Source organism: Vulpes vulpes, chromosome 5, assembly GCF_048418805.1.
Source record: "Vulpes vulpes isolate BD-2025 chromosome 5, VulVul3, whole genome shotgun sequence".
In the NCBI taxonomy this organism is placed as follows: domain Eukaryota; kingdom Metazoa; phylum Chordata; class Mammalia; order Carnivora; family Canidae; genus Vulpes; species Vulpes vulpes.
The window spans coordinates 78,252,190-78,324,278 of record NC_132784.1 but is presented as its reverse complement, the minus strand read 5'-3'; the positions used below and the strand labels follow the sequence as shown (position 1 = coordinate 78,324,278).

Here is a 72,089-nt window from a genome sequence, read left to right as displayed (position 1 = left end):
TACGTCTGTGGGGTGTCAGGAGCCATCCTGCGTACCACATGCACCTTCACCCTCTCCTTCTGTGACCACAATCAGATCAACTTCTTCTTCTGTGATGTCCCACCCCTGTTGAAGCTAACCTGCAGTGACACAACAAACACAGAGATTGTCATTGTCTTCTTTGGCAACTTTGTGATCTTGGCCAATGCCTTGGTCATTCTGATATCCTATCTGCTCATCATCAAGGCCATTCTGAAGGTGAAGTCTCCAGGTGGCAAGGTCAAGACTTTCTCCACATGTGCCTCCCACCTCACTGCTGTGGCCCTTTTCTTTGGGACTCTCATCTTCATGTATCTGCGGAGTAGCTCCAACAAGTCCCTGGAGGAAGACAAGGTCGTGTCTGTCTTCTACACTGTGGTCATTCCCATGCTAAACCCTCTGATCTATAGCCTAAGAAACAAAGATGTGAAAGCAGCCTTCAGAAAGGTCACTAGTAGATTCCAGGTGTCCCAGAGTGTGTAGATATGAGTGGCAGGACCTCTCCTCTTGGTCCATTTTCTTCCCATATCAATAGATCCTAATAGGTCCCAACATTATATGCAAATTAGATTCACAAATAGAAGGTAGATTGGTATCAGCAGGCACAGAAGAAAAACTGCAAATATGATAAAATTCATTTCCAGCAGTCCCATGATGCTTTTTTCTCCTCTCCTTCTCCCACCTCCAGTCCATTCCTTACCACACAACAATCTTATAATACTCTTTGATATCTTAACTTACAGAATTTCAGGGTCCCAGGGGGTCTTGAGTTTATCTCATGCCACCCTGTATCTTTGCAGCCATGCTTAGGCTTCCATTTTTCCTTCTCATTTTTTGCTTCCATTAATATTTGTATTTTTCTGTGTCAAAGATTCCATGTAGGGATTCTAGTGATCAATGCTAAATAGTCTTTTTTTTCTTTTAATACACGAATAACTGATAACCTCAGTAAGCAAAGAGTGCTGTATAAGACAAAACCAAGTCTCCAAATGGCCAAGGGAAGGGAGTGTTTGAGAACAGGCCTTCCTCTTCACCATTCTAGTCTTGAGACACCCTCTAGGGCAGCTTTCCTTCTTACTCATGCCACAACGATGAAATTTGCAAACTGCCTTACCACTTGATGGCTCCCTGGCTCTGTTATTCCTTCTCATACCTCCAAGATGAACTAAGCCACCTTACCTCTGGCTCCTCAATTGAAAACTCCCTGGTTCCTGATGGACAAAATGCATTGCATTTTTTCCCCAGTCACATTGCCTGCTTTGTGAACAATCCCTAACTATCAAGTATCCCATTCCCAGGAACAGCAAAGTCAGGAAACAAAGACCTTCCAGCAGAAAGTCTGAGGAGAGGAGAAAGTAACTAACTCCTGCATGACACAGCAAACACTTCAGGGCAGAGTCTTCTTTGCTCATTGCAGAACACACTCCAAGTTCAGATCTGGAACAGATAAGCTCTTGAGAATTGCTTTTGAACGGATTTTTATGGCACATGCCTGGACTCATTTGAGCCTCATGGAAACTCTGTAAGGCAAATAAGGAAGACAGGGTTGAATAGAAGATTTCCATTTTGCAGTTAAGAAAATGCTTTTTCATAATCCTTTTGCTCAGAGTACCTTTGTTCAGAGCAGGCAGTGGTAGGGCATGGCTTTCAGACTCAAGTTTATATCCAAATCTCAATTCTACCACTAATTTGCTGTGAAATCTATGGTAAATGGCTTCATTCCTCAGATTCTAATTTTTGTCAGGTCTAAAATAAATACAACAACTCCTAATTCAAGAGCATATTATAAAAAAAATAAATAAATAAGATGAGGGGCACATGGCTATTTTGGTCGGAAGAACATGCAACTCTTGACCTGAGGGTTGTAAGTTCCAGCCAACGTTGGGCTTGAAATAAGTAAATGAGGCGATGAATAAGAAATCTCCTAGCACAAGAGTGTCTGATGGCTCAGTCAGTTAAGTGTCCAACTCTTGATTTCAGCTCAGGTCATGTTCTAACTGTCATGAGCTTGAGCCCTGGGTGGGGCTTTATGCTTATCAGGGAGTCTGCTGGAGATTGCCCTACTCCCTCTCCCTCTGCCCTTCATCATTCACCCAACCCTACTCTCTCACTCTAAATAAATAAAACTTTAAAAAAAATAAACCTTTTTTAAAAAAAATAAAACTTCTTTTTTAATCTCCTAGCACAAATCCATTGCTCAATTTGGGTTGACATATTGACTCATTGCCCTAGCTCCTAATAATTAAATAATAATAATGATGAAAGCTCCTATTATATGCCAGATACCATTCTAAGAAGTTTTATATGCATTTAAACAACACTATGATGCGTTAGCAACCCTATGATAGGTGCAATTACTATCCTCACTTAGACGTGAGTAAACTAGGATACAGAGAAGTTAAAATAAGTTTCCCAAGGTCACAGATTGTTCTCTTCCTTCCCCTCTCCCTCACTTTCACCCTAGGCCTTGCTGCAATTCCATTGCCATTAATAAAAATGAAACATATCTTGAACAAGTGATAGTGAAAGTCAGTGAACTGCAAAAGATGAATAACTCAAACCTTTTCACCCAAGAAATAAAACAAACATGGGTGTCTAGCTGAGGTGGGGGTACATTTCTGCATCCCACATGGTCAAGAATAACCAAGAGATGTCTTTGTATGGAATATATTGTCGTGTGCCTTCTATTGGACCTTGATGTTATGAGAAGTTGGTCTTCCATGGCCCCCCATATGGGAACCATTGTATTATAATGGCCCACCACACCACCTACAGTTGATTGTTTCAGAAATGAGCACCTGGGGCACCTGGGTGGCTCAGTGGTTGAGTGTCTGCTTTTGGCTTAGGTTGTGATCCTGGAGTCTTGGGATCAAGTCCCACATCAGGCTCCCTATAGAGAGGCTGCTTCTGTCTCAGCCTATGTCTCTGCCTCTCTGTGTGTCTTTCATGAATAAATAAATAAAATCTTTTTTAAAAAGGGAAAAAAATGAGCACCTGACCCAGTGTAGGTTTAATAAAAATTTTTCCCTGGGCATTTTGAAACTGAACATGTGAAAGAGATTCAGAGCAAGAGTCCAGGCTGACCAAGGTAGAGAAGTCAAGACAGATTTTTTAAACGAAGCAGTTATTCAAAGAGAATGCAATAATAGACTAAAAAAGAGCTCTGGCAAGTTCCATTCCCTGCTTCCCAGTGCACTGAGGGGCAGCCATAGTAGTTTTCTTGCTTCCTTAAGACATACTGTGTTTGGTGTTTAGGCTCCAAGACTAAAATCCCCTTTGGGAACTAATACAAGCTTAGTCATTAGGTTCAAAAAATTCCATACTTGTAGAACTCTAATGAAGAGGAGTTCTTCAGCGTGTTATAGCAGATCTGTATTCATGCACACTGATTATATTCACCCTTTAAAGAAAGAAAGGACTGGGTCTCAGTATCCTGTGTACTTCTATCATACTCTCATTAGAGAAGAAACTTCCCCACCTAGAGCTCTTTGTTTAGGTAACCACTGTTCTAGCATTTGCTCTTGCCCTTCAAGTGATAGACTAGAATAAGCCTCTGACCCCACTTTCATCAACACATGAACAGAGTAGAGAGCCATGAAGTGCTCTAGAGTTATATAATGGTTATTAAGCAAAACCAGTAAAGTAATCTCCCTCTTAAGGGTCTAAACGGAAAAATAAGGGGAAAGATTACGTTATTTGAGAAACGAAACTCACAAATTATAATTAGAAGTGGAAAAAATGGCTGTGTCATGTTAATGGCAGACCAGAGAGAAAATGAGCAAAGTCAGATGCTGAGGAGGCAGCAATATAACCCAGTCCCTTGTGCTGCATTAGATCTTCCAGGTCTTGAATTATGTTCCAGACTGAGTTCTAGGGCTCCCCATAGATCCCTGAGAAATCCCTGCCTCCCTTCTGAAGCATAAGAATCTTAGCCATAGACCCACATTCTGCTAGACAATCTGAGTGGGTCTCTGTCTAAAATACCTAGCAACTCATTGCCCTAGTTCCTAATAATGAAATAATAATAATGATGATAGCTCCTATTATATGCCAGACCCTATTCCAAGAAGTTTTATATGCATTTAAACAACACTATGATGCTTTAGCAACCCTATGATAGGTGCAATTACTATCCCCACTCAGACATGAGTAAACTAGGATACAGAGAAGTTAAAATAAGTTTCCCAAGGTCACAGAAGCCACAAAAACCATAGATTTGAGCTCAGGAAATCTAGTTCCAGAAATTCCATTCTTATCTATGGTATTATATCACCTTTGAATGCCATTTTATACACAACTGTCCCTTCTTTGATACAAAATCATTTAAGGCAAAATAGCCTTGCTCATTAGGCTCTTTCTCCAGGAATCAGAAAAAAATGGTTTCCCTTCAGAACTGGAAGTCATGTGAAAAAAACATTCAAAGTTGGATGGAGAGGTCTGCAAAAGATGAAATATGAAAGACCACTTTAACAAAGAGAGGATCTTACTTTTCACAATGCCTATGCATCTGCAGGTTCTTGGCTAAGCCACTAAAACAAAAACTGGAAGAAATATCACATAAAGGGTGTTCCATGAAGATTCATTCAGAATCCACATGGAGCTGGGATGAAGAGACCCTATTCTCTGAGACAGCTAAGATGCCACCAGGGCATTTAGGTCAGTGTCAGCCATAACGCTTGTCCCAGACAAGGCAGCTCTGTTGACACTTGAGAGAATGAGAGCAACACTGATTCTCAGATCTACCTACCAGGCACTAAATCCAAGTTCACTTGACAGAATGAAAGCAACACTGATTCTCAGATCTACCAACCAGGCAGTAAGTCCAAGTTCTTTACATTCAACTTCTCTTAATAAAAGGAAGGAGGTCAGGAGAGACTCATGCCTTCTTCCCAACATCTTCTGCAGGCCTACAAAATAGAAACTGCACAAATCGTTCTTCCCCCATAATCAACCTACAAGACCTACTCCTTTACTTTATTCAGGTCCCTCCTGAAGTGTGGCCTCATTTTGGAGAAACCTTTCCTGACCATCATATCTGAAATAATAGCTCCCCTATTGCCTATTACTTTCTATTCCCCCCTACTCTGCTATTTATTCTTCAAGACACTTAACAATACTTGATATCTGTTTGTTTTTATCACTGCCCCTAGTAGAATGTTCTTTATTGTTGCCCCCATAAAAGCAAAGACTGTCTGCCATTTTTCGTGCACCTTCTGGCTCATAGTAGGTGTTAAATAAATATCTAATGAAAAGCATTAAGAACATAGAAATGAATAGGACTTTCATTTCTGGCAGTACAGTGGACTGGGGTTTTTCTAACTAATCTCACTCCTAAAGAACATGAAAAGAATAAATAAAAAGGTGAAAAGACACAAAGAAATCAAAGGCTGAACATCCATGGGAAAATAAGAACTCTAAGAAGTAAGCAAAGTATTGAAACTATGTTTGCCTTCAAGAGCATCACTCATGAGAATATCTTAGTTGTCTATTGCTGTTAATTGGTACCTTAGGGGCTCCTGGCTGGCTCAGTCAGTACAGCATGCAATCCTTGATCTCAGGGCCATGAGTGCAAGCCCCACATTGGATGTGGAGCCTACTTTAAAAAATAATGAATAAACAAACAAACAAACAAATAGCTAGCTTGAAACAGCAAACTATTGCACCGTTTCTGTGGGTGAGGAATCCAGGCACAGGTTAGTTGGATTAGTTGGTAGCTGGCTTACGGTCTCACAAAACTAATTAAGATGTTGTCCAGGGCTCTCATTATGTTGATAAGACTTGAGTCCACCCCTCTGTTGGCTGAGTATGCCCATTCCTTGGTACATGGTCCTCTCCATAGAGAAACTCACACATGACTCTCATGCGAGCAGGTGCCCAAGGCAGACACCATAGTCCTTTTGAAACCTAATCTCAGAGGTAACATCCCATCACATCCCTAAATGTGTCAGTACTCATTAAAGAGGTTCTGTTGATCAAAAATATGATTAAGAAGATGAAAATCAGGGTGCCTGGCTGGCTCAGTCAGTAGAGCATGCAACTCTTGGTTTCTTGGTTGTGAGTTCAAGCTCCCCACCCCCCCCCGCCCCACGTTGGACGTGGAGTATACTCTAAAAATATAAATAAATAAAAAGAGAAAGAAACTTCAGCTTATTAAAAAAAGATGAAAAATTAGGACACAAAATGTGAGAAAATATTTTTAAGATTTGCAATCACATCTACTATCGTGTGTGTGTGTGTGTGTGTGTGTGTGTGTGTGTGTGTGTAACAGTGATTAAGAGGGGAAGGGTTGGGCAGCCCTGGTAGCTCAGCGGTTTAGCGCCACCTTCAGCCCAGAGCCTGATCCTGGAGACCTGGGATCGAGTCCCACATCGGGCTCCCTGCATGGAGCCTGCTTCTCCCTCTGCCTGTGTCTCTGCCTCTCTCTCTCTCTCTCTCTATCTCTCATGAATTAAATAAATAAATAAATAAATAAATAAATAAATAAAAGGGTTAAAAGAAAAAGAAAAGGTAGTACAAATGCTCAAACAGGCAATTCACAAGGAGACTGTTGCAATAACCAATATGTCTATGAAGAGATGCTTATTCTCTTTAGTAATCAGGAAAATCAAATTAAAAACACAATATGCTCACTACATAAGCAAAAATTTTTAAGTATGACACCACTCTATTGACAAATATGTAAAAAATTAGTATAAACTAGTTTAACTAATTTAGTAGGAGTATTATCAAATTAAATTTTGTAAAATATTTTGGCATTAACCTTTAAAAGTCAAAGATACACATAACCACTAACCCAGATATTTCAGTGACCTAGGTATACACAATGAAGAAATTCTTGCCCATGCCCACCAGGATATAGGTTCATACATGTTCATAAAGCATTGTAATAGCATAAAACCCAAAACACTTACCTTTAGTTTTTTGTTCTTCCAATCCAGAGTGTGTATGTGATGGCTGGAGCCTGAGAGCCATTATGGACCATAAAGTAAACTTGAAACTGGAAGCCACACTCAGAAAGCCTCAGAGCAGAAAGCCCCTGATGACATTTTTAAGCCACCATACCAGCCATAAGCTGCCTTCTCTCCAGCCTCCTTTTATGTAGGATAGAAGCATTTATCTTATTAAAGAAAACAACTAGAAAATAAATACATGTATATATGTGTGCATGTCTATATACATACAGTCCAAAAATATGCTTAACTAAGCCATATTGTTAGTATACATGAATGGATTAAATGGCCCTCCCCTTCTCCTTGGCAACAACAAAATAGGATTCAAGGCACCTTGCTTTGTTGTTGTTACCGATTTTCCATCAGTACAGTGGTCTTCCTCCATTTCAAAGTTACATACACTGTAAGACTGCACACTATCCCCACAGAATACTCTGGAAGGCAGATGCTTCCACTTGATGCTCAAGACCTTGCCACAGATAAAATGGAAGTAGTGTGTGGCCCACTGAAGGCTAAGGAACTTGTATTTATGGTCCAGTCAGGCTTCCCAGGAATGGTGAAGCTTGAACTGGGTCTGGAAGGAGGCATAAGTGGACAAACCAGACTTATAGGAAAACCAGCCTGATGGAATGTGCTACCATAGTCCCAGTCTCCTCCCCACGGTAGCCACCTTCTCCCATCACTTCTCACCATCCCGCACAACCTCCAGCTGGCAGCTGAGAAGCTACATGAGGTAGGGAGAGGCATGCAACCCTTCTGGGCCTATTCCTTCATCTGTGATGTGTCAATATAAGTCTGGATTCTCTCTCAGGTTTATTTTTCCCCAGCCCTGGAAGAAATGACATGAAGGTGACAATGTTCACTCCCTGAGGAACATGGGAAATGGTGTTGTTCAGATTTTCTACTTATCACCCTGAGCCTTTTAATCCCCAGACTCATTGTTTTCTTCCCTAGATGGAGAGACAGGGACCGCAGTGTTAGCCTTACTGAAGGGGGCTGCCTCCTCCCAGAAGCCCTCGCCCCTCATTTGGTGATCTGCAGGAAAGTCTGGGCTCACACAGTCCCCACTGTAAGGTAAACCATCACAGTGAATCATGTGGAAAAGCATCTGTCTTCTGCTTATCATTATCACCTTCACACACAAGCATCCTCCTAGGTGATGTCTATAAATAGATGTTAAAACCACCAAAGGATTCAATTGGATCAGAAAATTCAGTGATTCGGAAACAACGTGATTTTAATTGGGTTGTTTGAGCAAGAAGGCAAAACAGTTAGCCACCTGGAGGACCTGTAGGTTGCAGGCTCTGGATTCCATCCAGTGACACTGGGTAAACTGGGTACACAGTCTGGCCCTACTACCCCCTGGAAGCATATTTGAAGGGGGGGTTCAACATACATATACAGCCAACCTGGGAACGATGAGATAATTGCATTTTCTATAATTTTCAGCAATCTCCTGGGATCTGCAAAGAAAACAGAAAATGTCAATAATGCTTCACAGAATTCTTTCACAACAACAAAAGGAACAGCTCTTTTCCTGGGCGGTAATGTAAACCTTATAACTATGCTGGGAGAGCAAATATATTCCAGACACTTAAATGCGCTTTCCAAGTTTTTTAACATAATTTAAATTTTTTTCTGTGCAGTCTTTAGGATGGTTACCTTCCTGAAGCTTCAACTCTGTATTCTATAAAACAGGCATAGGAATGTATACACCTTACCAAGGGTTGCAATAACACATATACCAAGTGCAGGGAATGAATAATAGTCGGCATTCGGATATTATTACTCCCCTGACAGCCACACTGTTGAATAACCAAGTATTTAGAGCATGAACCAAGGATGGGCCTGGACCCCTCTGAGGAGGTTGTCTCAGCTGGTGAGGTCAGAAAGAAAGATACTTGTAATGAGCAGCTTTCGAGAAGATGATGTGGAAATGGATATCACAGGAGGGAAGTGCAGCGAGGGGGAAGGTGATAAGTCAGGAGCCCCTGGCCTCTGAGTGTCCCAGCAACCTTCCCATCCCTGTGGCCCCACCCTGGATTGTCAGTTCTGGTTTGTTCTTTAATGACTCCATGGCCTCTCCTGAGGCTCCAAATAAGACACTAAGTGTAGAGTCCCCACCAGGATAAATTGGGGAGGGAATATTTTCTGACACACTGGGTAAAAGTTGCTTCTTCTCTGGGCTTCAATTTTCCCATCTGCCAAAAGAAGAGAACATAGTATACCAGGTGCAGTCAAGTCTCTTTTAAACATTGGAACCCCCTTTCCAAACAAAATAAAATGAAGCACCTGGTTGTTTACAAGAGTTCAAGGAATCGCTGCGTTGCTTGAAGCTGAGTCGGCAACTCTGCAAAAGCTGGGACGTCTGAGGAGCAGAGCTGGAAAAGCACAGAACCACATCACCGCATTCTTTCCAGTCCCGGGTTCTGTGTGGCTGTCAGGTCCGGGGTCTCTGGAGGGTCGTGGGTGCCTTCAACAAGTGTGGAGAGGAGGATGTGAGCTGCCATTTCAATGTCTCAGGTTCACTGAGCCCATCCTGAGAGCCATGTATGCAGCGACCCCCAAACACTGGAGAGAAAGAGAACCCAGTCACCCAGATGCTCACCTGACACAATGCCACGTTCAGATGGACACAGAAACAGTACAACAGCTAAAAGCTGTTCGAAGTTTCAAGGAACATTCTCATCATTTTCCCTTTAAGACAATCAATGGCTTGAATAGATGCTAGTTGTGGCTATCACTGTGCAGGAGAGAGCTGCCAGGTGAATGTGACCCTCTAGGTGAAAAAGATCAGTTAGGGCAGGATGGGTGTCTGTTGCCAGGCTGTGTGAGCTGCTACACCAGTGTTATGGGGCATGTCAAAGGGATGGACTGAAAGGCTATGGACCATTCTGGGAACAAAGGTGCTGTGATTGGCCAATCATGACAGTCCACATCCTACTAAGCAGTGGGATATAGCTATAAGTCTGCAAAGCATATGATTGTTCAGAAATCTGAATTCATTGGTTATTTAGTTCAAATTATTGAAACATTCATTTTTTTTCTGAAGCATTCAGAGTAATATATTAAGACCCTCAGAGAAACTCATATTTGTAATCTCAGGATCCAGAGATAGGAGCAGCAAGAAAAGAATCCTCGGAGAATGTCTAGTTAAGCATGGCACACTTAAAGCAGGAGTTCCTTAGCTCTAAATTTGCACATCTGTGGAAAGAAGGAAAAAAGAAAACCTTTGTGGCTAAATAAAGATGGAAAATACTTCCATGAAAGAAGGAGCTCCTGAGTCATAGAGCAAAATAATAGATTTGGGTGCAAATGCAGGATGTCTGTGATAAAAAGTTCCAAGCTGAGTTAAGGAAAGGTCTCAAAGAGATGTCACAATACCAGCCCCATTCACAGCCCAGCTGAAGGTGTGAAAGCTGTTGTGTACCTTTGGATACAGCAGACAGTTAATATGGGGCTGACTATATCCTTTCAACTTTTTGACTTTTGGACTGTCACCCCTCCCAGCAACCCCCCCAACCAAAAAAAGAAGACAGCTGGGTAAATAAAACTCTCTTTTTAAAGTATTTCTGCCAGGAAATCCTGAAATAATGTTTCAGTTCCTCATAGTACTAACAGAGATGAAACTCTAAGGGGTGATAAGCCATGACTATGTTCAGGTCAGCTAAAGGAAGCAAGGAATATAGAAATGATAGGAAATTCCTTTGAGAAAGGGACAGAAATAAGCAGATGGTTGGAGCACAGAAAAAAAATATCACAGTAATAACAATGTTCTGGAGGGAAGATGCTTAAACTAGTCTTAGAATCCCAAGAATTCCCTTTAGTTCAGCAATCTAGGACTTCCTTTCATTTTCAGTGTCCACTAGACCCAGGTTAGAAAGCACAGGCCAAAAAAGATGGAAGCCATGGAAAGAACGAGGGTAGTCCATGCTCAGGCTACTGCCAAGCAATAGATCTGCTATATATCAATTTCCACACCTTGTTGAAGGTGATAATTATTAGAAATTTGGTGGACCTCGTATTTTGTGTCTGAAACTCTGGGACCACTTTTTGCCTTATGAGCCACGGAATCCCAAAGGATCAAAATTGACAGATTACCCCAAAATGTTCTGTGGAAGTTCTATGGCCAGTGAGAACTCCATAGTTCACAAACAAGTCTTCTTTAACCTTAACCAATCAGCCTCTCAGTGAAGTCTTAGAATCCCTGACAGAGTAGCCTCCGTCCTGATCCCCAAAAGGCTTTATCCTAGAGAGTTGAGCCCAGAGCAATAAGTAGCTGACAAAATAATTCATTCTACTGACAGAAAGTGAAGAATCAGTCTTATTTCTATAGAAAACTGGTTCTACCAAACACTATAAACCCCATACCTCTAGCCTATGAAAGCTAAACATTAAAGGAAAAGGTGAAGGACCATTGTAGGGTGGGAAAACAAGCAATGTCCTGGAGTTAGGACATCATGGTTTATTTTTTTTTTTTTAATTTTATTTATTTATGATAGTCATACAGAGAGAAAGAGAGAGAGGCAGAGACACAGGCAGAGGGAGAAGCAGGCTCCATGCACCGGGAGCCTGATGTGGGAATCGATCCCGGGTCTCCAGGATCGCGCCCTGGGCCAAAGGCAGGCGCCAAACCGCTGCGCCACCCAGGGATCCCGGACATCATGGTTTAAATCCTGGCTTCACCACTTGCAATTTATTCTTTGACAAGCCACTTTAACTTTCTGAACCTTAGCTAATAACACATTTCAAAAGTGAAACCCATAATGGTTATTCTAGGATTATTGGGATGACTGCTAAGTTAATGTGGAAAGGAAATATCTGACACAGAATAAGGTCTCCATTAATGTAAAGGTTTCCACAGAGTCGCTTTCTTTCTCAGACCCTAGGGAAAGAAATCAGAGACAGATGATGACCTGGTTCACAGAAGAACAGAAGCAGATGATGAAAGCACTCAAAAGGAATTGCTGAAGTAACTAGAAATGTTTGACTTGGAGATGAGATTAGATAAAAGTGATCATTAACACTGTCTTGGGAGAGAGGGATTCTACTTAACATAACATCAGTATGTAGAATATGTCAACATGTAGGAGATATGGAAGAAGCCATGTGGCTTCCCCAACAGGGAGACATTTCCAAAGATAGAGTGCCCCCAAAATCCCCATCACAGAAAGCATTAGCCCAAGGCCCTGTATCTGACAACTCTGGAGGCACCACTCACTACAGGCCAATGAGCTGCCCCACATGGAGTAGTGCAGAGCACAGCCTAGGAGGCCATCCAAGGTAGCCCTGGTGTACCCGAGGGCTATGCAACAATTTGTCAGGGGTATTCTAGAATAGAGAGATGCTACAATGGTCCCTTCCAGCCTTGACAGTCTAAGATTCTCTGGTCTTAAAGATGACAAGCAAGCACACTTGAAGAAATACCCACTGATTTCAGGAGGGACAGAGAGATAGGTAAAAGCCCTCCATTGTAACTGCTAGTTATAGATTCTCAAGATGGCAAACATTTTCTTCTCTCTCTCTGAACAGAGACTATCTGAGATTGTCACCTAATATCTGACACTGAAGAAAGCAAAGGCCTTCAGTTCTGGAATCTCTGCTGCCATCTGCCTCTTCCAACCATCTAGCTATATCAAGTCTATGGCCCCCCCAAAAAAAACAATAATCATCACTGCTGTGATGGAGTTCATCCTTGTGGGCTTCACAGATCACCCTGAACTGACGATTCCCCTCTTCCTGATGTTTCTCATTTTCTATATCATCACCCTTCTGGGGAATGTGGGAATTATCATTCTGATCCAAGTGGATGTCCAACTCCACACCCCCCATGTACTTCTTCCTGAGCCATCTCGCCCTGCTGGATTCCTGCTATGCCTCAGTGATCACCCCTCAGATCCTGGACAGACACACTGGCCACAGGCAAGACAGTCATCTCCTTTGGTCAATGTGCTATACAGTCTTTTCTTCACCATCTTTGCAGGCACAGAGTGTTTCCTGCTGGCAGTGATGGTCTATGACCACTTTGTTGCCATCAGCAACCCATTGCATATAACCTGGCCATGACTCCAGGCACCTGCAGGGATCCTTGGCTGCAGCCTATGTCTATGGGGTATCAGGGACATCCTGCATACCACATGCACCTTCACCCTCTCCTTCTGTGACCACAATTAGTTCAACTTCTTCTGTGACTTCCCATCCCTGCTGAAGCTTGCCTGGAACAGCACGACACAAAATGTGATTGTCATCCTCTTTTTGCCAAGTTCATGTTCCTTGCCAATGTCATGATCATCCTGGCGTCCTATATGCTCATAATCAGAGCCATCCTGAGGGTGAGGTATGCTGGTGGGAGAGCCAAGATCATCTCCACTTATGCCTCCCACCTCACCACTGTTGTCCTCTTCTTCAGGACACTTGCCTTCATGTACCAGAGAAGTAACTCAGACCAATTCCCAGAGGAGAAGATTGTGTCTGTCTTTTACCCCATGGTCATCCCCCTGTTGAACCCCTTGATCTACAGTCTGAGGAACAAATATGTAAAAGCTACATTCAGGAAAGTCATTGATAAAATCTAGTTCCCAAAGAATGCCCATGAGAGTCATTCTTCCTAACCTGTTTTCTTCCCAGATCTTCATGCTCTGATAAGTTTCAACACCATGTGGTGCTTGCCCTCATAATCATGGCTTTCAAAATGTGGAAGGAGCCAAGATGTCCTCCAACAGAGGAATGAATAAAGAAGATGTGGTCTATATGTACAATGGAATATTACTCGGCCATCAGAAAAGATGAATACTTACCATGTACATGAACGTGGATAGAACTGGAGGGTATTACACAGAGTTAAATAAGTCAATCAGAGAAAGACAATTATCATATTGTTTCACTCATATGCAGAATACAAGAAATAGTGCAGAGGACCATAACAGAAGAAGGGAAAACTGAAAGGGAAAAAATCAGAGAAAGAGAGAAAAACCATAAGAGACTCTTAACTCTGGAAAACAAATTGAGGGTTGCTGAAGGGGTGATGGGTAGGAGGATACGGTAACTGAGTAACCGGCATTAAGAAGGGCACGTGATGGGATGAGCACTGGGTGTTATATGCAACTGATGAATTATTAAAAATTACATCTGAAATTAATGATGTACTATATATTAGAAAATTGAATTTAAATTTTTTTTAAAAGAGTGGTAGCTTTCAGTAGCATATAAGAAGTGGTGAGAAGAACTACCAGCTTGTGTTTAGTTTAGTTTAGTTTAGTTTAGTTTAGTTTAGTTTAGTTTAGTTTAGTTGTTGTTTAGTTTAGTTTAATTTAGTTTAGTTTAGTTTAGTTGTTTAGTTTAGTTTAGTTGTTTAGTTTAGTTTAGTGAAAACCACAAGGTTGGTGAAGTTTGCTTAGAGGACTCCCTCTACCCCCCTTATCTTGCCTTCTCCCTCTTTACCTCACCTCCAAATTCCTAGGGTTTGGGGGCTACTCTCTGATATCACAGAGCTACAAATTAACATAGTCTAAGTGAACTGACTGCTATATCCAAGTCCCCAACCCCAAATCAACCACACTTAAATTCCCCAATTGCTCCTTCTTTATCTTGTCATCTCTGTGCTCATTGATATCAACTTATATTCTCTGTGGAAGATGATAACTTGGAATCATACTAATGCGAAGGCAGTGAGGATTTTTTTTCTTTTATGGTATGAATAACATGCCAACTCATTATGAGGAAGTTAATGAAAAAATCATGAACCCAGTGAAATTTCCCATTAGTAGAGATTAGATTAGTAGAAGGAGGGATGCTTCCTTTGACTACTTATGTCTTCCCAAATGGTTTCCAGTATCTCTAGGACTCTACTACCTAGTGTCCAAATGACAATTCTCTACCTTCTGAATTTCCGATCCTTTTGTAACTCATGACAGTCACTGTTCTCAATAAACTCATTCCTGGGGGCTGCAAAATCAGCAATGGTAGACCTACAGCAAACAGTCATAAATAGAATTACCTTCTCAAGTAATGCCTTACCATTTTGGAACATCAGTTTTCTCTAATTAAAAAAAGACTAATGCTTCCTATTTGGAAGAATTGTTGAAAGGAAGATTAAGAAAGATAATGAAAATCAATGTGCAGGTTCAGTTTAGTCAGAAAAGACCAGATTTCAGAAGATATGAACAGACATTTCTCCAAAGAAGACCTACACATGGCCAACAAGCACATGAAAAAATGTTCCACATCACTTGCCATCAGGGAAATACAAATCAAAACCACAATGAGATACCACCTCACACCAGTGAGGATGGGGAAAATTAATAAGACAGGAAACAACAAATGTTGGAGAGGATGTGGAGAAAGGAGAACCCTCTTGCAGTGTTGGTAGGAATGTGAACTGGTGCAGCCACTCTAGAAAACAGTGTGGAGGTTCCTCAAAAAGTTAAAAATATAGCTACCCTACAACCCAGCAATTGCACTACTGAGTATTTACCCCAGATACTGATGTCGTGAAACGATGGGACACGGCATCCCAATGTTCATAGCATCAATGTCCACAATAGCCAAACTGTGGAAGGAGCCATGATGTCCTTCAACAGGTGAATGGATAAAGAAGATGTGATATATATATATATATATATATATATATACACACACACACACACACACACACACACACACACACACACAATGGAATATTATTCAGCCATCAGAAAAGACAAATATCCACCATTTGCTTCAACATGGATGGAACTGGAGGGTATTATGTTGAGTGAAATAAGTCAGTTGGAGAAGGACAATCATCATTTGGTTTCACTCATACGTGGAATATAAGAAATAGTGAAGGGGATTATAAGGGGAAGGAAGGGAACTGAGTGGGAAAAATTAGAGAGGGAGACAAACCACAAGAGACTCCTAACTCTGAAAACAAACAAAGGGTTGCAGAAGGGGAGATGGGTGGGGGGTTGGGGTGACTGAGTGACGGGCACTAAGTAGGGCACATAATAAGATGAGCACTGGGTGTTATACTATATGTTGGCAAATTGAATCTAAATTTTAAAAATAAAAATAAAAAAATAAAGAAAAGAAGAGGCCAGGTTTGCTATGGCAACACTCAGCTCCCAAACTCTTCACAATACTTTCTCCATGCAAATTGGCAGGGGCCTGTGCTGCATGTAGTCACTCAGATACCCACAAAGAGGCTCTGCCATATTGTAGCTGCACTTTTGACAAGGCAAACTGCAGAGCCACCACAGCAGGGGATAAGAGGCTACAGAATCATGATGGACTTTTGCTGCTGCAGTCCACTGGTTAGAAGGAAAGCCACACAGTCTTGCCTTGTTTGAAGGGGGCCACTAAAGGTAAAAGAGTAAAAGGAATATTTGCTAAGCAATATGTACTCTGCCAGAGGGATTATATGCAGTTGTGATAATCAGCATTCTATAAAATAATGAATAATCAGAAAACTTTTTAGTATTTCTGATTATTTTCTACAAAGCACTTCTCCGGTATTTAGGGAAATGGTCCGTTCTTTCATCTGCCACGTGGCCAAGCATCATTGGAACACATGTGGAACATTTTTCAACCAAAGATCAGAGTCCTCTAGGAATATTACTAGTGAAATGAAGTAGTCTAAAATACTCTACTTATTCTGTATGTTGGTAAATTGAACACCAATAAAAATTAATTTATTAAAAAAATAAATAAAATAAAATAAAATACTCTACTAAATTAAATATATATGTATATATATATATATATAATAGTGTCTACAGAGTAAAACTAAAAGATATGAAACTCATATTTTGGGGTTTTTTTAAGATTTTATTTATTTATTTGAAAAAGAGAGAAAGAGAGCACAAGCAGGGGGAGTGGCAGAGGGAGAAGCAGACTCCCCACTGATCAGGGAGCCTGACATGTGGCTGGATTCCAGGACCCTTAGATCCTGGCAGATGCTTAACTGACTGAGCCACCCAGGCACCCCTGAAACTTGCATTTTGTAGAAGGCATGACTCCAGCCACATGAACTAGAGGAATAGAAGACAGAAAAGGAAGCCCATTTGTAAAGAGGAGGAAAGATGAGAGAGGGAGAGACCTAATCCCAGTTGACTAGTGCATTTATGAAGCATAACACACCCAAAATAGGAGTCTTGATTCCTCACCCCTAAAACTACCCCTCCCAAATCTTCTCCAGTACCACCTGGAGAACTCAGTTGGCCAGGCAAAAAAAAAAAAAAAAAAGTTATCATCTTTATTTTCTTATTCCTCTCATTCTGTCACCTCCAACCCAATAGTAAATTCTAACAGTTCTAACTTAAAAAGAAACCCCATCTAGTTTATGCAAGTGGCAGTGACCAGTGTGTCAGAGTAAGTATTCTTCTCCCTCTGCCTGTGTCTCTGTCTTTCCCTCTGTGTCTCTCATGAATAAATAAATAAAATATTTTTTAATTATTATTCTTTAAAAAAAAATACCTTACTCTCTGGAAACCTGGGTTCAATCAGTTGAGTGTCCAACTCTTGATTTCAGCTCAGGTCATGAGCTCAGAGTTGTGAGACTGAGCCCCATGTCAGGCTCTATGCTGACTGAGGAGCCTGCTTGGTATTCTCTCTCTCCCTCTCCCTCTGCCCCACTCCCCACCTCCCTCTCTCAAAAAAAAATCTTTTAATTAAAAATAAATAAAAGAAAATAAACCTCAAATGAAGTAACTTATGTAAAATATTTTTTAAATAAAAAATAAAAACATCTTACTTTTTAGGCTTTAGGGCTAATAATTAAAAAAAAAACCCTAACATTTGAACTCTGTGATGCCAAATTATATAGCCAGTTTAATTACTGTCCAGAACTGAGTTTCTTATCCACTTAGGCTTAAAGCTGTGGCAGTAATCAAAAAGAATGTGAAAGAAGAGATACTGGCAAACCCAGCAGCCCACAGAAATGACCTCAAAAGGGAAGATCTGGGTGCTTCTGAGTCCCTCACAACTCAATCCCACTGAGCCTCCCTTGCCAGCTCAGGTACCATCACTTTCTCTGCCTGATGGAGCTTCCTGCCTGCATGAAAACCTGGTCACAGCCTTGCTGCTACCTTACCCTGGAAGGTGAAGCTCATTCCATTCCTGCTCCAATGCTACCAACCCTCATTTTCTCCAGACCTATTAGTGGAATTTTATTAGAGTTGTAGATACAAATATGCTAAGAGAGGACAACTGCAAATTCAAACCAAGAGATTTCTTATACATGAAATAATTTAAAAGGCTCTATAAAGTTATAACAGAAAATACTTTAAGTTTCTAAATGAAAGACTTCACTTTAAATTAAGCTAAATTGGGGGCACCTGGGTGGCTCAGTTAAGCATCTACCTTTGTCTCAAGTAGTGATCTTAGGGTCCCGGAACTGAGCCCTGGGTCAGATTCCCTGCTCAGCTGAAGTCTGCTCTTCCCTCTTCCTCTGCCCTTCCCCCACTGCTTATACACACACTATGTCTCTCACTCTGTCTTTCAAATTATTAAATAAAATCTTTTTTAAAAAATTTTTATTGGAGTTCGATTTGCCAACATACAGCATATCACCCAGTGCTCATCCTGTCAAGTGCCCCCCTCAGTCCTGTCACCAAGTCACCCCATTCCGCTGCCCACCTCCTTTCTACTACCCCTTGTTCGTTTCCCAGAGTTAGGAGTCTCTCATGTTCTGTCACCCTCTCTGATATTTCCCACTCATTTTCTCTCCTTTCCCCTTTATTCCCTTTCACTATTTTTTATATTCCCCAAATGAATGAGACCATACACTGTTTGTCCTTTTCCGATTGGCTTATTTCACTCAGCATAATACCCTCCAGTTCCATCCACGTTGAAGCAAATGGTGGGTATTTGTCGTTTCTAATGGCTGAGTAATATTCCGTTGTATTAATAGACCACATTTTCTCTATCCATTCATCTTTCAATGGACACTGAGGCTCCTTCCACAGTTTGGCTATTGTGGACATTGCTGCTATAAACATCGGGGTGCAGGTGTTCCGGCGCTTCACTGCATCTGTATCTTTGGGGTAAATCCCCAGCAGTGCAATTGCTGAGTCATAGGGCAGTTCTATTGTTAACTCTTTGAGGAACCTCCACACAGTTTTCCAGAGAGTTGAAACAAATCATCTTAAGATTTGTGTGGAATCAGGAAAGACCTTGAATAGCCAGGGGAATATTAAAAAAGTAAACCAGAGCTGGGAGCATCACAATGCCAGATTTCAGGTTGTACTACAAAGCTGTGGTCATCAAGACAGTGTGGTACTGGCACAAAAACAGACACATAGATCAATGGAACAGAATAGAGAATTCAGAAGTGGACCCTCAACTCTGTGGTCAACTAATATTCAACAAAGCAGGAAAGACTATCTGCTGGAAAAAAGATTGAAAAGATCTTTTCAATAAATGGTGCTGGGAAAATTGGACAGTCACATGCAGAAGGATGAAACTAAACCATTATCTTACACCATACACAAAGATAAACTCAAAATGCATGAAAGATCTAAATGTGAGACAAGAATCCATCAAAATCCTAGAGGAGAACACAGGCAACACCCTTTTTGAACTTGGCCACAGCAACTTCTTGCAAGATACATCTATGAAGGAAAGGGAAACAAAAGCAAAAATGAACTATTGGGACTTCATCAAGATAAGAATCTTCTGCACAGCAAAAGAAACAGTCAACAAAACTAAAAGACAACCTACAGAATGGGAGAAGATATTTGCAAATGACATATCAGATAAAGGGCTAGTATCCAAGATCTATAAAGAACTTATTAAACTCAACAACAAAGAAACAAACAATCCAATCATGAAATAGGCAGAAGACATGAACATAAATTTCACCAAAGAAGACATAGACATGGCCAACAAGCACATGAGAAAATGTTCCACATCACTTGCCATCAGGGAAATACAAATCAAAACCACAATGAGATACTACGTCACACCAGTGAGAATGGTGGAAATCAACAAGACAGGAAACAACAAATGTTGGAGAGGATGTGGAGAAAGGGGAACGCTTTTGCACTCTTGGTGGGAATGTAAAATGGTAAAAAATTTTTTTAAATAAATTAAGCTAATTTCATTAGTCAAGGCCTTCATAGCAAGAACCTTTTTTGAATCAGCAGAAAAGAATAGCAAATAATTATGGTTCTTTTTGTAATTTACCTTACAAAACATCAACAACATGGTACCCTCAAAGTCCAGCACACAATAAAAAAGTTACTACATATGAAAAAGGAAAAAAAAAGGCAGTAACTAGGACTCAAAATCAAAAGAAAAATTGACACAGAAGCACAATGAGGGATCCCTGGGTGGCGCAGCAGTTTAGCACCTGCCTTTGGCCCAGGGCACGATCCTGGAGACCCGGGATCGAATCCCACGTCGGGCTCCCGGGGCATGGAGCCTGCTTCTACCTCTGCCTGTGTCTCTGCCTCTCTCTCTCTGTGATACCATAAACAGATAAAAATTTTTAAAAAAAAAGAAGCACAATGATCCAGATGTTGGAATTAAAGGACTTTACAATAACTGCTGGAAATATGTTAAAGAATTTAGAAGAAAAGGATTAAATGGGTGAACAGATGGGGAATTAAGGCAAAGAAATAAAAAAGATCTAACAGAATACAAGTTCTAGGACTACATAGCACAGTACCTGAAATGGAGTAATTTGGATACAGAAAAATAAAAAAATCAGTAATCATGAATACAAGTCAACAGAAATGATTCAAGTGAAGCAAAAATGGGAAAAAATATATTCAAAAAACAAAAACAGCTGGGAAAAAAGAAAATGGTCCAACATACATGTAAGTGGAGTAACTCAAAAAGGCACAGAGAAAAAGGAAAAAGGAAATTTTGGAATGGAATGTTAGCTTCCAAGTGAAAAGAAAAAAAACACCAAATAATAACCCAGAATTTATATTCAATGAAAGTAGCATTCAACAGTGAACAGCTGTCCAACTAAATTTTCAGATAAATTAAATTAAATTTCAGACATTTTCAGATAAATTAAAGCTGAGAGAAAAAGTTGCCAGCAGACCCAAACTACATAAATATGGTATAAAATATAAGCATAAACATAAATAACAAATATAAATATAAAATAAAATATAAAAGAAATAGCACATAGGAAGAAAAAAAAACACCATAAAGAGTGAATATATGTGAACATAAGGACCGCTTTTTCCAAATTTTTAAGAAACTATTGACTGTTTAAAATAATAACAATCTATAGTACAGTTTATAACACAAAGACAAAATAGGTGATAGTAATAACGAAAAGGTCAAAGGGAAGGAAAAAATATAATTACACTATTATAAGGACTTACATTGAAAGCTAAATGATATAAAATTAACTCAAGGTAGCTTGTAATAAATTAAGGATATATATTATCATTCTTAGATTCTTAAAGCAACAACTGTGTGATGGAATAAATAGTTACAAATTATCTTTCCCTCAAGAGGTGGTTCGCTGCTCCTTGAATCAGGGCTGGCCTTGTGACCCACTTTGGCCAACAGAATAAGAGTGATGCTGCATGAATTCCAAACCACTTTGAATATGCGAGGTTTATTTTACATCAAACCTCAATAAGGATAGCTTTAAAAAAAAAAAACAAAAAATAAATCTAGAGTTGTTCCTTCCTTTCATATTTTCTGGAGAAGTATGTGTAGAATTGGTATTTCCTCCATATATACACATAAACTATTACCACTATATACCATCGATATAAAAAACATATACATTCACTACCCCCAAAAAGTTTCTCCATGAACTTGTGCTTCATGCCTCCCACCCTCCATCCCCATACAAATACTTATCTGCTTTGTGTCATCATAGTGTGTTTGCATTTTCTAGAACTTCACATACATGATTTAAAAGCATTTACCCTTTCTCATCTGGCTTAAGTCACCATAATTATTTTGAGATGCATCCATGTTGTTGCTTTGGTTATTAGTTCCTTTTTATTGCTGAGTAGCATCCCAGTAAATGGATACACCAGAAATTGTATATTCACCTGTGGATGGGCATTAAATTATTGCCAATGTCTGTCTAATACAAATAAAGCTGCTCTGGATATTTGTGCACAGTCTTTGTGTAGACATATTTATTTCATTTCTCTTGAGCAAATACTTGGGAGTGGAAAGGCTGGGTTTTATGATAGGTGAATGTTTAAAGTTTTTTTTAACTTTTTTTTTTAATTTTTATTTATTTATGATAGTCACAGAGAGAGAGAGAGAGAGAGAGGCAGAGACAGGCAGAGGGAGAAGCAGGCTCCATGCACCGGGGGGAGCCCGACGTGGGACTCAATCCTGGGTCTCCAGGATCGCGCCCTGGGCCAAAGGCAGGCGCTAAACCGCTGCGCCACCCAGGGTTCCCTGTTTAAAGTTGTAAGCAACTGCCAAACCATTTTACAAAATGGTTTTCCATCTGACATTCCCTCCTTAACGAATGACAGTTTCCGTTTCTCCATATTCTTTGAAAGTTGCCATAGTAGTCAGTATAAAATTGTAGGACTTTGAAAAAACATTTGTCATTTTCTTATGAGGTTAAATATGCACCTACCCTTCATCTCAGCAATTCCTTCTCCTTTAGTATGAATGAGAAATGAATGCGTATGTTCACCCAAAGCAACTTTGACATGAATGTTCACAGCAGCTTTATTCATGATAGCTCAACACTGAAACAACCCAAATCTGCATAGACAGAAAAGAGGATAAATGCATTGTGCTACATTCACATTGAGAAATTTAAAAATGCATGAAGTCATGATACAACAACATGGACAAATCTCAAAAAAATATTATGTGGAATGAAAGAAGCCAGACCAAAGTTTCACTTGTATAAAATTCAAATAGAAAAACTAACCTCTGGGAATAGAAATCAGAATAGTGATTGCCTCTGGAGGGTAGGGGAAGAATGATGGTGTAGACAGGGACAGGAGGGGATTTTCTGGGGTATAGACATCTTCCAGATGTTGACCTGTGTGATGGTTATATGTATACATAAGCATACACATATATTGCCAAAGTTAATTGAGTTGTGCAAGTAAGATTAGTGTATTTTGCTGCTTTAAATTGTACTCAATAAAGTGCTATTAGCATAAAATGAAAAAAAAACCTCCATATTTGGTAATCAGTTCTTCTCAAGAGAGGAAAGGCTTTAATGTTTCAAAGATAAGGAGATAGTGATCCAGAAAGAAAGGAAAGAAGAAGGAGGGAGAAGAGGGAGATAAAGAAATGAAAGAAAAGCACTTTTACAACTTCAAGGTTTTCCCAGGAAAGCCTCTACTTACACCTGTTGCCCTGGCACCCTAGTCAATGTAAGCATTTGTCCCAGATCTCTCACATTTTTAGTTAATACTTTGGTAGACTTCCAACTTATGCTTCCTGCTTCTGCCACACTCAGACCTAGGAGTATGTGGAATACATATATAGCGAATGGAGTGGTCACTTTGACATGTATTTAAATCTGAAAGACAAATCCAGACTGAAATCTCCTGTCCAAGAACATCATACATGGTGCCCCATGCTTTAGAAAAAAAAAATCACTTAGGCACAAGGATCTAAGTTGGGCTTATTTCTCTGGTCTAGGGTGGTTGGTAAGAGAAACATTTCACAGTGCATCCCCTGGCAGCCACTGCTGTACCAGCCAGGTGTACAGCGGCCCATGCCACAGCACGGGAAGCCAACAGGTTGTCCACCGGCAGGCACTTCGGTATAAATGTACAATGTGCAAAAAACAGAGATAAAAAAAAAAAAAACAGAGATGAAGAAGAGCTGCTGTAAAGCATATGCAGAGTAGTTTGCAAGCTTTTGTTACCATAGTTTGGTCCATTTTTCCCATGTTAAAAAGCCACAAAGACATATTTTATTGTTTGGAATCATTTTTATATTTTACAATAAGCATTTGCCATAGCAACAAAGTAAAAAACAAAAACAAACAAACAAGAAAACCAGAATTGCATGTTACACAAGAAAGTTGATGACGAACACGTATTTTGCACAAGATGTTTGTCAGCGTTTATCACCCTCTGTGGAAGTCATGGTAATGTCTGCGGGGTCTTGCAAAGTAGAAGACACAAATCTGCTGATGAGGCATCAATACTTGCTTCCAAAGACTGTGCCAGACAATAAAAATTGAAAATCACAGGTGCATTTACATTTCACTCTGTGAAGTGAGACTTTTCATTCACATGGAAGGTCACTTAGCTCATTTATTGAATTCCAATTTTTGTGCATACACATACACACAAAAAGCAATACTTGTTAATATATTGGCTCTGATAGAAAAGAACAACTTTACACATAGTGAAATGTTGACAGTTTTATATCAGTGTCATTAAGTGCTTCAAAGAGAAAATCATTTGTTATTCTTAATCATTTTTTCTAGCCAATTCATCAAAATAAAGCTGTTGAAAGTTTATTTTGTCAAAGATGAAATATCTGACATTATTATAACATTGTGGTAAATAAATTCAGCATAAAATATCAAACTGGAAGACCACAGATCTGGTTTTGGTTATAATAAAAACACAAAATTTTTAAAGATTTTTTTTATTTGTTTATTTGAGAGACAGAGCATGATTAGGGGGAGGAGCAGAGGGAGAGGGAGGAGCAGACTCTCCACTGAGCAGGTAGCCTGACATGGGGCTCAATCCCAAGACCCCAGGATCCTGACCTGAACTAAAGGCAGATGCTTAACTGACTGAGCCAGTCAGGAGCCCTAAAAATACAAATTTTAGTGAAACACAGTATCATGATAAAAGTAATATTCTTATTGAATCATGGAATTTATGGGACAGAAATATACTTGGAATCAGTTGTGATACACATAATTAGGACTGCATCCAAACAAGTTATGATGGTTTTTCCATCAAAATAGAAACTATATTTGTTAAGATTTACACATATTTTCATATAAATACAAATAAAGAAATGGAGTTACAAAATTTCTTGACCAAGATGGGATCAGATACCAAAAGCTAACAAAAACCCTTCTACATGGAAGTTCCTTTCCTTCCTGCTTCTTCTTATATGTAAGATTGTAGAAACACGTAAGCCTTCGAAAGACCACTTTTTAATCAGCCTAAAGGATCTACATAATATTGAACTCATTTGTTACAATGTTCTCAATTTTTTAATTGGATTCATTTAAATCAGAAATCTTGTGTCTTTAATCAAAGCATGTAATGAATAAAGGGCAAAAACTTTCAACTCCTAAAAGCCTCTAGAAAACTCCAAGGGTTTTTTTAAAGATTTTATTTTTAAGTAATCTCTACACCCAGTGTGGGGCTCGAATTCACAGCCTGGAGATCAAGAGTCACCTGCTCCACTAACTGAGCCAGGCACCGACCGCACAAATTCCAAGTATTAGAATTAGAAGCAAATCTTGTAAATGGAAGGCACTGAAATTGATCTTTTCCCTAGAAATGAAAAAACTAAACAAAACAAACAAGCAAAAATAGTGCATGAGACGTAATCTTAAAATTTTGATGGACCTCCAAATTTTAATTGTCTAAAATTGTATTCTTTTTTTTTTAATTTTTTATTTATTTATGATAGTCACAGAGAGAGAGAGAGAGGCAGAGACACAGGCGGAGGGAGAAGCAGGCTCCATGCACCGGGAGCCTGATGTGGGATTCGATCCTAGGTCTCCAGGATCGCGCCCTGGGCCAAAGGCAGGCGCCAAACCGCTGCGCCACCCAGGGATCCCCAAAATTGTATTCTGAACTGGAGTGAAGTAGCTGATGAAATCAATCATTTTTCTGCATTTACATTTTTATTGAGATGTAATTGGCACACGTTATGCTATTAGCTGCAGGTGTACAATATAATTATTTGATATTTATATATATATCGATCAGCATTTAAATTTGGTGAAGCATTCAAAAAAATCATAATTTTGCAATTTTGTCTTAGAAACGTGTCAAAGGAAGATAGTCCAACTGCAGGCCAAAGGAGGCATATGTGAAAATACAGGGGCTGAAATATTTATACAGTTGAATGTGAAAAATAATTGAATGAAGAATACCCTCTATTAAGCAAAAATCCCTTACAGCTTATTCAACCCTGTGTGAAGAAGTGGCATTCCATCAAAATGATGGTGAACTGTAGCAATCCGGGTGACTCACACTAACATAACCCGAATGAAAGAGACCAGACACACATGACTACATACTACAGGAATCCAGATATAAAAAGGACAAAAGCAAGCAAACTAATCAAAGTCATTAGAATTGGAATGGGGCACAGAAGTTTCAGGAACAGGTGATATGTTTAATCTTGAGCTGGGGCTAGTAACTCAGGTGTGTTAAGACTGTGAAAATTTACGTATGATATTAAGATCTTCATTTTTTTTTTTTTTTTTTTTTTTTTTTAATACATCTCAGATTCCTTTTTTTTTTTTTTTTTTTTTTTTTAATTAATTTTTTATTTATTTATGATAGTCACAGAGAGAGAGAGAGAGGCAGAGACACAGGCGGAGGGAGAAGCAGGCCCCATGCACCGGGAGCCCGATGTGGGATTCGATCCCGGGTCTCCAGGATCGCGCCCTGGGCCAAAGGCAGGCGCCAAACCGCTGCGCCACCCAGGGATCCCCTGATATTAAGATCTTCAAATGTATTGCTACACTTCAATGACTTTAGGGTTTTTTTAAGATTTTATTTATTAATTGGAGAGCGAGAGAGAGCATGAATGGAGAGAGAGGCAGACTTCCCACTGAGCAGGGAGCCTGATGTGGGGCTCAATCCCAGGACCCTGGGATCATGACCTGAGCCAAAGGTAGGTGTTTAACAGACTGCGCCACCCAGGCACCCCTTCAGACTTTTTAAAAATATCAGGGAGATTAATGATATTCTTCCTCAGATCTGTAATATTATAATATCATTACCACTCCTGAGAAAATGACCAATTACACCACCACATAATTTAATATGTGATCCACAGTCACAGGTTCTTTTTTTTTAAATCTAGGAATAGATTTTATTACTTGTATAAGTTTAATCAGGATCCATTCTTTTTGGGGGAGTATTTATTTTTTTACTTTGTTTCTTTATTTTTTAAATTAAATTCAATTTGCGAACATATAGTATAACACCCAGTGCTCATCCCATCAAATGCTCTCCTTAATGCCCATCACCCAGCTACCCCATCCCCCCACCCACCTCCCCTTCTGCAACCCTTTGTTTTGTTTCCCAGAGTTAGGAGTCTCTCATGGTTTGTCTTCCTCTCTGATTTTTCCCCACTCATTTCAGTCCTATCCTTTATGATCCCTTTCACTATTTCTTATATTCCACATATGAGTAAGACCATATGATGATTGTCTTTCTCCAACTGGCTTATTTCACTCAGCATAATACCCTCCAGTTCCATTCATGTTGATGTAAATGGTAAGTGTTTATTCTATCTGATGGCTCAGTAATATTCCTTGTGTATATAGACCACATCTTCTTTTCCATTCATCTGTTAAAGGACATCCTTCCACAGTTTGGCTATTGTGGACATTGCTGCTATGAACATTGGGGTGCAGGTGTCCCATCATTTCACTACATCTGTATCTTTGGGGTAAAAAATCCAGTAGTGCAATTTCTGAGTCATAGGGTAGCTCTATTTTAATTTCTTGAGAAACCTCCTCACTGTTTTCCAGGGTGGCCACACCAGCTTACGTTCCCACCAACAGTGCAAGAGGGTTCCCCTTTCTCTGAATTCTCGTCAACATTTGTTGTTTTCTGTCTTGTTCATTTCAGCCATTCTGACTGGTGTGAGGTGGTATCTCATTGTAGTTTTGATTTGTATTTCAATCAGGATCCATTCTAATTTCAAGCACTGCATTGGATTTTTTTTAACATTTTTTAAATCCAAAACAGTCCCTTTTCCTTTTCAGACATGGATAGCTCTGTTATTAATATTCTATACTCTAAATTTGTGTGATTGGCTACTAATATCTGAATATAATAACAATCCTATTATTAGGTTTCCAGACTTGAACATAAAAGTAAGGTTCCCTATTCTGCTAACTCTGAGTTCATGAAAAGGAGATTATCCTGAGGGGCCAGACCTCATGGAGACAGCCCACGGGAGAAAGCCAAAGCCACAGAGTTGTTCTCCCGTTTACCTTAAAGAAAGAAGCTGCCATGTTGTGAGAGGAGGGCCACACAGCAGACACCTAGGGTGGGCTCAAGACCAGCCCTGGCACAGAGCCAGCAAGGAAAGGGGCACCACCGTCAAACACTTGCCACATGGTGAATTCCAGCCACAACCAGATGGGACTTTGGCCTCTGGAGAAGCCATCCTGGTGAGATGGATGGCCCACCCCGTGGCTTGATTCCAGTCACAGGAGACTCTGCCCAGAGGTCACAGAAAACCCACTGTCTGTCTGCCTTCCGCTTCTGGGAAATTATGAGAATAAATTTGTGCTAATTGCAAGTCGCTAACTTTGTGGCAATTAATGACTCACCTGTTGCAAACTCACACATGTCACTCAGCCTTGTATTTCTCATCAAGTGACAGCTAGTTTTTTTTTTTTTTCTTATTTATTTATGATAGTCACAGAGAGAGAGAGAGGCAGAGACACAGGCAGAGGGAGAAGCAGGCTCCATGCACCGGCAGCCCTAGGTGGGATTCGATCCTGGGTCTCCAGGATGGCGCCCTGGGCCAAAGGCAGGCGCCAAACCGCTGCGCCACCCAAGGATGCCGACAACTAGTTTTAAAGCAGCATCCAACAAGCTTTTCCAGAAAGACCAGATAGAAAATATTCTAGGCTTTGCCGGCAGACCGGTCTCCACTCCAGGTCCCACATCTGCACCCCAGTGAGCACAGTACCCCCGGGCAAGATGGAAACCAAAGACCGGGGCTGTGTCCCAATGAAACTTTAAGCAGCACGGCCCCCCTAGCAGCCTTGTTTCTGAAAGCGCTGACAACGTACAGGGCCCTGTCAACCTGAGCTTCCCAACAGCGGAGCGGGCTGCGCGAGGACGGGACCGTGGCCCCGCTCAGGAGAGGAACGAGAGGCCCCCGGAGATCGCACGTCTGCCCGGCTCCCAGCTCCCGCCACCCGTCCCCGGGGTTCGAGTGGTGCCCGGCGCTCGGGGTGCCAGTCGCCCCGGCTGCAGGGCGCGACCGCAGAGCTCGCCTCGGAGCCAGAGGCTGCACCGTGGCCTCTCCTCAGCCTCTGTGCCTCCAGGGTCAGGAGTCACGACAGCCCCGGTGCTCCCCTGTCATGCCCACGTGGAGGTAGACTCAGCCCTGAAAGGAGGGTCAGAGGCCATTCATCCCCAGGCACCAAGCTGTGCTCCCTGCAGGAGCCCGGAAACCACTGGGAGGCCAGAGGGCCCGGCAGGCGGAACTGGAAGCCCTGACCCCACATCACGGAGGGCAGCCCACCCCCGCTGACCCCCCATCACGGAGGGCATTTCCACTCCCGCTGACCCCCCACCACGGAGGGCAGCCCACCCCCGCTGATCCCGCATCACGGAGGGCAGCCCAGCCCCACTGACCCCGCATCACGGAGGGCATTTCCACCCCCGCTGACCCATCACAGAGGGCAGCCCACCCCCGCTGACCCCACATCACAGAGGGCAGCCCAGCCCCGCTGACCCCGCATCACGGAGGGCAGCCCACCCCCGCTGACCCCCCATCACGGAGGGCAGCCAACCCCCGCTGACCCCACATCACTGGGAGCATCCCCACCCCGGCTGATGTTAGGCACCGAGCTGGGAGCTTCGGCCAGGGTGCTGAGGAAGGTTTTGCTGGTGAAGCAGAGTTTCCCCGGAAGCCAATGAGCTCCTGTCCCCGAGGAGAAACCCACCGTCCCAGAGAGAGGACTGAATTGCCGGAGGTGGCTCAGAGCATTGACAGCAGAGCTGGGATAGTGCTGAGGCCACAAAGTGATGGAAGCTGACCCCTCAGGCCAGCCCGCCCTGGCTGTGTCCCTCTGCAAGCATGAGGTCAAGGGTACCCACCCCACTGACACTGCCACAGACACCACAGGCTGCTTCTTCACTGGCTGTCTTTCAGCGGGTCCCAGGAGGTCCCAGCAGGCCGCAGCCCCCCACCCCCCGGGCCTCATGGTGGTAATTCTGGCTTCTGAAGAATGGGGTGTAAGCAGGCCCAGGGCGGAGGCAGGCAGATCAACACCCTAAACACAAGCCCCCCATAGCAGGGTCCCCAGGAGAAAGGAGGGGCCACTGGGCAGGACACACCTCCAGCTCCCAGGCCCGGCGCTCTCTCTGCCGGGTCCTCAGCCAGCAAGTGAGGACAGTTAGTAGCCGGGAGGACATGTGACGCAAGGATCAGGGTGCTGCAGGGCCAGGCTGGGAAGGGGGTCACAGAGCCCTGCACGACTCTGAAGGAATAGGCACGTCAGGCAGAGGCCTGGAGCTTGGCCACACTCACTCCCCTTCCTTCCGGGGCCCCCTGAAGACCCAGCAGAGGTGCCTCGAGCCTCTTGGAGGAGGTCTGACCTCAGAGGACCCCCAGCCACGTGGCCTCAGGAGTGGCCTCCATGGCCCATCCAGCTGTCCTTGTGGTCCTGCTCTTGGCAGTGCCCGCAGGGGACACTGTCGGAGCCCCCGTCTACCTGCCAACGTCCAGGCCCTCCGACCGCTTCTGCACTGAAGGAGACGTGCTTATCGGAGCTGTGACACCCTTACACACAGCGCTGGACCCACCACAAGTAAGGTTCCAGCAGCCTCCCAGGGCACCTACTGTGCTGGTGATGGGTCCGCTCCTTATCCTGGGGGGGTACAGCCACCCCTGACAGAGGGAGGGGGCAAGCCTTCCTGATCACTGCAGTTGGGGTCCAGACACCTGTCACCCGCCCTCCAGGGCCCCTTGGCAGGGCCGGCCCCTGGCTCTGAGCACCTGGGTGTCAGGCTGGCTTCTAGTCCTGGCCCTCGCCCCGTCCCTGAGTCACCCAAGGCGAGCCCCCTTCTCTCTCTGCACAACGCTCATATTCCTTCAGTGTGAGGGCGAGAAGAGGGCCAAGGCTGGAGGCCTGGAAGTGGCTTCAGAGTCCTGGCTCTGGAGCTGTGAGAGGTCGCACGGGGGACCTTCCTGAGCTGTCCCCGGGCGGCACTGCTTGGGAGCCTGCGAGCTTTGTCCAGAAGGAGGCTGGGGAGTCTGTAGCCAGGCCCCATATTCCCGCACCCTCTGTCTGCCTGTCTTCTTCCTGCCTAGGTGTTTGTCAGGGGCCCTCCAGCATGTCTATGCACCTGCTCGGGGCTCTCTGCTTGTGTCCTCAGCCACCTGTCTGCACAAGTGTTTGTCCATCTGCGTGCATGTGCATGCAGCTGCCAGCCTCTGTGTGTCTGTCCCCCTGCCTCACACACACCTGAGCGCCTGTCTCAGCATGTGAACCTTCACCCCTGCCACTCCACCCTGTGTTGGCTGAGGGTGAGGTCGCCATGCTGTCCATGTGCCTGCGAGTCTGTGTGCATGTGTGTCTGTGAACGTGTCTGTGTGTGTGCCTCTGTGTCTGTGTCTGTGTGAGCCTATTTGTGTCTGTGTGTGTCTGTATATGTGCCTATGTGCACCTGTGTGCTTCTATGTGTGTGTCTGGATGCCTGTCACGTTGTGTGTCACTTTGTCCAGCCCTGAGAAGCTGCCAGCCTTTTTCCATGTGTGTCTACTTGTGTATGTCTCTTTTCTAGAACCCCCAGTCCCTAGTCCTTCAGCCAGCATACATGTGAATTCAGTCCCACTTCCCAACTTGCCCTCTCTCCTCGCAAGGAGACACTGGCTGTTTTGTGTGGCTCAAAAAGGCTGATGGATCCTGATGGATGAGCTCCACCTGTCCTTCACCCTCTAGAAGGCCCAACACCTGCCTTTTCCTGAATGTCCTGGGCCTCCTCTTTGCCACCTCGGAGGCAGAGGAGGACCCAGCCTTCCTGTCCAACATCACTGTGGGGCTGCAGGTCAATGATTCCTGCATCTCGAGGTCTCAGGCCCTGGTGAGCACCCTGGCCCTGCTGTCCAGCCAGCTCCAGCCCAACAACACTTCCACTGTGGCTCCCAGTGACCACGCCTGGGGACGATTGGCGGGATGACCTCCTTGGACTCTGAGCCCATGGCTGAGCCGCTGTCCATGTACAGAGTCCCTCAGGAGAGGACGCAGCTGCAGAGAGGGAATCGTCAGCATCCTCCAGCTGCACGTTAAAGGATCACACTGCTGCTGGGAAGGGACACCACGGGTCATGACCTGGAAAGGTCACTTCCCTCCCCCTGGGCCTGAGATTCCCCTTCCTCAGGATGGGAGAGCAGGAGCTAGACTAGACTAGATGGGTGGTTCCCTAGCAGGTGCTAGGCTAGATTTTGTGTCCCCAAACCGGTACCCACCAGTCATGAGGCTTTCTCTAGTTTGCAAAGAAAGGCCATGGTGTTTGTATGTCAGTGTGAGGCCACCAGGCCTCCTTCAACAATGGTTTCTTTTTTTTTTTTTTTTCAGTTTTATTGAGATATAACAGACAGATGTCACTGTATAAGTTCAAAGTGTACAATACGATGGTTTGACTTAGCGTATACTGTGAAATGATTACCTTAAGAAGTTCAGTTAGTGCCATCATCTCATATAAATACAGGAAAAAGAGAAAACAAAAGAAAAAAAAAGTGTTTCCTTGAAATGAGAGCTCTGAGGATTTGCTGTCTCACTCTCCTGTGAGCCACACAGTGATGTCAGGTGCCACCCCCAAACCCCCCCCCCCCCAATGCTGTAATGTGCATCCTCAACACTTACTTGCCTCGGAACTGGAAGCGTCTACCTTTTGGCTTCTTCTTAAAATCCCCCCTTCCCCACTTCTGGTGACCTCAAATCTGATCTCCTTTCCATGAGGTGGTTAGGGTTTTGGTTTTTGTTTGTTGTAGATTCCACATGTGAGTGAGATCATACAGTATGCATCTTTCTATGTCTGGCTTATTTCATTCAGCATAATTCCCTCAAGGCTCATTCACATGTCCCAGTGGCAGGATTTCCTCCTTTTATGGTTGAATAATATTCCATTATGTATATACCAGCCACAGCTCCTTTCTCCATTCATCCGTCAATGGACACTTCGGTTGTTTCCATGTGTTGGCTATCGTAGGTTTGATTTCTCCAACAACTTTGGCAACCTTAGGCTAAATGCCCATAATTTTTGGTTGATGAGTTAAACAGCCTGGAACACATGTGCTCTAACAGCCTGTGATCGGAGGGCTGATGAGAGCACTCAAGATTTATAACCCAGGCCAGGATGATCTCATTCTTTCTCCCTACCCGTCCCAGAAACTTGGAAAGTTGAACAAGTTACTGACCACACTGCTGGATCTCATGAAACATCGGCCTAAACTTGACTTCTGTTTGATCTTTAGTGCATCTCAAATCTGTTAGGCAGGGAAGCAATGTTTATAAGATCATTTTCCAATTGGAGAAAACTTATTTTTCCCTACCATGCAGAGAAATAAGTTATATAACTATTACTTGTGAGCTCTGAAAGACACCCCAAGAAATATTAAATATCTTCTCTCTCAGATTTTACTGAGCCCTCAAATGCCCCAACTGAGAAGTCATCCAATAAGATGCAAACATTTAATTCTCAGTAGCTGTGGTTCAGTGATGTATAGCTATTGTCAGCCACTCACACCTTAGTATAAATGAGCTTATCACATTCTTTCTTCTGCAGTATTGGTTGAAATTACTTGATAATAACTGTATCTGTAATTGCTTGAGTAATTACCCTTAGTGGAAACTGCTTTTTAGATACTTTGCACATATCAAATTCTTATGAAGATTAAATGGGTTAATACATGTAAGACACTCAGAAAAATGCCTGACTTACAGTGAGCTCTATATCACTATTTCCTATTACTAGTATAATTATCTTTATTTTTATTATCTCATTTAATCCTCACAACAGCTTTAGGGAGTAGATATTATTATTCCCATTTCACAGATTAAGACATTGAGACTTAAAGAGGAAATGTCACTTTCCTCTTTGTGTGAATGCACAGTTCACACAACTAACAAGTAGGAGTTTGGGATTCGCCTAAACAGAAATACTGCCCATTGTGGGGCTGGTTATTATTCCAAAATTTTACTGAGCACACTCCTTACAGTACAGAGCACTGTGTTCCAACTGCACATACCATGTGCCATGACTGTCCTCAGAAATGCTCATACTCTGGACAAGAAGACAAGCATGAACCAGAGAGCCATCACACCAGGCCACCCTCTGGCTGTTAAAGGGTCGGCCATGGGAGGCCTCTATGGCTGAACAGCCTAGGCTCAAAGTTCCAAATGGAAATGCTGGGTTAGGGTGACCTTGGTCTCTCTGTCAATAATCAGGACATGTAACTGATTGAGGATTGCTTTTTCTAGTTTCTTATTTATGTGGAAATTCTTACAAAGGCATAAAAATAAATCACTTTTGTAGTGAGAATGCAAGAGGCTATAGAGATTATCTAGAGAGCAAACAGAGAACACACTACACTCTTCTTCACTGGAGTCATTGAACCTTTTACATTTGCTCAGATTGCCAGTGTGTTTGATGCTCTTCTGCCCTCTTATGTAACTTTTTATCTCTTAGGCTTTGTCATAACTTTCCATAAAAAAAATTTAAAGACATAATACTAGAAATAACAAATAGAGAGCAGTTTTATTTGCTAGTGAGAAGGAGTTTCTATGCTTTCGTTCATTTCTATTATTATAGTTTTCTATTGATTATGCTTTTGTTCTTGTTTTGTCCTTTCTTGAAATTTCCTAATTGTTTTAGCCATTTTTTTTCTTCCAGTGCTTTAGAAGTTCTATATCTAGTTTCTATTCTTCTCATGATTATTCAAGTGTTTAGTTCACCTGAACCTTTATTTCTCAAGCCATGTCAAGAATCATACAATGCGTAAAAACAAATCACTTAGCACACTTTACTTCTCTGTTTCTCCCACTGGCTTCTCAAGGGGAACTGGCTTCCCAGGCCTGAGCATATAGACTTTGGAAGGACCTGGACGTAGCATGATGATGAGATATGCTGAGATAATATTTAAAAATAAAAGACAGACAGACAGACACAGAAGGATTAATACAACCTGATACTACTTATATGGTGAATTAAAATAGATTCCCAGAAGCAGATAACAGTTGTTCAGTGGGTGGTTCAGGCCTGAGAGGAGAAAAAACAGGGAGATATTAGTCAAAGGGCACAAAGTTACAGTTATACCACAAAGAGATCTCCTGCGCAGCCCAGTGCTAGAGTTCACATTACTGTACTATGTTCTTAAAAATTGGCCAACAGGGTAAATAGTGTGCTAAGTGCCCTTATCACACAAAACCAGACCAATAGCATACAGATGAGGGTGGGAGGAACTTTGGACTGATGAATAAGTTTATAGCACAGATTGTACTGGTGGCTTCACACGTGTAGACTTATCTCCAAACTCATCAGGTTGTAGATGGTAATCACACACAACTTCTGTATGCTTAAAAAAAAAACCTGTAATAATAGAAAGCAGAGAGGGGAGCAGTGAGGGTAGGTCCAGGATGGCAGGTGAGAGCATTTGTGAACACCAAGCAGAGGTGGTAAGGTCTCCCCCACAAGGGCATGCAGCCCTGCTTCTTCCCCCAGATCAGTCACGGATCTCAGCACCCCCAGTTCTCTGACCAGTCCCAGTTGCCATCCTTCCTCTGCACTGTGCCCAGCAGCACCCACCAGCCCTGGGTCCCGGCCAAGTTCTTGCATCACTTTACCTGGACCTGGGTGGGCCTAGTGGGTTCTGACAGTGGCAACTTTGAGAGGCTGGACCAGCAGTTGCAGAAGGAGATGAGGCACCGAGGTGGCTGTGTGGCCTTCTCCAAGAGGATCTGCAGCCAGGTCCACAGCATCCACAGCATGTCCAACGTAGTGGCCTTATGCCCTGCCACCATGGTCATCATCTGTGACTGTTACTACTTCCACTTCAAGCTGCTGGTTGAGGCCCTTTGGGAGAAGAATGTGACCAGGAGGACATGAGTCTTCTACGCCTCTTTCCACTACAACCCATCTGTGCTAGGCCCTAGCACTCACACCTTGCTGAATGGCAGCTTGTGCCTGGCCATACACTCAGGACTCATGTCAGGCTTTGAGGACTTCCTGTTGGCACTGTGCCTAGCTGCCTACCCAGGGAACAGTCTGGTGAGGAAGCTCTGGGAGCAGCTGCAGGGATGCAGTGGTCTGGATCAGGGGCTTCAACACCAAGTGCCGGAGAAGGGGCTCAGAACTGCACAGGACATGAGAATATGACAGCTGCCCACCTGTCTACCTTCAAACTGCATGATCTGATGGCCACTTACCAAGCCCACCTGGCAGCCAGAACCCTGCTGGCCTCCTGCCAGAATCTAACGTCCTGCTCCCCAGAAGATGGACCTTCCCTGGGAGGCACCTGTGCCAAGCACACAATGCCAGACCTTGGCAGGTGAGCAGCCAGGATGCCCCAATACTATCTCACTCCTTCCCACCTTGCTCTGAGCCACAGGCTAGCACAGAGGAAGCAAGGATTAATGAAAGGAGTACTGAATTTAGAGCCATCATCTCCTGGGCTCAGATCCCTTATTATTAAAGATGTCAGAGGTCTACAGCTAGAAGAGAGGACTGGCTCCTACTAGTGATTCCTGTAAAATTTTCAGGAATTGTACAAGCTACTTGCTCACCATGGAAAGCAGGAAACCTAAATATCCTGGCTTTTTTTTCCCCCAGAGAGCTGGCTGTTGAACACTCAGCAGCATGCCACTGCAAACATCGAAGCAAAATTATAGAAACAGAGGCAGAGTGGGTCCTCTTAATACTAAAAGAATGCTTTCAAATGAGGCACAGCTTCTTTATGAAGTTTATAATTTCATCACTACTGTGTAAGTGTGAGGTTTTTATTTTTTATTTTTTTAGTGTGAGGTTTTTAACAGCTAGAAGAGTAATAAATAATACTTAACACTTTACAAGGGCTTTTCTATGCCAAGTAACATTCCAAGCACTTTAGATGTATTAATACATTGCATCTTTATGATGACCTTATGGGGTAGATCCCCTTTTCACAGATGAGAAAATGGAGACAGAATAACACATCCAAGGTTACTCAGCCAGTTCAAGTAGAGTCAAGAATCACACCAGGCCCCCTGGCTCCGGACTCTGGGCACTGGGCCATGCTTTCTGCTGTCTCACTGCTGCTAAAGTATTCCTAGAATCTCTCAGTATCTAGGCCCAGCATTGCCCCCAGCTAAGGTCATTGCTGAAACTCCCTACTATGGTCTTACTGAGCTTCAGTGGCCTAACTCAACAAATATATGTGTATGACACAAGGATTTACTAAGCACTTTTCTCTTCCTCGGAGCAAGGTGGGATGCAGAAATGTGCAAAATGTGTGCTTCCTCAGAGTGTTTGTTTCCTAGTCACCAGTCACGTTTGGCAGCAGAAGGAAACTAACTAATATGTATGAAGGGACAGAGCTATGAATATGTGGGGACACCCATATTCATAAGATGAGGCTGTTCGTGAGATGTCTTGGGCAAGACCGGGACTTCCAGATTTCCATTAACTTGATTTCCACTTCTCTAACCACTGCAAATTAAAGCAAACTTGAAAAATGAGAAAACATCTCTTTTTCCATAAAATGTGCAAAGATGAGGTGGCTTCCTACATGTGTTGATAAGCACAGATGTGGGAGAGCAGTTCAGTGACATGAAGGAAGCCCGCTCACCTGTTTGTGCGCCTCACCAGTCTCTTGCCTTGTACATTCTGTCCATGCCTCAGATGCACCATTATACCCAGAAGGTTCACTTCACTACCAGAGCCCACAAAGAAGTTTTCTTCACCAAAGATGGAGAGGTGCTGGCAACACCTGAAATTAAAAATAGCTGTGTCTCCCCAGACCAGTAGAGGACAGACAGCCATTGTTGGACATTTTGACTTCAGAGTTCCTCCAGGGAAAGTGTTGCTGATAAATGATAACACCGTTATCTGGGCAGAAGGGCTTTCAAAGGTGAGAGCTGAGAGCACCCTCAGGACTACGCCCACACAGCACCTCCCACCTCTAACCACCCCACAGTATTTGTCACATTGACCTGACTTAGGGTACTTGGTCAACAGGAGGGCAGGGTGGACTATTGACTTACACAACTCTAAGGCCAGTCAGCAAATAAAACCTTCCAAAACCACTCCCTGGCTCCCAAAACAGAGGAGCTTGCTAAAGGCAAAGGTAATGATTGAGCAAATGGGAAAGTAAAATACATATAATTTCTAATTTATTTCAATTTGATCTACATTTCCCTGATGATTAGTGACTTATATAAGTTCTTTCTATATTTTAGATATTAACCCTTTATCAGATATATCATTTACAAATATCTTCTTTGATTAGGTAGCTTGCCTTTCATTTTGTGGATGTTTCCTTTGCTGGGCAAAAAGCATTTTATTTTGGTGTGATCCCAATATTTCATTTCGACTTTTGTTTCCTGTACCTGAGGAAACATATCTGGAGAAACATTGCATAGACCAGTGTTCAACAGATTACTCGCTATTTTTTCCTTCAGGAGTTTTATGGTTTCAAGTCTCTCTCCTTTGAGAGGAGAATTTAGTGCATTTACATTTAAAGCAAGTATTGACTCCTAACTCTAGGAAATGAACAAGGGGTTGTGGAAAGGGAGGTGGGCAAGGGGCTGGGGTGACTGGGTGATGGGCACTGAAGGGGGCACTTGACAGGATGAGCACTGGGCATTATGCTATATGTTGGCAAATCAAACTCCAGTAAAAATATATATACAAAAAAATTTAAAAAGCAATTATTGATAGGTATATGGTTATTTCCATTTTGTTAACTGATACAGGCTATACTTATAGTTTGCCCCTGCTCCTTTCTTCTTCTCTTCTAAGAGCACATTTTTACCTACTGTTCTTTCAGTAATATCCTTATCCTGCCCAGTACCTGATATGTGGAACATGAGTATCTTGCCCAGTACCTGAGCAAGAAAGGAAGGGGAGGACAGTAAAGAGGAAAAGAAAGAAGAAAGAAGTAAAGGAAAGAAAAGGAGGAATGAAGAAGATAAGAAGGGTTCTCATGAGGTAGAATGATGCTGGTAATTGCTCTAAAACCTGAATACACAGATGCTGCTCAGTCTGCCATGCAGTGTCCCTAGTACTCTCCCTCCTCTCGTTCATAGGCCCCTACCTCAATCTGCAATGAAAAACGTCCTGTGGGAACCAGGAAATCATTCCTACCTGAGAAGCCAAACTGCTGCTACAGTTACATTCCCTGCCACAGAGGAGAGATGACCATGACACCAGGAAAGAGAGAGGCTGCCCTTGTAAAGGGGGTCAGCCAGTAGCCATGGTAGGCTTCAGACAAGCTCTGAATATCACATCAGGGGAAAACTCCCTTGCTGGGAAAGAAAAACCCAGGGAAGAGGAAATCAAAAAGATGTCAAGATGCCCTTCTCACTTGCTACAGTAAAGCCACTTAAGGCTATCCATTCAAAAAGAAGATGTGGTCTATATATACAATGGAATATTACTCAGCCATTAGAAATGACGAATATCTACCATTTGCTTCAACGTGGATAGAACTGGAGGGTATTATGCTGAATGAAGTAAGTCAATCGGATAAGGACAAACATTATATGGTTTCACTCATATGGGGAATATAAGAAAGAGTGAAAGGGATTAAAGGGGAAAGGAGAGAAAATGAGTGGGAAAAATCAGAGAGGGTGACAAAACATGAGAGACTCCTAACTCTGGGAAACAAACAAGGGGTAGTGGAAGGGGAGGTGGGCAGGGGGATGGGGTGACTGGATGACAGGCACTGAGGGGGCCACTTGACGGGATGAGCAGTGGGTGTTATATGTTGGAAAATCGAATTCCAATAAAAAATATACAAACAAAAGACAAAAAAAAAAAGGCTATCCATTCATTCTTTCTTTCATCAACTATAAGTTTGTCCAAATTCTGTGCCCAGTTTCATGTCTGATGCATACTAGCCGTTCCATAAATACTGAAACAAAATCCTCTATTAGGGACACCTGGGTGGGTTATTGGTTGAGTGTCAGGCTCAGGGTCTGATCCCAGATTCCTGGGATTGAGTCCCACATCGAGCTCCTTGCATGGAGCCTGCTTCTCCTCCCTCTGCTTATGTCTCTGCCTCTCTCTGTGTCTTTCATGAATAAATAAAATAAAATCTTTAAAAAGTATATTTAGCCATCAAAACTTCCAGTTTAAAATAAGTCACCAGGATGTAATGTATTGCATAAGGAATATAGTCATTAACATTGTTCTAGCTTTTTGTTTAGTGACTGATGAAAACTAAACCTATAGGGTGATCATTTCATAGTGTATAAAAATATTGAATCAGCATGCTGTACACCTGAAACTAATATAACATTGTGTCCATTATAATGCAAAAACAAAGCCAGAAGCTAATTAATCAATTAATTAAAAAGAAAAATGTTTGCTATCTATACTTACACATAACTATGCACCTCACCAGCACTCCAGATTCTGGTAGGTAGGTCTTTTTCAAAGGGAGTGATTGTTTTGTAATGTAAATAATCACACTCACAAAGGCCCCTTTTATTCAGTTTCTTTTTTCTTTTTTTATTGAAGTATATTGACATATTATATTATCAGTTTAGTTTCTCGTATCAGATTTTATTAAAGCAAGATTCACTTTCCGTACATAGGATCCTTTCCAAAAGTATGCCTCTGAGTTTTTGCCATTTTAAGTAAATGATCTTCAACAACCTCAAAATTGTAAGTTTTGTTGATACTTCCCATAGAGTTGTTCTTAGAGTCAAAATCCAGAAAGCATTCTGTGTGTTTGAACTTGAGTTTTTTCTGGAACCATAAATGAGAATGACATGACTTGATATGATAGTGAATCTTTTCCATCAACCTCACTGGGCTAAGGGATGCTCAAATAGTCATTAAAATGTTATTTTGGGGTGTTTACAAGGATTTTTCTGAAGACTGAATAAGTAGACTGAAAAGGGAAGATTGTTCTCACCAATACAAGTAGACAACATCTAGTCCATTGAGGGCCTAGATGAACCAAAAGGAGCAGGAAGGGAGAATTTGCTCTCTTGGCTGGTGCTTCGACATCCATCTTCTCCTGCCCTTGAACATTTGTGCCCCTGATTCTTAGGCCTTGGTGTCAGACTTACCCATAGGTTCCTCTGGTCCTCAAACCTTCAGGCTCAGACTGAATCACACCACTGATTTTCTCAGTTCTCCAGCTTGAAGATGACAGATCATGGGACTTCTCAGCCTTCCTATCATGTGAGCCAATACCGATAATCTTTCAGTCTATTTAAATAGATAATTATACCACTATAATGATAGATGATGATGATAGATAGATAGATAGATAGATAATAGATGATAGATAGATAGATGATAGATAATGATAGATAGATAGATAGATAGATAGATAGATAGATAGATAGATATCTTATCTTATCTTATTGGTTCTGTTTCTCTGGAGAACGCTTATATACCCCTTTTGTTTTGCTTTGTTTCCATCACCCAAACCTAAAAGTCTTATATACCCCTTTTGTTTTGCTTTGTTTCCACCACCCAAACCTAAAAGTCAAATGCATTTTGTGTTCAAATATACTCAGGTCAGGTGTCTGAAAGTTCTACTCTTATTTCATTCACATGAATTCTTATTTTTGATCCTGAAAGGTTCTCATTTTGCCACTGTTTATGCATCTTGCCATCATCCGAAAGCATATAAAGCACATATATAATATTCAATAAATTATATATAGTATTCAACAAATGAAATGACTTTCAAAATGTGGTTTTGTGTCCTCTCTCCTGACCATTACAAGTGCAACAGCTAAGACACTGAGTGGGGGTGTAGAGACCATGATGCTATGGGTACCATCATGTAATCCGCTCATTCTTGGCCAGGTGAGAAACAGTATCACAGAAAATCTGTCCTTCCCCAACCCAATCAAGCTCAGCATTTTCCTCTTCCATGTACTGTAGTTGCTGGAATGCACATTCAAATGGTGATTATAAATGTCCTTAAGAGTACAACTATCTAAGCTTAGGGAATGACTTGAATTATAATTGCCTTTGAAGTCTTACTTCACGTGCGCTGACATCGCCATACAGATCTTTTTTTTTTTTATTAATTTTTATTGGTGTTCAATTTACCAACATACAGAAAAACACCCAGTGCTCATCCCGTCAAGTGTCCACCTCAGTGCCCGTCACCCATTCCCCTCCAACACCCGCCCTCCTCCCCCCTTCCCTGGAGCAGGAGCTGCGCCATACAGATCTTCTTAAATGCATTTTCAAAGCACGGTTTGGTGAAGAGGGCAGATGGGTCTATGTTTCAAATAAGACCATGTAGCTACAAAGAAAATAAGTTCATGGATCACATGGAAAATCACCTGTGATTCTGGGGACTTTGTGATGAAAACTGCTGATGGTCTGCCAAAATTTGTTTCTCCTTTTTCTCCACAGTCATCAAATTGGGGCTCGGTACCTAGCCACCTTGCTATGGATTATTTTTAGCAATTAGATAGGACTTATGGCTAGCTCCTTACCAAGAAAAGTGAGTAGAAATGATGGTTTCTACATCTAATGGAGAAACTTTAAGAGGTGAGGTTTGTTTCCTCCATAATCTACCCTCACCCTTCTTGCCCCCCTGAAACGCTTTATTGACCATGTAAATAACAAAAAGGCCTTAGATTGGGGATTGGCAAGTAGTCTCTGTCACAACTACTCAACTCTGTCATTGTAGCACAAAAGGAGCCATAAACAACATATATGATGTGATTGTATTCTAGTATAATTTGATTTATGAACACTGAAATTTTAATTTTATAAAATGATATGTCACAAAATATTATTCTACTTTTGATTCGTTTACAATCATTTAAAAGTATAAAAGCCATTCTTAGCTCAAAGCTCATTAAAAAGAAGTGCTGAGTTGAATTTGGCCCACAGCCCTTCATTTATCAACATCCTAAGGAATGTGGACTCCATGGATAGACAGAAACTGGGTCTTTGAATGCCTGTTGAACAGAGCCACTCACCAACCTGGAACACTCACCTTGAACTCATGCAAAAAAGAGGAAATCTGTCTTTAAGCTGCATTAGAGTTAAGTGTCTCTTGTGATGACAGATTAACAACTTACTTTAACTAACACGTAATCCATAACTCCTGACTAGCTAGGTTACTGCTCTGTCCCATAGTCCTCACCACTTTCCTTCTGAAAATCCAGACAAGAAAACTAGGTCCCCACCTGCCTCCTCACGGACCTTTCCAAGACCTGAGGGAAAAGACTCGGCCCAGAGCTCCCTTCACCTCCTTGTTCCGAAGACTGTAGATGAGGGGGTTGAGCATTGGTGTGACAATGGAGTAGAAGACAGACACTACCTTGTTGAAGTTGATGGAGGAGGCCACTTTGGTCCGGACATACATAAAGAAAAGAGTGCCATAAAAGAGGCTCACCACTGTCAGGTGAGCTGCACAAGTGGAAAAAGCCTTTCTGCGCTCAGCAGCCGAACGGATGTGCAGCAACGTCCAGACAATGTTGCCATAGGACACAGAAATGACTGTAGAGGAGACCAGGAGCACCATCAGAGAGACTAGGAAGTCTGTGGTCTCCTTCAGGGTGACATCTGAGCAGGACAAGGCTAGCAGTGGTGAGACATCACAGAAGAAGTGGTCGATGACATTGGGACCACAAAATGTCAGCTGGGACATGAGGTAGATAGGCAAAACAGGTGTGAGGAGGCCCACCAGCCAACAAGCAGCTGCCAGACGGATGCAGGTGCCCCATGACACCAAGGCCCCATATCGAAGAGGCATACAAATGGCCACATAGCGGTCATAGGCCATGGCAGCCAGTAGAAAACACTCAGTTGCCCCCAGGAAGGTAAAGATGAAGAGCTGGGATAGACAGCCAGTGTAGGAGATATTCTTGCCCCCATCTACCCCAATAAAACCAGCCAGCATCTTAGGCACCGTCACCGAAGTGTACCAAATTTCAAGGCAGGACAAGTGTGTCAGGAAGAAATACATGGGTCTGTGTAGCCGATGGTTCAAAGCCACCACCAAGATGATGGCCAAGTTCTCCACCAAGGTGAACAGGTACATGGTGAGAAAGACTGTAAAGAAGAGGAGGCGTGCTTCATGCACCCCAGCAAAGCCCACCATGACAAACTCTGTTACATGGGTCCAGTTTGGGGCATATGGCTGCATGGGTGTGAGCAAGAGTCAGGACACTCATAGCCTCATAGACGAAGACAATTCAAAGAGAATCAGTAAGGATGGTGCACAGAGACATCTTTCATTTTGGAAGAGGAAAACAAAGTCAAGACACTATTCCTGCCCTCGAAGAATATGCAGTCTGTGAGGAGCTCCAGAAAACAGACAACTTCAGTACAAAATTTCAAGTGCTGGATATGGATGGGGGTATCATTGGAGGATATAGCAGGGAAGCTTCCCTAGTCTGGAGGAATCAGAGAACACTTCCTAAAGGAAGTGTTGTCCCAACTGGAACCTGGAAGATAAGGATAAGCAACTGAGATAAAAGAGAAGAGAGCCCAGCAAGTATAACATCTCAGAGACCAGAGAGAACACCATGCATTTGGAAAACTTTAAGTAGATTCAGGTTACCATGGAAGTTAAAAGCTTGGCTTTCCGATCAAGCCTACCTACCTGGCTTTATTTTTTTTTAAGATTTTATTTATTTATTCATGAGAGACACAGAGAGAGGCAGAGACATAGGCAGAGGCAGAAGCAAGCTCCATGCAGGGAGCTCGACATGGGACTCAATTCCGGGACTCCAGGATCACGCTCTGGGCCAAAGGCAGGCACCAAACTGCTGAGCCACCCAGGCACCCCAACCTGGCTTTAAATACCAAAGAATTTAACTAATAGACCAGTAAAAATTTTTTTAAAGATTTTATTTATTTATTCATGAGAGACCAGAGAGAGGCAGAGACATAGGAAAAGGAAGAAGTAGGCTCCATGCAGGGAGCCTGATGTGGGACTCGATCCCAGGACCCTGGGATCACTCCCTGACCCAAAGGCAGATGCCCAACCACTGAGCCACCCAGGTGCCTAGTGAAATTCTTAAATAGATAATCCCTTTAATGCATTTAGCATCATGTTTAGGTCAATATATGGTAGAGAAAAATTTAAATGTTGACTTCTCCTGGGGTAGAGAATGTAGGGAAGAAGGCTCCTGTTGAACCTGAGGAACAGGCAAGGACATCATGAAGAGCAAGGAGCCAAGTGAAGGGAAAGGACAGAGCTGAACTTCAGTATGAGAACAACAGACAGCCTTGAGGAGCTTAAGAAGAGGAGCAAGCTAAGCTTTCTGCCCTTCATAAGGACCAAGTTTGCTGTGCCAATACAGCCATGGAGAGGATTAAGATGGGAGACAGAAAGCCAGGTAAGAATGTTTTGCAGGTGTAGCATGGGGTGATGACAGCCATAGGCCATAGGCATGGAGAGTGAACAGAGCTATTAAGAGACAGAATTGGGGGGGGAGGGGAATCTCTGTGTGGCTCAGAGGTTTAGCGCCTGCCTTCAGCCCAGGGCATGATCCGGGAATCCCAGGATCAAGTCCCACGTCGGGCTCCCTGCATGGAGCCTGCTTCTCCCTCTGCCTGTGTCTCTGCCTGTGTGTGTGTGTGTGTGTGTGTGTGTGTGTGTGTGTGATGAATAAATAAATAAAATCTTTAAAAAGAGAGAGAGACAGACAGAATCAGGGGCACCTGGGTGGCTCAGTGGTTGAACGTCTGCCTTTGGCTCAGGTCATGATCCCAGGGTCCTGGGATCGAGTCCTGCATCAGGCTGCTTGAAGGGAGCCTACTTCTCTCTCTGCCTGTGTGTGTGTCTCTCATGAATAACTAAATAAACTCTTTAAAAAAGAGAGACAGAATCAACAGGATTGTGTTTGACTCCAAGTTCCAACATCAACTTGAGATATGTGACCATGGGCAAATCACTAAAAATTCCTCTTCTAAAAGCAGATAATAAAAACGTTTTGGGAATGCAAGGTGGTGCAGCCACTGTGGAAAAAAGTATGGAGATTCTTCAAAAAATTAAAAATAGAACTACCCCACAATCCAATAATTCCACTACTGGGCATTTACCTACAGAAAACAGAAACACTAAATCAAAGAGATACATGCACCCCAATATTTATTGTGGGATCATCTACAATAGCCAAACTGCAGAAACAACCCAAGTGTCTATGGACAGATGAATGGATAACGAAGATGTGGTCTATATAGGCAATGGGATATTACTCAGCCATCAGAAAGGATGAAATCTTGCCATTTGCAACAACACAGATGAATCTAAAGAGTATAATGCTTAGTGAAATAAGTCAGTCAGAGACAAAGACCATATGATTTCACTCATATGTGGAATTTAAGAAACAAAGCAAATTAACAAAGGGGGGAAAAAGAGACAAACCAAGAAATAGATTCTTAACTACAAATAGCAATGGTTACCAGAGTACCGGGGGAAAGGTGGCTGAAATAGATAACGGGGATTCGGAGCGAACTTATCATGATGAGCACTGAGTGATGTATAGAACTGTTGAGTCATGATATTGGACACCTGAAACTAATATAACACTGCATGCTATCTACATTGGAATTTAAAATTTTTTTAAAAATAGTAATTTTTTAAATAAAAAAAAGGTGAATAAGATGAACAAGAAGTGAATAAAAATAAGAGAAATAAGATAAATCCCTATGTTATTTTAGATTAAATGAAAGAATATAATGTCTCCACTATACAGAAGTTTTTAAGCCCCAAATTCTTTCACAATCTTCTCATTAAAAAGTGGGGCCCATGGCCACTTGAACCTGGGCTTGGTGACTGCTTGACAACAGAGTAAGACAGAAGTGATGTTGTGACAGTTTCTAAGCCCAGGTCTTAAGAAACTGATTTCGCTCTCTCTGCTTCTTGGAATGCAGCCACCATAGTGTGAGGAAGCCCAAGGAGCCTGCAAGGAGCCCAGGTGGGCAGAAATTAAGTTCCCCCGCTCTCAGCCCTGGCTGAACTCCCACTGAGAGCCAGCACCAATGTGCCAGCCAGGTGACTGAGCCAGGTCCTGAGGAAATAGATCCTCAGCCCTAAACTGGGCTGGCCCAGCAGATACAGCCTTTCCTGCTGGGCCCTCCCCCACATTCCAGGTTTATGAGTTAAATAAAGGATTGTTGTGACTTTAAGCCATTAAGTTTGGGAGTGGCTTGATTAGCTGCGATACATAACTGACACAGTGACATCCTGGTTCTGTGATCTTGGGGGAATTAGTCACTATCTCCGACCCTCTGGCGGAAAAGGTATTAAGCTTTGCCTACACTCACAAATGCCTAAACTGGGATTTGAATTCAGTCTAAAAAGATCTCAAACCCTTGCTCCTTCCCCTAAGAAATGTAATTAAGGAAGTTCCTCTGACTTCAACATTCCATGATTTCCCGGCAATGAAAGCATGTAGAGATACATGGTCAGGAAAAGGTCAAAGTCCTCAGATTCCTGCATGCATCTGCCCCATGCCTAAGTCCGTTCTCCCATCTCCACAGCAAACGGTCTATAAACACGGGCTTCCTGGCCGAATCACTGCATTGCAACCCCAGATGCTTCATGCTTCTGCTTGGCTCTGGGACATTTCAGGACACAACCCCTGCATGTGAACCTCACTAATAGTGTAGCAGCTTAGAAGCAGTGCTTACCCTTGCTGGATGCCCTTCCTAACAGGTACTCGCCGCACATTCATGCCGTAGAAGCCTGACCTGACTTTATAACATTTGCTGTGTTCGAAACCTATAAGAGTTTGTGAACCCTGCCCTTGAAGCGCTCAGAGTCTTTCAGGGGAGATGGAGAAGTATCCAAGTGCTATCACAGCAACGTGATGAGTCCCTTTTCATGTATCTGAGAGAACAGAACAGGGACAGTTAGTCTGGCCCAGAAGGAAGATGGGATAGGTGAGCTCAAGAAAGAATTTCCCAACCACATCACAGCGAGGGACAAGATAATCCTTGACAGACAGATAATAATCCTAATAATCCAGGCTCAGCAGAGGACAGTGGGGTGGGCCTGCGAGGAGAGGTGTGAAAGATGAATCTGTGGGAGAGATTTGGGGTCCCCACGGAGGCAAAAGGTAGAGAGGGTAGGACCCCATCAGGCATCAGATGACTTGTCTTCTTACCGCAGGTCCACCACCTCCTAACCGAAATGCGATGAAAAAAAACCTAGATGGAGGTCAACATCCAACCCAACTGAATGGACTGCTGCTCATGGAATCACATAAACACGCCAGGGATGGGTTAAATGAGGAGAGCCTTCTGGGAAAGTTTCAGGAGGAGCCGAGCGTCCCCTCAGAGCACTCAAATCCTGTGTTGGTAGGAGAGGAGCCTCTCTCAGAGGAGGGAGCAGAGGATGTTTACCAAGCTCCTCCTGAGGGCCACATTCTGCTGGGCTTAGATCATCTCATTTCATCCCCACACCAAGGGTCCCGGGTTTCATGCAGTTGGAAAAACAAGCTCAGAGACAGCAAATAACTTGCATCAGATCAAAGAACTAGGACATGACAGAGATGGGATGCAAACCCCTGCCAGCCTAATGCAAGAGCCAGTGCTCCCTCCCCGGGCCTCGCCACTTCACTCTGCCAATTGCCTTTCGAAAGTGCTTTGACAGAGTCACTGAGGTTTTAAATATCAACCCATTTTTCAGTTGAAGAAATGGAGGCACACAGAATTCCCCTAAGGTCACACAGAGTAGGGGTGCCAAGGCCCTCCCTTGCATCCAGGCCCCCGCCCCACCTGTGAGGTCAACTCCCCTGCGCTCAGAGGCCCCGCTGGAGGAAGGCGCCGCAGGCTCTGGGACATGGGGGGCCCCAGCGAGGCTCCTGGCCTATTGATCCTGGCTTCCTCTCCAGGTTGAGAGAACTCAGCCAAGGGCAGCCACCAGGGAAGGGGATGGTCACAGGGGTCACACATTGGGCTGAATATGACTGAATACAGAGGCCACACAGGCCTCATTGGACGTCCTCAAAAGAAGGTGCTCCCTTGGCTAAGGTTTACCCTGACAAACACAGAGAAACCATGTTGAGGGCTCATGCAGGGGAATTCAGACTGCACTCCTGCAGCTGTTTGGGCAGCTCCATGGCCAGCTCCCCGTCTCCCCACTGTCTGCATCCGGCCTCTGGGACACCTGTCCTGGCCGTGAAAGGAACTGCGAAAAGAACTCACTAGCACACAGACAAAAATTTTGGAGACCGGCCACCATCCCCAGGTGAGGAGGCAGTGGGGACAGGCCAGCATTGCCATACCACCTCTACCATCAGAGGAGTGGGGCCCCCCTTGGGCACCATCGGGGATCAGCTCTAGTTTGGGAAAGTCACTTCACCTTGCTGAGCCTCTGGATTTCCCATCTTCACATGGAGCCACAATGCGCAGATCTGCAGGGCAGGTCTAGAGATGGAAGAAGGGGCGCCTGGGTGGCCCAGTCGGTTGAGGGGTTGAGTGTCTGCCTTCAGCTCAGGTCATGGTCCCACAATCCCGGGATGGAGCCCCGTATCCCATCCGGCTCCCTGCTCAGCAGGGAGCCAGCTTCTCCCTCTGCCTCGGCTGCTCCCCTTCCCAGTCCCCCTGCTCTCTCTCACTCTCTCCCTCTCAAATAAATAAAATCTTTTTAAAAAAAAATAAAATTAAAAAATAAAGCTGGAAGGAAACACCATGAAGTGGCATTCAGGGCCTGGCTCTTTATTGCCTTTGTTCCTTCTGCCTGTGTGGCTTCCACCAGCACCTCCTTCAATTCCTCCAATTCTCAACGTAGAACCATTTTCACAGGCAGCCTGTTCTGACCTCCTGCTTGCCTTGCTTGACATTTTTGTCACAGCCTCGCTATCATCTGTTAGACATTTATTTGTTTGGCTATAACACCACACACACATACGCACGCACGCACACACCGCTCCTTGAAGACAGTGCCTTTGTCCACGACTATGTTGCCACTGCCAAAAGGCGTCACTAGGATGTCATCTGCATGCAATAAATTATGATGTAAGAAAGGAATGAGTACATGCTCTGAGCGTCCTGAGCCGGACGTGCTGTTTCCTTTCCACCTTCAGCCACTGGTCTCAGGGCAACAAGAAAGCAAGGAAGCTCACCAGTACTTCCCAAAGGAAGCGCCCTCCAGGGTGGGTGTGGATGTCCACGCAGCCCTCCTGCCCACCAGCCCAAGACCTGAGATGCCTGTGAGGATGAGGTCTGCGTATGTGGACCACCGGCCTGTGGACACAGCAAATGGAATTGATCCTACATATAATTTCCTTTTCTTAGCTACTGAACTTATCTTTAAACTTCCTGACAAACTGTTCTGTGTCAGCTCGTCTCAAACTCTGCTCCACGAAGTCCTTGATGGATGACCTCTGGTGCCAGGTAGCTGTGAGGGGAAGAAAGGGACCCAGCCTGTGGGGCCACCATGAGCCTCGCTCCAAGCAGCTGGTGGGCCGCAGAGTCCAGATGGGACTGCAGCCCCATCTGACCCCACAGCCCAGCATCTTTCCACTATACCACCTCCCCAGGGGTTAGCCTTCCTAACACCAAACCCGGGCAATTAACTGAGAGCTTCTCACATCATTCTGGTAACTTCGGTACTGAGTAGCTTCTAATCTTTAAATGGGATGTTACCTGCCTTTCCGGTCTCCCAGGACGTCATGTGCACCGGTGAGATAATGGATGTGCAGGCTCTTTGAACACTAACAGTTCTCTCCAGGAAGACCTTATTATCTGGCTTCCATTGCTCACGGATTGCGTGATTACTGCCGAGTTTCAGGAAACGCAAAGCCTAGGGGATGGCAGTCTCGGGGGGGACCTGGGGACGTCCTCGAAGCCGCAGCTGATTAACAAGCAAACTGATCTGTTTAGATTGTCAGTTAATGTGAGGTGACTTGAAGGGGCAGATGGACAAGAAGGGGAACTTAAAAACCCCAAAAGTCTCTTGGCACCCCTACTCTGTGTGACCTTAGGGAATTCTGTGTGCCTCCATTTCTTCTATTGGAAAATGGGTTGATATTAAAAACCTCAGTGACTCTGTCGAAGAACTTTCAAAAGAAGAAACGAGATGGCAAAGTGGGACAAGTCTAAAGAAAGGATTGGGCTATACTGAAGTCAGGAGTCCTTAACTGTAGGGACACCCAGGGGGCTCAGTGGGTCGAGCGTCAGACTCTTGATTTCAGCTCAGATCAGGATCTCAGGGTCGTGAGAGTGGAGCCCCCCGTTGGGCTCTGTGCTGAGTGTGGAGCCTGCTGAAGATTCTCTCTCTCCCTCTCCCTCCGCCTCTCCCTGCCTCTCATGCTCTCCTTCTCTCTCAAAATAAAAGAAAAAAGGAAAAATAGATCCTTCCTTTAGACTTGGTGCCTCTCTGGGAGATGACAGTCTTACCAGCACACCTTCTGCCTGCTCTCCGAGTCTGAGCTTCGAGTTTCCAGCTTTGGTGTAAACCACAAGCTAAAGAGCTTCTCTCCAGGTGCCTCTCAAGAGCCACTCACCTGCACTCTGCTACTTTCCCTTCTCTCCCCTGGGGGGAAGACAAAGGGTCAAAGCACTCAGAACCCTGGGGCTGGTGGAAAATGCAGGGGAGGGCCCTCATTGTGGGACAGAGACCCCCACATTCAAGGGTCGCAGCTTATCTGAACCTATGGGCAAGAGCAGAGATCCATTAGCAGCTGAACCAGAAAAGGAAGAAACGAGAGATGTCACTGGCTATAAAATGACTCCTACCCCCCCATATGTGCCTCCTACACCCCAGGGGTCTCCCATGGGATCCTGTCTCCACAGAGGTTTGAAGCACTCAGACAGCAAAGGAGAGAAGATAATAAATCATGGAAAACCCTGCCCCAGGAGGTGTGCAGAAGTTCCAGGGAAGTCCCAAGTTTGTAGACGAGCTGGACAAGCACCCTGGAGGATGAGGGGCCAGCCAAGGAGGATTTCACGCCAGCTAGACTCTTTGCCAAGGTCCAGTATAGAGGGAAATGAAATCTTGAGACTTCCACATTTATCAAGGATGCAATAAAGCCTTCCTTCTTGAGAAAGGGTCAGCTATTCCCCACCCACCCACCTGCCCTTTATCCCCACTTGGGGAAAATCTACAATGACAACAATGGACCTTGCCTCCTAGCTGCCCCGAGCCGGGCTCTGTGCCCTGCAGATGTGAAACACCCAGCCTCACTCCTTAAGCAGCTCATGGTCCAATAAATGCAGTGACGAAGGCTCACTTCTCTCTAGAACGTTCACGATGCCAAATTGCCTTCCTTCCAAAGAACTTCCTTCAGAGCACTTGATGATTATCTGCAGGCTGAGTAATCTTTCTCTCCAAAAAGGAACTATGACATCATTTCACTATAAAGCAAAAGGAACACCAGCGGTGTGATCTTCTTCTGATGGTGGGAGGCAGCTGAGCCAAAGCTAACAGCACCCTGCAGGCGACTGGCCCTTAATGTATCCTACACATGCAGGATTGTTCCTCTTTGTGTCATACAACTGCATCAGCCTAAATGCTTCAGGGGCAGATAGCTTGTGCCTCCAAATAAATGACAAAGCTCCTTGATGGCAGGGCCATGTCTTACATTTAGCTGCATCCCCCTGGAACTCAGTACGGTGTAGCTCCATGTGAAACATCATAGACACGGATTTGAATCCACATGGATGGATGGATTACCTTGAGCAAGTCAGGCCCTTCAAGCCTGTTTTCTCATTAATAGAGTTGGGAAGATAATACGACCTGACAAGGATGTGGTTAGAGACAAATGACATAACGAGAGTGAAGAGCTCCCTCGCCTAACAGTGGACACGAGGCAGTTATGCTCTAGAACTTTGGGCCGCTCAAGGCAGAGAGGACATTGAACAGTGTCACACCTGTGTCCCTACTGCATGGAAAATTTCCAGCTCTGACCCAATTTGACCCAATCTGACAGAGACTCTTCCTCCCCAAAAATGCAAAGAAAAAAAAAGTCCTCTCCGGCGCTGACCTCTGAGGCCGATCCAAAGCATCTGGGAAGACCACCGTGCCAGCAGGCCGAGGGAATTCGGGAGGAAAGAACTACCTGGAAGGCTGAGGAGACAAGAGGCCAAACCTCTGCTGTCAAACTCCAGCCCCGCTGGTTCCCATCTTTCTCCTCCTCCCGTCTCTCCCTTGGGAACATTATGTCTTCTGCCAGCAATTCTCTGCTTTTACAGTGTAAACCAATCCAGCCCTGCAGTATGTCCCAGTTTTACACCATAGAAGTCCAAAATTGAGCAATTAAAGGCAGGATTCTCCTCTGTGAGGGCAATAAAAGAGGCTTTGGATGATCAGATTCCTTTTATTTTCCTCTTGCTCAAAGAATCAAATATCCCAGCCCAGAAACCAGGACAGAGAGGAGGATGAGCAGGATCAGGGTTCTGATGAAGGAACAGGAACCCAGACCAGAGGGAAAAGCTGAGGGGCTTCACCATTCCTCCGAGAAGGGATGTGAAAGCACTGCTTGTACTTTTACATAGCATCGTGATGAAGTATACAAAATTGTATACAGTCATTATTCCAGAAGAGAGGATCAATTTTCAGCCTTAAAAACATCCAGACACAAAGTCTGGCCTGGTATTCTTGCAGGTGTTCTTTTTAATGCATTTTGATCATGAAATAATTCCAATATATACACAAGAAGAAACATAATAACTTTATACCCACTAACCAGCTTGACAATTTTTGACATTTATTATAGGCTGAATGTTTGCATCTCCCCCAATTCACATGTTAAATCCTAATGCCCATTGTGATGGTATTAGGAGAGGTCTTTGGGAATATGGTTATAAGGATGAAACCCCTATGAATGGGATCAGTGCCCTTATAAAAAGGACTCCAGAGAGCTCTCTCGCCCTCTTTCCACCACTGGAAGATACAAGAATTTGGCAGTCTGCAACCCAAAAGAGAATTCTTACTGGAACCCATTCGTGCTGGCTCCCTGACCTCAGAATTCTAGCCCCTAGAACCTCGAGAAATAAATCTCTACTGTTTATAAACCACCCAGTAAATGGAATTCTGTTACAGCAGCCTAAACTAGGAGAGCAACATTTATTAAGCTTTTTAAAAAAAATACAATTAATGATAGATACATGATAGGTAGGTAAATCGATAGATCGATAGATAAAAACAATGCAGGTACAGTTGAGGGTCTCCTTTTATCCATGTCTGTCCCATTACCTTCACCCCCTCCTCACAATTAATGAATATCATATATTGGGTATTATCTCATTCAGGCATGATTTATACCATTTGTTATCCATAAACATTGTTTTGTTTTGCGTGCCTTTAAAATGTATCTAGATGGTATCAAGCTCCATATATCACTTTGTATTTGGCTTTTTTCATAGAATAGTGTTTTCTTTTTTTTTTTTTTAAGATTTTATTTATTTATTCATGAGAGACACAGAGAGAGAGAGAGGCAGAGACACAGGCAGAGAGAGAAGCAGGCTCCATGCAGGAAGCCCTATGTGGGACTCGATCCCGTGACTCCAGGATCAGGCCCTGGACCAAAGGCAGGCGCTCAACCACTGAGCCACCCAGGTGTCCCTAGAATAGTGTTTTCAATATTTTTTGTTATACTCGCATCTCTAGTTCATTCATTTTAACTTCTGTGTATATTCTGTTGTGTTAAAAAAATGTCTTATTCATTCTCTTGCTGGGGAGCATTTAAACTGTTTTTTCTTTTTGCTATTCCTAACAACGAACATTTTTATACATATCATTGTGCACCACTGCCAAAGGCTTCTAGGGGAGTGAGTGGTTCTCAAAGTGTGATCCCACCGACAGCAATAGCATCACCAGGACCGTGTCAGAATGCAAAGCCTCAGCCCTGGCCCCAGACCAGCTGCATTAGAAACTCTGGAAGTGGGGCCCAGCAAGGTGTGCTTTCATGAGCCCTCCAGGTGATTCTGAGACACGCTGAAGTTTAAGAACTGCTTTTCTAGGATGTACACCTAAATGAGCATTTCCCACTTCACCAAATAATATCAAATTGCTCCCTAAAGAGGTCGTACCAACCATATTCCCACCAGCCGTGCCTCATAGAAGGCCAGCACAAGGTCAGTATGGCCTCTTAAAGTTGTGACTGTCTAAGGATTAGGCATCAGGTCAAATGCATATTTTTTATATATTTATTTTGGAGACAGAGCACCCAAGAGCTGTGTGGGGGAGGTGCAGAGGGAGAAAATCCAAGCAGATTCCCCTCTTAAGCACAGAGCCTGACAAAGGGCTCCATCCCAGGACCCTGAGATCATGACCTGAGCAGAAATCGAGAGTCAGATGTTTAACCGACTGAGCTACCCGGGTGCCCCAGGTCAAATGCAGATTGGTCATATGGCCTTCCTCCGCTGTGCATCTTATTTCTTCATGTTTCTATTGAGCAGGTTATTGTTTTAAATGATTTATAGGAATTCTGTGTATTTTCCAAATATGTCTACTTTCTTATACAGTGTTTTCCCAGGGTTTAACTCTGTGTATGCAGCATCTTTAGGTTTTCCTGATATGGTTTGTGCTTTTGTACCTTATATTCTAAAAATATTTAGATTTTGCTTTTTGCACTTCAGTCTGTAATGCAAGTGGACTGGATCTTTGTGTAAGCTGTGAAATAGACATCTAATTTTAGTTTGCTTCCATATTGAGCACATCCTTCCCCGTTACCTGATGTCATTTCGGTCATATAACCAGAAGGACATTCGAACTAGTTAACAACCTCTTGGGTGCCAATCAAGCTTTTTTTCTTAATATTACTTACTTACATACTTTCCCTTTATTTCTTAATGAGTCCTACTGGAGATTATCTCTTTCATTATTTCCCTTTTCTTCTTTTTTCAGAGAACAAGCTTTTAGTTTTGTGTCCCAATTTCCAATTTCATTTATTTCTTCCATATTTATTATTTCTTTCCTTCTACCTTCATATGTAGTTTACTGTTCTTCTAGTTGAATACTACTCATGTATATTCATTTTTCTTGTTTATAATAAATGCAATTAGGCCACATATTTTCCTCTGAACACCACTTTAGCTACATCACACAATTTTTTGTCTTAGTACATTTATTATTGTTCAGCTGTAATTTTTTATTATGGCATTTATTTATCTTTATTTAGAGTTCTTCATAATTGCGTCCTTAAGTTTCACAATTAGTGGAAAGAGGGAGAAGATAGGGGTATTAATTTATCATTTAAATTATTTCTAATTTAATTATGTGGTGATGTATTGTGGTCAGTATGATATCAATTATTTAAAGTTGTTGGGGATCCCTCAGTGGCTTAGGGGATAAGTGCCTGCCTTCAGCCCAGGGCATGATCCTCCAAGATCAAGTCCCACATCAGGCTCCCTGCATGGAGCCTGCTTCTCCCTCTGCCTGTGTCTCTGCCTCTCTCTCTCTCTCTCTCTCTCTCTCTCTCTCTCTCTCTCTGTCTCAAATAAATAAATAAATAAATAAATAAATAAATTTTTAAAATCATTTTAAGTTGTTGAAATTGCCTTTTTGACCTCATGATCAAATTTTACAAAGATTCTATCTATACCTGAAAAGGCTATCCATGTACTTGTTGTGCACAAAGTTTTTAGATACATACACATATATATTAGATCACACTTGCTAATTTTATTATCCAAAGCCACTATATCCTTCCTAATTTGTGTCTGCTTGATTTATGAGTTGTGTCAGTTCCCTGCTGTGGCTTTTTGACTTTCTTCCTATAATTCTTCAATGTTCACTCTATTTATTATTATATTATAACATAAGAGATTACATCAGAAACATGCAATTTCATAATTGTGTGTGGTTACATTTAATATTTTGTGGTTACTCTCTTTATCCCCATTAATGTTTTTGCCATAAGATCTACTTTGTTCTTTTTTTTAAGGTTTATTTGTTTGAGAGAGAGAGTGTGTGTGCACATGTAGTTGGCGGAGGGGCAAAGGGAGAGAGAGAATCTCAAGCAGACTCCCTGATGAGCACAGAGCCTCATGTGGGACTCGATCCCACGACCCTGAAATTATGACCTGAGCTGAAATCAAGAGTTGGCGCTTAATAGGCTGAGCAACGCAGGCGCCCCAAGATATACCTTGTCTTATGTTAATTTGCTACACTTTTTTGTTAGTATTTATATTACACATCTTTTTCCGTTCTTTGATTTTTGGCCTGTGTGTGTGTGTGTGTGTGTGTACACTTGGTGTTTTATAGGAAGCATAGAGCTGCATTTTAGTTTTATCTGATTGCTTCTCTCTTTTAATAGGCAAATTTAACCCATTTCCATTCTTTATAATTGAATAGTTTAAACTTAATTATATTATTTCGTCCTTTCTGTTTACCTTCTTTTTCTTCCTTTCTGTCTTATTTTGCTTGATAATGTTTAATCTCTTCTGATTTGGAAGCTGTAAGTCTTATTTTAATGGATACTCTGAACTTTCTGACCTATGTGCTTAACCGTAAATTGTCTCACAAAGTCTGCAGTTATTTAATTCCTTTTGACTTCAATAAATCCCTAATGTCCTTTAAGTACCTCCCACCTTGAATAGCTTCCCTACCTTGTAATTCTTGTTTTATAAACCAGTAAAAATAATTTTTAGACTCTAATCATTACTTAACATTTTCAACACATTTTCTCAATCTCTGCACTCAGCCGAACAAGTCATTCAATTTAGAAGTTGATGGGATGAAGAGCTGGTTGGAGGATACCTGCTTCTTGCATTCCACCTTTCCCTTCTGTTTTTGCTTTTCTATTCTGAAGCAAAATTTTAATAATCTTTTAGTGAGGATCTATGTGTGGTAATGTGGTTAGTCTTTGTATGTCTAAAAATGTTATTTAAACCACCCTCTTGAATAAATGTATTCTAAAATATATGTGCATATGTCTCCATCACATATCTATCCTGTGTGATACAAACGTATAGGTATCACATGTTAGCACTGCAGGTGGGAGAGGAGATCTAAAGTTAGAACTGCTTCTCCAACAGCTGTCACTCAATCTTTTTGTTGAGCCCTTCTTTTGCTCCAAGTCCAGAGGCTTCTGGTATTACTAGTTTCTGAGACTTAGAGGGTTCTCAGCATGAATCAGATTTTTTTCAGCTTTCTGATACCACAATGATTTCAAGGCCTGGCTGTCCCAAGTTCACACTCATCAGTTATCACTCATTCATCTCCCTTCTCAAAATACTGGTGCCACTGCCTCTCCACCTATCTTTCCCTTTCTTGTTAGTTTGTTTCTTCTTTTCTCTTTCATCTCTTTGTTGTAATTTTACTATGCTTTAGAAAGGGGGTGAAGCAGGGACGCCTGGGTAGTTTAGTCAGATAAGCATCCAACTCTTGATTTTGGCTCAGGCTGTCATCTCAGGGTTGTGAAGCCAAGCCACATGTTGAGCCCTGCATTGGGCTCCATGCTCAGCAAGGAGTCAGTTTGAAGACTCCCTCTCTCTCTCCCTCTCTCCCTCTGCGCCTCTCCCTACTCTCTCCCTCTCTCTCTTTCTCTAAAATAAATAAGAAAGGAAGGAAGGAAGGAAGGAAGGAAGGAAGGAAGGAAGGAAGGAAGAAAAGAAAAGAAAAGAAAAGAAAAGAAAAGAAAAGAAAAGAAAAGAAAAGAAAAGAAAAGAAAAAAAAGAAAAGAAAAGAGAAAAGAAAGAAAAGAAAAGAAAAGAAAAGAAAAGAAAAGAAAAGAAAAGAAAAGAAAAGAAAAAAAGAAAAGTAACTTTAGATACATATGGCCAAATAGCCATTGTCAAATAGCCATTGTAACTCAAAACCCCATATTTTTTATTTCATTGTCAAATGTCAATTTTTTATGTTCAGATGTTCTAACTGGCCTTTTTTCATATCTCTCCATTCTGATTTTCAGCCTATTTCCCCATATTTTTTTAATTACTTCAATGAAGTTTTTATTTCATTTATTTCTTAAAATAATGAGTGTATTTACTTTAAAGCTTTGTCCAAGTGTTCAGTAAAATCAATTACATCTAAAGCAAATTCATGTTCTGATTGTTGGTTTATTGACTGCTCTTCTCAGTATAAACTTTTTTGTAAGATTTTTTATTTATTTATTTATGAGGGGGGGGGAAGGGGAGGAGCAGAAGCAGAGGGAGAAGCTAGACTCCCCACTCAGTGGAGAGCCAGACGTGGGACTGGATCCCAGGATACTGAGATCATGACCTGAGCTGAAGGCAGACACTTAACCGACTGAGCCATCCAGGTGTCCCTCAGAATAACTTTTTATCCATCCATTTTTCACTTGATTTACAGTCTCACTGGGATATGAGGTAGTGTGTTTCAGATCTCTCTCTCTCTCTGTGTGTCTCTCTCCTCCTCCTCCTCCTCCTCCTCCTCCTCCTCTTCCTCCTCCATTCTCCTTTACCACCATATTCAGTTATCCTGTTGAGCAGCTTTGGGGGTCCCCATTCAAAATCCTAGCCTAGGAAGGGCAGCAAGAGGGACTGTCTTGCAGAGCCAATGGGCTGTGGCCAGCCCAGACTGGGTCAAGGGAAAGCTTGACTCAGCACTTGGTCACAAGCCTGTTTCATCCTTCTCTCCCAGCCTGGAGCTGGATATGAGCCATTCCTCCTTCAGCATTTTGCAGCACGTTTATTTCTAGCCTTCTACCCCAGGGATGGGGGATAAGGAATGAATACCACGCTAGGGCAGGGCTTCAGTCAGTGAGCCTATCCTTGCTTCCCCGTTTCACATGGAATACTTTTTTTTGAGAGAGAGTGAGAGGGTGAGGGAGCAAGAGTGGTGGGGGTGCGGGCAGTGCACTGAGGGAGAGAGGGAGAGAGAGAATCTCAAGCACCTCCATGCTCAGCGCTGAGCCTGATGTTGGGCTCAGTCTCACGACCCTGAGATCATGACCTGAGCTAAAATCAAGAGTCTGATGCTTAACCAACTGACCCACCCAGGTGCCCCTCACAGGGAATACATTTGACTCAGGTACCACCACTGACTGCCTCTGCATCTAAAACCCTGCAAGTCCACCCACCCTTTCAGCCCAGATTGCTATTTGTGTTTTTCTGTGCCAGCTTGGATCTTCAAAAATGCTTGTCTTGTATTTAAAGCCTAATTATGCCTTCTTCTGTTTTTTCTTTTTGTTTTATTCAGTACTGCTGTGTTTCTGGAGCAGAGGGATTCTTGAAACATGAACTCCATCTTGATCTGGAGGTCATGAAGTTCTCTTAAAGCTAGATAGTAGGATTGTGTATATCTCAACTGTGGTCAAAATTTGGATGCCCAAAGTGGTTAGACCAAGTCATCTGTGGTGATGAATGCCCCCTCAGCCTGGCTGAATTTTGTCTCCATCTGTGACATATTCCTAAAGCCCCAGGCAGTCAAATCTAAATATTAACTGAATCTATTCTGAAGATTCATAATTCAAACAGTAATAGAATGGAAATCAATAGAATTGAAATAAAGGTTTGAAGTTACCTCATTTTAGAAAAATCAATTCCTATGATACATAACTATAGAACCTTACAGGGTTATAGAGAGAGGACTCAAGGGGAACGGACACTTAGGACACGTCTTAGTATGCATCTTAGCACGTGTCTTAAATCCATTAGGATGCACCTGGTATCAGGACATACTACAAAGGGGCCAGAGATCCATTGGGTATAGAGGTCTTTAGAGGATCAACAGGAAGAGAGAAACAAAAGTGAACAGGAAATGACCCTCTGGCCAACAGGAGGAAAGGATTAAAAACAGAAAAAGATGATTATCACCAGTGAAATGAAGTTTCCCTCCCTTCCAGTAACCTGCACCCTGTACACAATAAACAAGGAATTACTAACATAAATCCACAAGCTTTGTAAATGCAGAGAAACTACTAGGAAGACAATCTATTCCTAGATCTTCTGGAATGTATTAGTACATTCTGTGAGGGCTGGGATTTGTCTGTGTTGTTCATAGATGCCTGCCTTGGGCACTGTGAGCATTTAATAATCGTGGAATGGAAGAACAGATGAAAGTGCTCAGAAAATGTTTGTTGTGGCACATCCCAACGCGAGCCTCTGTGAAAACGAATTTATACTGTGGATACAGAGGAGGCCGCAAATCAGCAGAGGACGTAATCTCTCAGCCTCCAAGTTTCAGTGTAACTCGAATGCAAAAAGGAAAGAATCAAACCAAATAAACGTTTGTCCAACACTGGCCAGGGGGAGGATCAGAGCAGGAGCATTCTCTCTGTACTTCAGTTTTCTTCCTTGTAAGAGGCTTAGCAGCCCTTCCTATGGTGTATTTATGAGGAGTCCTTGGGATTATGCATGCACAGCCACCAGCACAGAGCTGGTACATGCATTAGGGTACTCTAACGCATACACCCTATATATGAAGCATGTACTCTAACGTCACAGTTGCTGCTCTTAAACATTAATCAGTGACGATATTTACTAGTCCGGACAGGTGTTCTCAGCACCTGGGAGTCAGAGAAGAGAGGGCAAAGGAGAGCCTCCACCAGCACACACCGGGTTCACTGCGGGACCTTGTCACTTGTCGTAAGGGAGGAAGTCAGGAGAGGGCAGCAAAGAGCTGCGGGGCTGGATGGCAAGAGGCGCCTTCCTCTCTGGGAGGTTCTCCCCCCCAGGAATGCCGGATAAGCCCTGAAACCCAGCCAGGAGTCCAGGCCCTGGCACCGGAATTCTGGTTCAGCCACTGGCTTGCGGTGTGACCTTGGATAAGACACGTAACCTCTCTAGCCGTCATTTCTCAATCTCTAAAAAAAAGATGTTATATTTTAAGAAATCTTTAACTATTCTTAGTTATTTGTCTTTTTGTATAAATTTCCATAAAATTTGTCAAGTGCTACCAAAAAAAAAAAAGATAATTAGGTCTTAAGACTGTTGTGAAGTGTAAAAAAATTGGAAGAACCATGGAATTCTTCAGTGGAGTTGCCTGAGAGGACACAAACACACACACACACAGACACACACACACACACACACACACACACACACCTGCGCGCCTGCCCTAAACCAGAAGCAGGAGACAAGAAAAGAGCTGACTTTGGGAATTACATAAATATGTTTCTGGTGGTGGTGTTTTTAACAATAAAACATATGTCATAACCAAAATACAGGTACCACTCCTGATGGTACACGTGCTCTTTGACCCTCCAACACATGCAGCCTGAAAAGTAACTGAGGCGAGACACGTGCTTTTTGTTCCCCAAATGCCACTTATTTTCCTCCTTCCTGGACACATGGAAGACTGGTTCTGGCCGATAACATGTGAGAAAAAGAGATGTCTGTCACTTGCAGGCTGAAGCCGTAGAAAGCCTCTGTGTGACCCTCCAGCTTTTCTCGTCTTCTACCAGCCGGAGCATTTCTTGACGATATGCTTTGGAGACTTAATAAGAGTGAGGGAAAAAAAGAAAAAACTGTTGTTTTAAGACAGATATTTGGTATCTATATGTTATTGCAGCATAGCTGAGGGTATTCTAGTAGAGTAACAGATGGAGGGGAGGGGATGTTTAAAAAGGAAGCACATGTAGCAATATTAACCTAATGAGATAAAACTTGAGGCCAAAAAAACCCAACCAATTTTATGATGTCATTTTCTTTTCTTTCTTTCTTTCTTTCTTTCTTTCTTTCTTTCTTTCTTTCTTTCTTCTTTCTTTCTTTCTTTCTTCTTTCTTTCTTTCTTTTTCTGAGAGAGAGAGAGAGAGAGAGAGAGAAAGTAAGTGCTAGCAGGGAGACGGCCAGGGAGAGAGAATCTCAAGCAAGCTCCACACTCAGCACAGAGCCTGATGTGGAACTTGGTCCTGAGATCACGACCTGAGCTGAAATCAAGAGTTGGATGCTCAACTGACGGAGTCACCCAGATGCCCCTTGCAATGTCATTTTCTATTGGGTAAAGACATGTGCCACCAAGAAGATATGCCATGATGCTTTATGAATTCACACATATAAGTTCAAAATTTTATCAAGAAATTCCATTTAAAATGTCAAAAAAAATGACTTCCCTGAAAGGAGAGTCACAGAGGAAGCCATTGAAGAGGCTTGAGCAGAGAAAGGGCATGGTATGACTTGGGTTCCAAAAGGACTGCTCCAGCTGTTGAATTTTTCAAAATACACTACAAAGGGACAAAGGCAGAAGCAGGGAGACTACTTAGGAGACTACTGCAATCATCCAGATAAAAAGTCTCAGTGGCTTGAACCAGAAGAGTAGAGAGAGGGGTGATAAGAAGTGGTCAGGTGCTGGACACATTTGGAAAGGACAGACAGTAGCAATTCCTGGCAAACTGGGAGTCTTTGGCTTATGGATCATATTTAAAGCAATATTAGACCACGAAAATATGCTAGAGTAGGTTAGGTGAAGAGTAGTGGGAAGTACTAAGAAGAAAGTCTGAAAACTGCACCCTGGGTACATCTACATGAGTCTGGGAAGAGGAGGAGGAACTCACAAGAGAGACAGAGAAGGAGCAGCCAATGGTAGAAAGAAAACTGGGCAGTGAGCCATGTGAGTGCCACGCAAAGAATGTGTCTCCGGGAATCCAGTATTGTCAACTGTGTCAAACACCGCCAATACGTTACGTAAGATAAAAGCTGAATTCATCATTGGATTAGTAACACGGAGGCCATTAAAGATCTTGAAAAGAACTGTTTTTGGTATTGTAGTAGGAGTGAAAGCTTCTTGGAATGGGCTCAAGGGAAAATGAGAGAAGGATTAAAGACAGTGGACGACTACTAAGGGAAATGTGGCTATAAACTGATGCAGAAAAATAGGGCAACAGTTGGAGGGGAACATGGGCTTTAAAGAAGGTTTTTCAGGCAGGAGAAATAACCAAATGCTTGTGTGCTATTTGCATGTTTGTTTATCCTTTAATGTATAATGAGAGACTCCGTGTCCCTTTCCATCCCTTGGTTCCCAGACCACTGACCCACAGAGTGAAAGAACGTTGGTGCCTAAGTGGCTCAGCAGGTGAAGGGATTCACTTTTGGTTCTCACTCAGGTCATGATCTCAGGGTTGTGAGATTGAGCCCTGTGTTGGGCTCTGTGCTCAGGTCAGCGTCTACTTGAGACTTTCTCTCCCTCTCTCTCCACCCTTCCTCTTCCCCTCCCCTGCTTACTTGCTCTCGCTCTCTCTCGCTCTCTCTCAAATAAATAAATAAATCTTTTTTAAAAAAAATGAAGAACATGATAAGCTCGTGATGCCTTCAAAGAAGACACCACATCCCGTATGACTTAGCCACAAGGATGGAGCTGTCTTCAAGCCCTCATTGTGAACAGGAACCATGAGGCTACTCGGGGATACATGAGGCCATGTGAGAGATTGCCACCTCATTAGCATACTGCTTTTTAATTATTTTTTTCTTATCAAAGGACTTCATTATGCAGTTTACCACGAGGCTTTATAACAAGGAAAAGCTACCCTGCTCCACTCCTCCCTACTCCCAGTCTCCACACCCCAAAGCGATCACTTTCAACTCCTTCATTTGTTTATCGTGTTTACTGCCCTATTTCTAGGTCACATGGTTACGGTTTATTTTGTTTTTCAAGATTTTAACTCTTGATTTCGTAAGAAAGAAAACAAGGGTTTAGTTGTTTTAATTCACACACCACACCTATATTTCTATATCCCTTCTAGATTATTCTCTTAATAAAGTTATGTCAAGTTTTTTTCGTTAAATTAAAATTTAATGCATACATTATTGGCTATAAAAATGTTATTCATGGCTGAGTCATTTGGTATGTTAAGATTGCATACCCTTTCTCATATGACTTTCTGTTTTTCTTCAATTAATCATTGCCTTAGTTTTCCATGCACTTAGTTTTCTATTCACCTATAATGGACACATACTCAAACTATCCCCAAACCATTTCCAAAAAGAACTAAAAACCCGTCTCCAACACTAAGTAAATACAAGTAAATACACTAAGGTAATTCACTAATCCAAAGACACATCTCCAGGGGCCTTACACACTCTTGCTCCTTTCTTGGCTGACTGCCCTCTTGATCTGAGGCACAGTTGTCATTCTAGGACTACCTCAGGTTACATACTCTTTTACCTTCTCTCTTCTTTAGATTCTCCGTTCTCTGGCTCCTCCTCTCTCTTGGTTTATTTTGCTGTGTGTGTGTGTGTGTGTGTGTGTGTGTGTGTGTGTGTGTGTGTAAGCTTCCTGAGACAGGATGCATATGAGGTATATTTTAATGACCTGGCAGGTCTGAGCTATTCTCTATTTTATCATCACATTAGTTCAATAGTTTGTCTAAGTGAAAATCAAGGTTGGTGATCACCTTCTCTGTCTTTTGAACATTGTACCCCACTGTCTTCTGATTTCCAGGGCTCCTGCTGAGAAGTCCAAATACTGTTCTGGTTCTTACCTTTTAGTTGTCGGCTCTTTTTGCTCACTGGAAATTTTATAGGACCTTCTCTTATCCCTACAATCTGAAATTTTATGATTATGTGCCTTGAGACAATTCTGTCCTCATTTGTTTTCCCAAACACTCAGTTAACTTCTAAACTCTGGAAATTTGTGTCTTTTAGTCCGAGAAATTTTTCTTTCTCGTTTCTGTTATAATCTTTTCCCCTCCAATTTTTCGTTCTTTCTGGGATTTATATTCATCAGATTTTAAAACTCTTTGATCTCGTTTTCTTCTGTTTTCTCTATTATTTTCCATTATTTTATTCTACATTTATTTGAGGAGAATTTCCCAATGATATTTTGCAAGTCTATTGAATTTTTAAATTTTCTTCACTTCTTTTTTTTAAGATTTTATTTATTTATTTGGAAGGAGGAAGGGGGCAGAGGGAGTGGGACAAAGAGACTCCACTGACGAGGGAGCTTGATGTGGGGCTCGACTCTAGGACCCTGGGATCATGACCTGAGCCCAAGGCAGATGCCCAACTGACTGAGCCACCGAGGCACCCTTGAATTTTTAAATTTTCTTCTCACACTATTAATATTTCAGTATCTTTCCTGCTCTTCTTGTTATAGTACCATGTTCCTGTTTATGGATACAGTTTTTCAATTAGAAATATTTGTTAGGAAAAAATAAAAATAAATAAAAATTAAAATTAAAAAAAGAAATATTTGTTAGGCACTTGCCTTGTGAGTACTGGTGATAGAAAAATGAACAAGACAGAGTGTCTGCTCTCATAGGGCTTACATTCAACTGGGAGTGACAGAGTAAACAACTAACAGATAAACTATATGATATCAGGAGATGATAGTGCTACAAAAACATAATAATTAAAATAAGAAATGGAAATAAAAAGTGATGGGGAGTGGCTCTTTCACACACCCTGTCTCAGCCCTCATCTGTATTCATTACAGTGTTTGGAGTTGACATCTGCACTCTATACTCCGTTTCCTCTGAGTTCCTTTTCTGGTTCTTGGCTTTGATCTTGTCTTTCATTCTAGTGTCTTTCCCCAAAAAGCCTTGGCTGTCCACTCATATTTAAGAGTGAGTCACAGCTCAACATGCCTGGGAAGGGCTTCTTGGCTCATAGGTTCCACCAAAGGTCAGTTGAGAGAGACACTGACCTCCTGGGATGTGAACTATGAATAGCACTGTCATTCTGGTTTGTGGTGCCCAGAGAGGACTGTTCTGCACCCTGCTTGTCAGCTGTGAGCCTGGCCACCAGCATTCTAGGAGTCAAGTGGGATTAACCAGGCTAGTGAAACTCTTAAGAGATTTTGGCACCATAGACTGCCCTCAACTATGTGTGGATCCCCAAATCTAAAAGCTCTGGGGTTCAATTTCTCTCAAGTAAAAAAGTTGCCCCAGTCTTCTGTTGGGGCAAGGTAAGGAATCTGGGGTACAACCACTCTTCATTTGGACTTTCAATTGACTTCTTGTTTTTAGCACCAGTCTTCCCCTGCTTCTAGAGATAGCGTCGCATCTCCAGCTCAGGAGTCTTTAGGGACTTTTCACATTAACTAATGTCTTGTTGGCTTCTCCCTGCCCTTTTCAGGGGCTTAAGAATCATTTGTCTTCATTAGTTTTTCTCAACTACTCTGCTCTCTCATGCTCATTTTGTCCTTACGGGTTCATCCCTTTTATTTTTCTTTTGCTGATATTTCAGTACATTCATACAAAGGAAGACATGTAAAATCAAATTATCAGCCAGTCCCCTCATTTAACCAGAGTAATTCTTCTGTGGCAGCCACTCTTAATTGCTGCTGATTTTTTTAAAAGAATAAAATAAAATAACAATTTCTGAAATGTCATCAGTGTTTGTAGTCTGAATTCATTGCCAGACAAAGCAGGAAAAATGTAATCCAACACAGAGAGGTTCAGCCTCATAGGATGGAGCCTTCAGATTAACTGTCAAAAATAAGTCAGAGAAGGGGTGCCTGAGTGGCTCAGTCCATTAAGCATCAGCCTCTTTGTCTCAGCCCAGGTCTTGATCTCAGAGTCGTGAGTTCAAGCCCTACATCAGACTTTATGCTGGGTGTAGAGCCTATTTTTTTTAAAAATAGAATAAAATAAAGTAAAATAAAATAACTCAGAGACAATTTGCCTGAGCCTTGAAGGTTTCATCACATCTAGATATACACCAAATCAACTTCACAGGCTTGTAACCTGTCCAACCACAGAGGATCCCATGCTCAGAGGCTTCCACACTTGGCTAAAAGCTCTACAGTCACCATCTTGAAATTCTTAATAATTTTTAAGCAAGGGGCCCAACATTTTCATTTTGTCTGGGACCCACCAATCACATGGCCACCCCTGTAGCCAGTCCTGGATATGCATGAGGCACAGACAATCTGTGAAGACAGTTTTGCCAACCCAGGGCAAGAGCAGGATGTGTAAAGGCGAAGGCCACCAAGTTCACAAGGGAAAACGGCTGTCTGGTTTAAACAATTCATTATCTTGACAGTTCAGAACTGACTGGTAAGAGAGCTCAGCTCAGGCCCATTGTTGAATCTCCAAGCCCGTCTTGGATTTTTAGAAATTGTGTTGACCCGTCAGATCCATTCAATTGGACACAAATAAGACGTGTGAGTCACCCAGACAGAAGCAGTCACAAGTTCACCACCAGGCTGTTTCTCTGCTGATTCTGAACAGTCTTCTGAGAAGCAGTGGCTGTGGTTTCTTTCCCTGTGGCCTGGCCACATGCATCTATCTACCATCCAGTAATGTCTCATGCTCTCGACACTCAGGATCTTGCATGGATAAGACTGCATGCACATGCCCAGGGTCCAGCAGAAATACCACTGCTCCTGAATAGCTATTCCCCCTCCTTCCTTACTTACAGAGCACTAATATTTGTGTGTGTGGCAGGCACATGCCAAGCTGAAAACTCTCTTACAGGTAGCCCTGACTTTTGGCCAATGTAGCTCAAGTGGATTAAGCTATGGATTATGTCACTCCATTGCCTCTGGCTTTTCTGGAAATGTTTTATTCTCCTGACATATGGATTATCCCTTCTTTTGCATCTTGACCTCATTTCTGCTACCTGGATTTCTGAAGTGATAGCTGGAGCCACAACAAGCCACTCAACAAACATTTAGTTAGTGAGTATTTGCTCTGTGCCAGGCTCTCTTTCCAGACTGCGGGGAGAGTGTGATGACAGGAGCAAAATCCCTGCCCTGATGGTACATACACTCCAGTGGACCATCTGGCAACCCAAAGAGAAGCAAAGAGAGTCACATAGGCCTCAGCTTTGACATTTCTTCCATTTCTTTCTTTCTTTTTATTTTTTTAAAGACTTTATTCTTAAGTCATCTCTACACCCAACATGAGGCTCAAACCTACATCCTCAAATCAAGAGTCCCATGCTCCTACTGAGCCAGCCAAGCGCCCTAGCTTCGATATTTCTGAGCCCCTGAACAAAAGATAGGGACTTAATCAAGAAAAATAAATTTTATTCAGTCCCTGAGGGCTACTTAAGGAATAAGGCATAAGGGATATTAGAAATAGCTTTGACAGGACAAATAAGAATTGTGATTTCTTTTGGAACCCTAATTAGAAGTAAAATAAAAATTTTAAATATATATTCATATGTGTTTATAATGTATATGTGTGTGAGAGAGAGTGTAGGTATCCTTTTTTCAGGGAAAAAAATAGGCAAATTAAACATGGGAAAATGTTATCATGAATCTGAGTGAAGGCTATCTCCTTGTTTATTATATCATTCTCTTTATTATATTATAATCATATTTTTATACTATTATTTGATTTTTCCAAATAAGAAGGGGGAGGGAATTGGTGATTTGCTTGGATCATGTAGGAGAGCACACAGTCTTCCTATGAATAAGGTATTTTTAAAAAAATGAAGGGCAAGCCCAAGCATCCATGTGGAGAGGAGGTGCTCGAGCCCCCTTTGGGCCTCTTTTTCTGGATTGTGTGGAGGAGTTTGCCAGTCCTATTGTGAGAGGTGCCTGCTTTGGAGACAGCCTTTCAGGCCACTGCTGCCCAGGGTGCCTGACGACCGAGACAGAGCCCCTTTCCAAACTCCAGGCCGGCTGTCTGTCCCTGCTTACCAGGGAAAGGCCCTGCGGCTGCTGGCATGTATCCTGAGACTTGCTCTCCTACCAACAGTCCAGTCCAGCCAAGCAGCCAGGTTGTGGGATGGAGATGTAGAATGCCCCCACCACCACCTGCTCCTAGCACCATTCACCAAAAATAATTCGACACTCACGTCATGTCGGTTGGCAACAACAGGGCACCACCAACTGTGGAATGCTGCCTCTCAAATCCAAAGAGGCGTACCGTGATGTAATGTAGGGCGAAAGAAGCAAGTTGCAGAAGAGTATTTCAGACCAATCCCACACATGCTAGAGAGAAAGGAGGGATGGAGAGAAAGGGGACCCTGGGGAGAAGCGGGAAGGGAGGGGAGGGGAGGGGATGAGGTGACTAGAGGAAGAGGGGAGGAGAGGGGGGAAAAGAAATAAACAAAAGAAAACCTCTATTTGGATGTCTGTACATATATACTTAGGCATATACACGCTTATAGAAAAATCCAGAAAGATATACATTGAGTGGTCAGTCTTAGGGGAAAAAAGAGTGGTTATTCTTAGAGTCTATCTAAAGGTAAAGGTGAGGGGTACCTGAGTGGCTCAGTGATTGAGCATCTCTGCCTTTGGCTCAGGTCATGATCCCGGGGTCCTGGGATGGAGTCCTGCATCAGGCTCCCTGCGGGGAGACTTCTCCCTCTGCCGATGCCTCTGCCTCTCTCTGTGTGTCTCTCATGAATACATAAATAAAATCTTAAAAAAAAAAAAAAAGGAAAGATGAGACTCTTTTTTTTCCTAATTTTTCCTGCATGTTGTATAAACTTCCTGAATTACTCTAACTACTCTTGTACTTTTTTCTAACGAAGACAAACTAAGGGTATGTCTTCTCTAATGGGGAAGGGGCTTTCCCCTTGAGGCCCTGGGCGCAGTCAACAAGACGCAGCACAGTCCAGCTCAGAGGTCAGCCAACTACAGCAGTTGGGCCCTGGGTTTGGCAGCCTGCCACCTGCTTTTGTCAAGAAAGTTCTCCGGGATCACAGCCCCTTCCACTCACTGACTATTGCTAGGGCAGCTTCTACGCTGTGAAGGGCAGGACTGTGCCAGGGACCGCAAGGCCTGCAAAGCCAAAAACATGGACTCTGTGGCCCTTTGTATAAATTTGTGGATCCCTGGTCTAGAGTCCCATTTGCTTGTGAAATGAGAGTGGTGCCGTCTACCTTAGAACACGGACCCGAAAATTCAGACTCCGAGAAGCCTCAAAAGGTAAGTTTTAAATTGGCTTCATGAACTGAAAGGATTGAATCAGCAAGTATCACTGCATCACAAAGGTCATCCTCATTCACTCTGTGTCAGTCACCCCAACACAGCCCTGTCCATCCTTCCGGGTCAGCTTTCTTCAAAGGGTTCAACTCCTCTCTGACCCTTTCACATTCCTTTCTGCTTGTCTGCCTCCTCGTAAGGGGAAAACATGGACCTTCTTGCTCTCAAGCAAGAAGTGCCTCTGTCCTCAGGGCCTAGAACACTACCTGGCCCACAGGGAGTGCTCAAGACCCATGAAGGAATGAATGAATGAATGGCAATTAGGCAGCAAAATTCTCCTACTAGGGTGAAGAGAGAGAAATACCCAGTGGCAACAGCAATGGAACTCTGAAGAAAAGGCAACAGCAAGTCAATCTACGAACAGCAATCCATGAAGGCATTTTAAACGTATGGACTATGATGCTCAGCAATTGTGTACTGTGACTCTTCTGCTTTTCCATTGAGTTCAGAACACATCTGGAGAAGGACATCTGTCTCTGGGAGAGACTGCAGTGCAATGCAACCTGGGGGTGGGCTTATTATGGAGCTTATTATGGTTTTGTTGTCTGAGGCAAGGCCCAGGGTCTTCACCTGAAAAACAAATGTATGACAAGATATGGCAGTCACGCAAGGATGCTGCTCCTGAGGGTTTGGGAGCAGTCGGTGACTCAGAGGAAGAAGTAAGGGACAGAGGGTCCAAACTACCGATCCCTCCCTTCCTCCTGTTCCTTTTGAAGCTACGATACTTTTTTTTTTTTTAAGATTTTATTTATTTATTCATGAGAAATACAGAGAGAGAGGCAGAGACACAGGCGGAGGGAGAAGCAGGCTCCTTGCAGGGAGCCCAATGTGGGACTCTATCCCAGGACCCCAGGATCATGACCTGAGCATAAGGCAGACGCTCAACAGTCAATGAGTGCCCCCCCTCCTGTTCCTTTTGCATCATAAAGCTGTCAGATGCAACCAAGAACCCCCAGGCACGTTTGCAGCAGGCGCTGGGTGGCAGTGTTCCAGAGGGGCCTGCGCCCAGAGGACCCCTGATGCCCACAGGCCGAGGGCGCCACAAGGGCTGCAGGGGGAACAGATGCTACTGAGGTCCCTTGGTGCCCCAGGCTGGGGAATAGATGGGAAGATGGGGTGGAGCCTTGGAAAGGGATTCAGAGGTTCTGCTTAACAACACAGACAAAGGAGATGAAGGAAACGTGAAATCTTTCCCCTTTGGAAGGAAATCGTATATGACTAATGGGAATTTTTACAGGGTTTTGTCATAGACTGAAACTATCTCTCCAGGATTCGGTAGAGCTTTTCGGTTTCCCCAAGACTTTGAGTAAAATTGTCATTATTCATTCATAACTTTGTTGCGTTGGCCATGCTTTCTGGGAAACATAACAAGGTTCCTGCTTTGAGGTGGGTGTA

General features: G+C 43.0%; 2 protein-coding genes, 1 long non-coding RNA gene and 1 pseudogene across 4 annotated transcripts in view; 2 read left to right on the top strand and 2 right to left on the bottom strand.

Annotated features, from left to right (window-relative positions):
- The window catches only part of LOC112930418 (olfactory receptor 9I1-like), a 945-nt gene extending 444 nt beyond the window's left edge, over positions 1–501 (top strand). The window contains exon 1 of the mRNA XM_026012734.2: positions 1–501. This exon is cut by the window's left edge and continues 444 nt beyond it. Within this exon, the coding sequence (XP_025868519.2) occupies positions 1–501 (501 nt within the window).
- A 12,110-nt stretch (positions 502–12,611) lies between these two features.
- Positions 12,612–13,543, top strand: LOC112930538 (olfactory receptor 9I1-like; annotated as a pseudogene).
- A 29,659-nt stretch (positions 13,544–43,202) lies between these two features.
- OR6Q1 (olfactory receptor family 6 subfamily Q member 1) lies at positions 43,203–44,156 on the bottom strand. Its single transcript, XM_026012905.2, has one exon. The coding sequence runs from the start codon at positions 44,154–44,156 to the stop codon at positions 43,203–43,205; it is 954 nt and encodes a 317-aa protein (XP_025868690.2).
- A 17,809-nt stretch (positions 44,157–61,965) lies between these two features.
- LOC140598927 (uncharacterized) lies at positions 61,966–70,244 on the bottom strand. 2 transcript variants are annotated; one of them, XR_012001453.1, is made up of 3 exons: positions 69,969–70,244; positions 62,468–62,612; positions 61,966–62,312 (listed from the first exon to the last, which is right to left on the bottom strand). It is a non-coding gene; the product is annotated as an uncharacterized lncRNA (long non-coding RNA). The 2 variants fall into 2 exon arrangements; XR_012001452.1 differs by having other exon boundaries at positions 61,966–62,612.
- Positions 70,245–72,089: the final 1,845 nt, after the last annotated feature.

Excerpts from the sequence above, each read along its gene's own strand:
- OR6Q1 (XM_026012905.2), bottom strand. The coding sequence starts at position 44,156 with ATGCAGCCATATGCCCCAAACTGGACCCATGTAACAGAGTTTGTCATG.